Source organism: Narcine bancroftii, chromosome 2 (genome assembly GCF_036971445.1).
Source record: "Narcine bancroftii isolate sNarBan1 chromosome 2, sNarBan1.hap1, whole genome shotgun sequence".
Lineage (NCBI taxonomy): Eukaryota > Metazoa > Chordata > Chondrichthyes > Torpediniformes > Narcinidae > Narcine > Narcine bancroftii.
In genome coordinates, this window is record NC_091470.1 from 264,690,284 (window position 1) to 264,762,155 (window position 71,872).

The window sequence follows — 71,872 nt, forward strand, 5'->3', positions numbered from 1 at the left end:
CAGAGGCGGGGAATCAGAGCTGGCGAATCAGAGGCGGGGAATCAGAGGTGGGCAATCAGAGGATGGGAATCAGATATGGGGAATCAGAGGCGGGGAATTAGAGCTGGTGAATCACAGGCGGGGAATCAGAGTTGGGGAATCAGAGGCGGGGAATCAGATATGGGGAAACAGAGTCGGGGAATCAGAGGCGGTGAAACAGAGGCGGGGAATCAGATATGGGGAATCAGAGGTGGGGAATCAGAGGTTGGGAATCAGAGGCCTGGAATCAGAGGCGGGGAATCAGAGGCAGGGAATGAGATGCGGGGAATCAGAGGAGGGGAATCAGAGCTGGGGAATCAGAGGCGGGGTATTAGAGTTGGGGAATCAGAGGCGGGGAATCAGAGGCGGGGAATCAGAGGCGGGGAATCAGAGGCAGGGAATCAGACACGGGGAATCAGATATGGGGAAACAGAGGCGGGGAATCAGAGGCGGGCAAACAGAGGTGGGGAATTAGATAAGGGGAATCAGAGGTGGGGAATCAGAGGTGGTGAATCAGGGATGGGGAATCACAGGCGGGGAATCAGAGGCAGGGAATAGAACGCGGGGAATCAGAGGCGGGGAATCAGAGCTGGGGAATCAGAGGCGGGGAATCATTGTTGGGAATCAGAGGCGGGGAATCAGATATGGGGAAACAGAGGCGGGGAATCAAAGGCGTGGAAACAGAGGCGGGGAATCAGATATGGGGAATCGGATGCGGTGAATCAGAGGCGGGGGATCAGAGCTGGGGAATCAGAGGCGGGGTATCAGAGTTGGGGCATCAGAGGTGGGGAATTAGATATGGGGAAACAGAGGCGGGGAATCAGAGGCGGGGAAACAGAGGTGGGGAATCAGATATGGGGAATCAGAGGTTGGGAATCAGAGGCAGGGAATCAGATGTGCGGAATCAGAGATGGGGAATCAGAGGCAGGGAATCAGAATCAGAAGCGGGGAATCAGAGGCCGGGAATCAGAGGCCGGGATTCAGATGCCGGGAATAAGAGGCCGGGAATCAGAGGTGGGGAATCAGAGTCCGGGAATCAGAGATGGGGATTCAGAGGCGGGGAATGATATATGGGGAATCAGAGGCGGGGAATCAGAGGCGGGGTAACAGAGGTGGGGAATCAGATATGGGGAATCAGAGGTGTCGAATCAAAGGCGGTGAATCAGAGATGGGGAATCAGAGGCGGGGAATCAGAGGCAGGGAATCAAACACGGGGAATCAGAGGCGGGGAATCAGAGCTGGGGAATCAGAGTTGGGGAATCAGATTTGGGGAATCAGAGGCGGGGAATCAGATATGGGGAAACAGGGGCGGAGAATCAGAGGCAGGGAAACAGAGGCGGGGAATCAGATATTGGGAATCAGGGGTGGGGAATCAGAGGTTGGGAACCAGAGGCAGGGAATCAGAGGCGTGGAAACAGAGGCGGGGATTCAGATATGGGGAATCAGAGGTGGGGAATCAGGGGCGTGGAATCAGAGGCAGGGAATTAGATGTGGTGAATCAGAGATGTGAATCAGAGGCAGGGAATCAGAATCAGAAGCGGGGTATCAGAGGCCGGGAATCAGAGGAAGGTAATCAGAGGCAGGGGATCAAACACGGGGAATCAGAGGCTGGGAATCAGAGCTGGGGAATCACAGGCGGGGAATCAGAGATGGGGAATCAGAGGCGGGGAATCAGAGGCAGGGAATCAGATGCGGGGAATCAGAGGCGGGGAATCAGAGCTGGCGAATCAGAGGCGGGGAATCAGAGGTGGGCAATCAGAGGATGGGAATCAGATATGGGGAATCAGAGGCGGGGAATTAGAGCTGGGGAATCACAGGCGGGGAATCAGAGTTGGGGAATCAGAGGCGGGGAATCAGATATGGGGAAACAGAGTCGGGGAATCAGAGGCAGTGAAACAGAGGCGGGGAATCAGATATGGGGAATCAGAGGTGGGGAATCAGAGGTTGGGAATCAGAGGCCTGGAATCAGAGGCGGGGAATCAGAGGCAGGGAATCAGATGCGGGGAATCAGAGGAGGGGAATCAGAGCTGGGGAATCAGAGGCGGGGTATTAGAGTTGGGGAATCAGAGGCGGGGAATCAGACGCGGGGAATCAGAGGGGGGGTATCATAGCTGGCGAATCAGAGGCGGGGAATCAGAGGTGGGCAATCAGAGGCCGGGAATCAGAGGTGGTGAATCAGAGATGGGGAATCAGAGGCGGGGAATCAGTGGCAGGGAATAAGATATGGGGAATCAGAGGCATGGAATCAGAGGCAGGGAATCAGACACGGGGAATCAGACACGGGGAATCAGAGGCGGGGAATCAGAGGCAGGAAATCAGACACGGGGATTCAGAGGCTGGGAATTAGACGGGGGGAATCAAAGGCGGGGAATCAGAGCTGGGGAATCAGAGGCAGGGAATCAGAGGCGGGGAATCAGATATGGGGAATCAGAGGCTGGGATTCAGAGGCGGGGAATCAGAGGCAGGGAATCAGACACGGGGAATCAGAGGTGGGGAATCAGAAATGGGGAATCAGAGGCGGGGAATCAGAGGCAGGGAATCAGACGCGGGGAATCTGAGGCGGGGAATCAGAGCTGGGGAATCAGAGGTGGGGAATCAGAGTTGGGGAATCAGAGGCAGGGAATCGGATGTGCGGAATCAGAGATGGGGAATCAGATGTGGGGAATCAGAGGAATCAGAGATGGGGAATCAGAGGCAGGAAATCAGACACGGGGATTCAGAGGCTGGGAATCAGACGGGGTGAATCAAAGGTGGGGAATCAGAGCTGGGGAATCAGAGGCAGGGAATCAGAGTTGGGGATTCAGAGACGGGGAATCAGATATGGGGAAAGAGAGGCGGGGAATCAGAGGCGGGCAAACAGAGGCTGGGAATTAGATATGGGGAATCAGAGGTGGGGAATCAGAGGTGGTGAATCAGTGATGGGGAATCACAGGCGGGGAATCAGAGGCAGGGAATAGAACGCAGGGAATCAGACGCAGGGAATCAGAGCTGGGGAATCAGAGGCGGGGAATCATAGTTGGGAATCAGAGGCGGGGAATCAGATATGGGGAAACAGAGGCGGGGAATCAAAGGCGGGGAAACAGAGGCGGGGAATCAGATATGGGGCCGGGAATAAAAGGCGGGGAATCAGAGCTGGGGAATCAGAGGCGGGGAATCAGAGTTGGGGAATCAGAGGAGGGGAATCAGATATTGGGAAACAGAGGCCGGGATTCAGAGGCGGGGAATCAGAGGCCGGGAAACAGAGGTGGGGAATCAGATATGGGGAATCAGAGGTGGCGAATCAAAGGCGGTGAATCAGAGATTGTGAATCAGAGGCGGGGAATCAGAGGCAGGGAATCAGATGCGGGGAATCAGAAGCGGGGAATCAGAGCTGGCGAATCAGAGGCGGGGAATCAGAGGTGGGCAATCAGAGCCGGGGAATCAGATATGGGGAATCAGAGGCGGGGAATCAGAGGCGGGGAAACAGAGGTGGGGAATCAGATATGGGGAAACAGAGGTGGCGAATCAAAGGCGGTGAATCAGAAATGGGGAATCAGAGGCGGGGAATCAGAGGCAGGGAATCAAAAACGGGGAATCAGAGGCGGTGAATCAGAGCTGGGGAATCAGAGGCGGGGAAGCAGAGTAGGAGAATCAGAGGTGGGGAATCAGATATGGGGAAACAGGGGCGGGGAATCAGAGGCGGGGAAACAGGGGCGGGGAATCAGATATGGCGAATCAGAGGTGTGGAATCAGAGGTTGGGAATCAGAGGCGGGGAAACAGAGGAGGGGAATCAGATATGGGGAATCAGAGGTGGCGAATTAAAGGCAGTGAATCAGAGATGGGGAATCAGGGCATGGAATCAGAGGCAGGGAATCAAACACGGGGAATCAGAGGCGTGGAATCAGAGCTGGGGAATCAGAGGCGGGGATTCAGAGTTGGGGAATAAGAGGCGGGGAATCAGAGGCGGGGAAACAGAGGCGGGGAATCAGATATGGGGAATCAGAGGTGGGGAATCAGAGGTTGGGAATCAGAAGCAGGGAATCAGAGGCGGGGAATCAGAGGCGGGGAATCAGAGGCAGGAAATCCGATGTTCGGAATCGGAGATGGGGAATCAGAGGCAGGGAATCAGAGGCGGGGAATCAGAGGCGGGGAATCAGAGGCCGGGAATCAGATATGGGGAAACAGAGGCTGGGAATCAGAGGCGGGGAAACAGAGGCGGGGAATCAGATATGGGGAATCAGAGGTGGGGAATCAGAGGTTGGGAATCAGAGGCAGGGAATCAGAGGCTGGGAATCAGATGCAGGGAATCAGATGCGGGGAATCAGTGGCGGGGAATCAGAGCTGGGGAATCAGAGGTGGGGAATCAGAGTTGGGGAATCAGAGTCGGGGACTTAGATATGGGGAAACAGAGGCAGGGAATCAGAGGCGGGGAAACAGACGCAGGGAATCAGAGGCGGGTATCAGAGCTGGGGAATCAGAGGCGGGGAATCAGAGTTGGGGAATCAGAGGCGGGGAATCAGAGGCGGGGAATCAGAGGCGTGGAATCAGAGGCGGGGAAACAGAGGCAGGGAATCAGATATGGGGAATCAGAGGTGGGGTATCAGGGGCAGGGAATCAGTGGCAGGGAATCAGAGGCGGGGAATCAGAGGCGGGGAATCAGAGGCAGGGAATCAGACACGGGGAATCAGATATGGGGAAACAGAGGTGGGGAATCAGAGGCGGGCAAACAGAGGCGGGGAATTAGATAAGGGGAATCAGAGGTGGGGAAACAGAGGTGGTGAATCAGAGATGGGGAATCACAGGCGGGGAATCAGAGGCAGGGAATAGAACGCGGGGAATCAGAGGCGGGGAATCAGAGCTGGGGAATCAGAGGCGGGGAATCATAGTTGGGAATCAGAGGCGGGGAATCAGATATGGGGAAACAGAGGCGGGGAATCAAAGGCGGGGAAACAGAGGCGGGGAATCAGATATGGGGAATCGGATGCGGGGAATCAGAGGCGGGGAATCAGAGCTGGGGAATCAGAGGCGGGGTATCAGAGTTGGGGCATCAGAGGTGGGGAATTAGATATGGGGAAACAGAGGCGGGGAATCAGAGGCGGGGAAACAGAGGTGGGGAATCAGATATGGGGAATCAGAGGTGGGGAATCAGAGGCAGGGAATCAGATGTGCGGAATCAGAGATGGGGAATCAGAGGCAGGGAATCAGAATCAGAAGCGGGGAATCAGAGGCCGGGAATCAGAGGCCGGGATTCAGATGCCGGGAATAAGAGGCCGGGAATCAGAGGTGGGGAATCAGAGTCCGGGAATCAGAGATGGGGATTCAGAGGCGGGGAATGATATATGGGGAATCAGAGGCGGGGAATCAGAGGCGGGGTAACAGAGGTGGGGAATCAGATATGGGGAATCAGAGGTGTCGAATCAAAGGCGGTGAATCAGAGATGGGGAATCAGAGGCGGGGAATCAGAGGCAGGGAATCAAACACGGGGAATCAGAGGCGGGGTATCAGAGCTGGGGAATCAGAGGTGGGGAATCAGAGTTGGGGAATCAGAGGCGGGGAATCAGATATGGGGAAACAGGGGCGGAGAATCAGAGGCAGGGAAACAGAGGCGGGGAATCAGATATTGGGAATCAGGGGTGGGGAATCAGAGGTTGGGAATCAGAGGCAGGGAATCAGAGGCGTGGAAACAGAGGCGGGGATTCAGATATGGGGAATCAGAGGTGGGGAATCTGGGGCGTGGAATCAGAGGCAGGGAATTAGATGTGGTGAATCAGAGATGTGAATCAGAGGCAGGGAATCAGAATCAGAAGCGGGGTATCAGAGGCCGGGAATCAGAGGAAGGTAATCAGAGGCAGGTGATCAAACACGGGGAATCAGAGGCTGGGAATCAGAGCTGGGGAATCACAGGCGGGGAATCAGAGATGGGGAATCAGAGGCGGGGAATCAGAGGCAGGGAATCAGATGCGGGGAATCAGAGGCGGGGAATCAGAGCTGGCGAATCAGAGGCGGGGAATCAGAGGTGGGCAATCAGAGGATGGGAATCAGATATGGGGAATCAGAGGCGGGGAATTAGAGCTGGGGAATCACAGGCGGGGAATCAGAGTTGGGGAATCAGAGCGGGGAATCAGATATGGGGAAACAGAGTCGGGGAATCAGAGGCGGTGAAACAGAGGCGGGGAATCAGATATGGGGAATCAGAGGTGGGGAATCAGAGGTTGGGAATCAGAGGCCTGGAATCAGAGGCGGGGAATCAGAGGCAGGGAATCAGATGCGGGGAATCAGAGGAGGGGAATCAGAGCTGGGGAATCAGAGGCGGGGTATTAGAGTTGGGGAATCAGAGGTGGGGAATCAGAGGCGGGGAATCAGAGGCGGGGAATCAGAGGCAGGGAATCAGACACGGGGAATCAGATATGGGGAAACAGAGGCGGGGAATCAGAGGCGGGCAAACAGAGGTGGGGAATTAGATAAGGGGAATCAGAGGTGGGGAATCAGAGGTGGTGAATCAGGGATGGGGAATCACAGGCGGGGAATCAGAGGCAGGGAATAGAACGCGGGGAATCAGAGGCGGGGAATCAGAGCTGGGGAATCAGAGGCGGGGAATCATTGTTGGGAATCAGAGGCGGGGAATCAGATATGGGGAAACAGAGGCGGGGAATCAAAGGCGGGGAAACAGAGGCGGGGAATCAGATATGGGGAATCGGATGCAGGGAATCAGAGGCGGGGAATCAGAGCTGGGGAATCAGAGGCGGGGTATCAGAGTTGGGGCATCAGAGGTGGGGAATTAGATATGGGGAAACAGAGGCGGGGAATCAGAGGCGGGGAAACAGAGGTGGGGAATCAGATATGGGGAATCAGAGGTGGGGAATCAGAGGCAGGGAATCAGATGTGCGGAATCAGAGATGGGGAATCAGAGGCAGGGAATCAGAATCAGAAGCGGGGAATCAGAGGCCGGGAATCAGAGGCCGGGATTCAGATGCCGGGAATAAGAGGCCGGGAATCAGAGGTGGGGAATCAGAGTCCGGGAATCAGAGATGGGGATTCAGAGGCGGGGAATGATATATGGGGAATCAGAGGCGGGGAATCAGAGGCGGGGTAACAGAGGTGGGGAATCAGATATGGGGAATCAGAGGTGTCGAATCAAAGGCGGTGAATCAGAGATGGGGAATCAGAGGCGGGGAATCAGAGGCAGGGAATCAAACACGGGGAATCAGAGGCGGGGAATCAGAGCTGGGGAATCAGAGTTGGGGAATCAGAGTTGGGGAATCAGAGGCGGGGAATCAGATATGGGGAAACAGGGGCGGAGAATCAGAGGCAGGGAAACAGAGGCGGGGAATCAGATATTGGGAATCAGGGGTGGGGAATCAGAGGTTGGGAATCAGAGGCAGGGAATCAGAGGCGTGGAAACAGAGGCGGGGATTCAGATATGGGGAATCAGAGGTGGGGAATCAGGGGCGTGGAATCAGAGGCAGGGAATTAGATGTGGTGAATCAGAGATGTGAATCAGAGGCAGGGAATCAGAATCAGAAGCGGGGTATCAGAGGCCGGGAATCAGAGGAAGGTAATCAGAGGCAGGGGATCAAACACGGGGAATCAGAGGCTGGGAATCAGAGCTGGGGAATCACAGGCGGGGAATCAGAGATGGGGAATCAGAGGCGGGGAATCAGAGGCAGGGAATCAGATGAGGGGAATCAGAGGCGGGGAATCAGAGCTGGCGAATCAGAGGCGGGGAATCAGAGGTGGGCAATCAGAGGATGGGAATCAGATATGGGGAATCAGAGGCGGGGAATTAGAGCTGGGGAAACACAGGCGGGGAATCAGAGTTGGGGAATCAGAGGCGGGGAATCAGATATGGGGAAACAGAGTCGGGGAATCAGAGGCAGTGAAACAGAGGCGGGGAATCAGATATGGGGAATCAGAGGTGGGGAATCAGAGGTTGGGAATCAGAGGCCTGGAATCAGAGGCGGGGAATCAGAGGCAGGGAATCAGATGCGGGGAATCAGAGGAGGGGAATCAGAGCTGGGGAATCAGAGGCGGGGTATTAGAGTTGGGGAATCAGAGGCGGGGAATCAGACGCGGGGAATCAGAGGGGGGGTATCATAGCTGGCGAATCAGAGGCGGGGAATCAGAGGTGGGCAATCAGAGGCCGGGAATCAGAGGTGGTGAATCAGAGATGGGGAATCAGAGGCGGGGAATCAGTGGCAGGGAATCAGATATGGGGAATCAGAGGCGTGGAATCAGAGGCAGGGAATCAGACACGGGGAATCAGACACGGGGAATCAGAGGCGGGGAATCAGAGGCAGGAAATCAGACACGGGGATTCAGAGGCTGGGAATTAGACGGGGGGAATCAAAGGCGGGGAATCAGAGCTGGGGAATCAGAGGCAGGGAATCAGAGGCGGGGAATCAGATATGGGGAATCAGAGGCTGGGATTCAGAGGCGGGGAATCAGAGGCAGGGAATCAGACACGGGGAATCAGAGGTGGGGAATCAGAGATGGGGAAACAGAGGCGGGGAATCAGAGGCAGGGAATCAGACGCGGGGAATCTGAGGCGGGGAATCAGAGCTGGGGAATCAGAGGTGGGGAATCAGAGTTGGGGAATCAGAGGCAGGGAATCGGATGTGCGGAATCAGAGATGGGGAATCAGATGTGGGGAATCAGAGGAATCAGAGATGGGGAATCAGAGGCAGGAAATCAGACACGGGGATTCAGAGGCTGGGAATCAGACGGGGTGAATCAAAGGCGGGGAATCAGAGCTGGGGAATCAGAGGCGGGGAATCAGAGTTGGGGATTCAGAGACGGGGAATCAGATATGGGGAAAGAGAGGCGGGGAATCAGAGGCGGGCAAACAGAGGCGGGGAATTAGATATGGGGAATCAGAGGTGGGGAATCAGAGGTGGTGAATCAGTGATGGGGAATCACAGGCGGGGAATCAGAGGCAGGGAATAGAACGCAGGGAATCAGACGCAGGGAATCAGAGCTGGGGAATCAGAGGCGGGGAATCATAGTTGGGAATCAGAGGCGGGGAATCAGATATGGGGAAACAGAGGCGGGGAATCAAAGGCGGGGAAACAGAGGCGGGGAATCAGATATGGGGCCGGGAATAAAAGGCGGGGAATCAGAGCTGGGGAATCAGAGGCGGGGAATCAGAGTTGGGGAATCAGAGGAGGGGAATCAGATATTGGGAAACAGAGGCCGGGATTCAGAGGCGGGGAAACAGAGGCGGGGAATCAGAAATGGTGAATCAGAGGTGGGGAATTAGAGGTTGCGAATCAGAGGCGGGGAATCAGAGGCGGGGAATCAGAGGCAGGGAATCGGATGTGCGGAATCAGAGATGGGGAATCAGAGGTGGGGATTCAGAGGTGGTGAATCAGAGAAGGGGAATCAGAGGCGGGGAATCAGAGGCGGGGAAACAGAGGCGGGGAATCAGAGGCGGGGAATCAGAGGTGGGGAATCAGGGGCAGGGAATCAGTGGCAGGGAATCAGACGCGGGGAATCAGAGGCGGGGAATCAGAGGCAGGGAATCAGACACGGGGAATCAGAGGCGGGGAATCAGAGATGGGGAATCAGATGCGGGGAATAAGAGGCAGGGAATCGGATGCCGGAAATCAGAGGCGTGAAATCAGAGCTGGGGAATCAGAGGCGGGGAATCAGAGTTGGGGAATCAGATGCGGCGAAGCAGATATGGGGAAATAGAGGCGGGGAATCAAATATGGGCAATCAGAGGCGGGGAATCAGATATGGGGAATCAGAGGCTGGGAATCAGAGGCAGGGAATGGAACGCGGGGAATCAGAGGCAGGGAATCAGAGCTGGGGAATCAGAGGCGGGGAATCAGATATGGGGAAACAGAGGCGGGGAATCAGAGGCGGGGAAACAGAGGCGGGGAATCAGACATGGGGAATCGGATTCAGGGAATCAGAGGTGGGGAATCAGAGCTGGGGAATCAGAGGCGGGGAATCAGAGTTGGGGCATCAGAGGTGGGGAATTAGATATGGGGAAACAGAGGCGGGGAATCAGAGGTGGGGAAACAGAGGCGGGGAATCAGGGCAGGGAATCAGAGGCAGGGAATCAGAGCTGGGGAAACAGAGGCGGGGAATCAGATATGGGGAATCAGAGGTGGGGAATCAGAGCTGGGGAAACAGAGGCGGGGAATCAGATATGGGGAATCAGAGGTGGGGAATCAGGGGTGGGGAATCAGTGGCAGGGAATCAGAGGCGGGGAATCAGAGGCAGGGAATCAGACAAGGGGAATCAGAGGCGGGGAATCAGAGATGGGGAATCAGAGGCGGGGAATCAGAGGCAGTGAATCGGATGCCGGGAATTAGAGGCGGGAAATCAGAGCTGGGGAATCAGAGGCGGGGAATCAGAGTTGGGGAATCAGAGGCGGCGAAGCAGATATGGGGAAATAGAGGCGGGGAATCAGATATGGGGAATCAGAGGCAGGGAATCAGATGTGCGTAATCAGAGATGGGGAATCAGAGGCAGGGAATCAGAATCAGAAGCGGGGAATCAGAGGCCGGGAATCAGAGGCCGGGAATCAAATGCTGGGAATAAGAGGCCGGGAATCAGAGGTGGGGAATCAGAGTCCGGGAATCAGAGATGGGGATTCATAGGCGGGGAATGAGATATGGAGAATCAGAGGCGGGGAATCAGAGGCGGGGAAACAGAGGTGGGGAATCAGATATGGGGAATCAGAGGTGGCGAATCAAAGGCGGTGAATGAGAGATGGGGAATCAGAGGCGGGGAATCAGAGGCAGGGAATCAGATGCGGGGAATCAGAGGCGGGGAATCAGAGCTGGCGAATCAGAGGCGGGGAATCAGAGGTGGGCAATCAGAGCCGGGGAATCAGATATGGGGAATCAGAGGCGGGGAATCAGAGGCGGGGAAACAGAGGTGGGGAATCAGATATGGGGAATCAGAGGTGGGGAATCAGAGGTTGTAAATCAGAGCTGGGGAATCAGAGGCGGGGAATCAGAGTTGGGGAATCAGAGGCAGGGAATCAGATATGGGGAATCAGAGGCGGGGAATCAGAGGCGGGGAAACAGAGGCGGGGAATCAGATATGGGGAATCAGAGGTGGGGAATCAGGGGCGGGGAATCAGTGGCAGGGAATCAGAGGCGGGGAATCAGAGGCGGGGAATCAGAGGCAGGGAATCAGACACGGGGAATCAGAGGTGGGGAATCAGAGATGGGGAATCAGAGGCGGGGAATCAGAGGCAGGGAATCAGACGCGTGGAATCAGAGGCGGGAAATCAGAGCTGGGGAATCAGAGGCGGGGAATCAGAGTTGGGGAATCAGAGGCGGCGAAGCAGATATGGGGAAAATGAGGCGGGGAATCAGATATGGGGAATCAGAGGCGGGGAATCATATATGGGGAATCAGAGGCTGGGAATCAGAGCGGGGAAACAGAGGCGGGAAATAAGATATGGGGAATCAGAGGTGGGGAATCAGTGGTGGGGAATCAGTGGCAGGGAATCAGAGGCGGGGAATCAGAGGCGGGGATTCAGAGGCAGGGAATCAGACACGGGGAATCAGAGGTGGGGAATCAGAGATGGGGAATCAGAGGCGGGGAATCAGAGGCAGGGAATCAGACGCGGGGAATCAGAGCTGGGGAATCAGAGGTGGGGAATCAGAGTCGGGGAATCAGAGGCAGGGAATCGGATGTGCGGAATCAGAGATGGGGAATCAGAGGTGGGGAATCAGAGGCGGTGAATCAGAGATGGGGAATCAGAGGCGGGGAATCAGAGGCAGGAAATCAGACACGGGGATTCAGACGCTGGGAATCAGACGGGGGGAATCAAAGGCGGGGAATCAGAGCTGGTGAATCAGAGGCAGGGAATCAGAGTTGGGGATTCAGAGGCGGGGAATCAGATATGGGGAAACAGAGGCGGGGAATCAGAGGCGGGCAAACAGAGGCGGGGAATTAGATATGGGGAATCAGAGGTGGGGAATCAGAGGTGGTGAATCAGAGATGGGGAATCACAGGCGGGGAATCAGAGGCAGGGAATAGAACGCGGGGAATCAGAGGCAGGGAATCAGAGCTGGGGAATCAGAGGCGGGGAATCAGATATGGGGAAACAGAGGCGGGGAATCAGAGGCGGGGAAACAGGGTCAGGGAATCAGACATGGGGAATCGGATGCGGGGAATCAGAGGTGGGGAATCAGAGCTGGGGAATCAGAGGCGGGGAATCAGAGTTGGGGCATCAGAGGTGGGGAATTAAATATGGGGAAACAGAGGCGGGGAATCAGAGGCGGGGAAACAGAGGCGGGGAATCAGATATGGGGAATCAGAGGTGGGGAATCAGAGGCAGGGAATCAGATGTGCGGAATCAGAGATGGGGAATCAGAGGCAGGGAATCAGAATCAGAAGCGGGGAATTAGAGGCCGGGAATCAGAGGCCGGGAATCAGATGCTTGGAATAAGAGGCCGGGAATCAGAGGTGGGGAATCAGAGTCCGGGAATCAGAGATGGGGATTCAGAGGCGGGGAATGAGATATGGAGAATCAGAGGCGGGGAATCAGAGGCGGGGAAACAGAGGTGGGGAATCAGATATGGGGAATCAGAGGTGGCGAATCAAAGGCGGTGAATCAGAGATGGGGAAACAGAGGCGGGGAATCAGAGGCGTGGAAACAGAGGTGGGGAATCACATATGGGGAATCAGAGGCGGGGAAACAGAGGCAGGGAATCAGATATGGGGAATCAGAGGCGGGGAATCAGAGGTGGGGAATCATAGGCAGGGAATCGGATGTGCAGAATCAGAGATGGGGAATCAGAGGCCGGGAATCAGAGGTGGTGAACCAGAGATGGGGAATCAGAGGCGGTGAATCAGAGGCAGGGAATCAGACGCGGGGAATCAGAGGTGGGCAATCAGAGGCGGGGAATCAGATATGGGGAATCAGAGGCGGGGAATCAGAGGCGGGGAAACAGAGGCGGGGAATCAGATATGGGGAATCAGAGGTGGGGCATCAGAGGTTGTGAATCACAGATGGGGAATCAGAGGCGGGGAATCAGAGGCAGGGAATCAGACGCGGGGAATCAGAGGCGGGGATTCAGAGCTGTGGAATCAGAGGCGGGGAATCAGAGTTGGGGAATCAGAGGCGGGGAATCAGATATGGGGAATCAGAGGCAGGGAATCAGAGGCAGGAAAACAGAGGCGGGGAATCAGATATGGGGAATCAGAGGTGGGGAATCAGGGGCAGGGAATCAGTGGCAGGGAATCAGACGCGGGGAATCAGAGTCGGGGAATCAGAGGCAGGGAATCAGACACGGGGAATCAGAGGCGGGGAATCAGAGATGGGGAATCAGAGGCGGGGAATCAGAGGCAGGGAATCGGATGCCGGGAATCAGAGGCGGGAAATCAGAGCTGGGGAATCAGAGGCGGGGAATCAGAGTTGGGGAATCAGAGGCGGCGAAGCAGATATGGGGAAATAGAGGCGGGGAATCTGATATGGGGAATCAGAGGCAGGGAATCAGATATGGGGAATCAGAGGCTGGGAATCAGAGGGGGGGAAACAGAGGCGGGGAATAAGATATGTGGAATCAGAGGTGGGGAATCAGGGGCGGGGAATCAGTGGCAGGGAATCAGAGGCGGGGAATCAGAGGCGGGGAATCAGAGGCAGGGTATCAGACACGGGGAATCAGAGGTGGGGAATCAGAGGCAGTGAATCAGACGCGGGGAATCAGAGGCGGGGAATCAGAGCTGGGGAATCAGAGGCGGGGAATCAGAGGCAGGGAATCAGACGCGGGGAATCAGAGGCGGGGAATCAGAGCTGGGGAATCAGAGGTGGGGAATCAGAGTCGGGGAATCAGAGGCAGGGAATCGGATGTGCGGAATCAGAAATGGGGAATCAGAGGTGGGGAATCAGAGGCGGTGAATCAGAGATGGGGAATCAGAGGCGGGGAATCTGAGGCAGGAAATCAGACACGGGGATTCAGAGGCTGGGAATCAGACGGGGGGAATCAAAGGCGGGGAATCAGAGCTGGTGAATCAGAGGCAGGGAATCAGAGTTGGGGATTCAGAGGCGGGGAATCAGATATGGGGAAACAGAGGCGGGGAATCAGAGGCGGGCAAACAGAGGCGGGGAATTAGATATGGGGAATCAGAGGTTGGGAATCAGAGGTGGTGAATCAGAGATGGGGAATCACAGGCGGGGAATCAGAGGCAGGGAATAGAACGCGGGGAATCAGAGGCAGGGAATCAGAGCTGGGGAATCAGAGGCGGGGAATCAGATATGGGGAAACAGAGGCGGGGAATCAGAGGCGGGGTAACAGAGGTGGGGAATCAGACATGGGGAATCGGATGCGGGGAATCAGAGGCGGGGAATCAGAGCTGGGGAATCAGAGGCGGGGAATCAGAGTTGGGGCATCAGAGGTGGGGAATTAGATATGCGGAAACAGAGGCGGGGAATCAGAGGCGGGGAAACAGAGGCGGGGAATCAGATATGGGGAATCAGAGGTGGGGAATCAGAGGCAGGGAATCAGATGTGCGGAATCAGAGATGGGGAATCAGAGGCAGGGTATCAGAATCAGAAGCGGGGAATCAGAGGCCGGGAATCAGAGGCCGGGAATCAGATGCTGGGAATAAGAGGCCGGGAATCAGAGGTGGGGAATCAGAGTCCGGGAATCAGAGATGGGGATTCAGAGGCGGGGAATGAGATATGGAGAATCAGAGGCGGGGAATCAGAGGCGGGGAAACAGAGGTGGGGATTCAGATATGGGGAATCAGAGGTGGCGAATCAAAGGCGGTGAATCAGAGATGGGGAATCAGAGGCGGGGAATCAGAGGCAGGGAATCAGATGCGGGGATTCAGAGGCGGGGAATCAGAGCTGGCGAATCAGAGGCGGGGAATCAGAGGTGGGCAATGAGAGCCGGGGAATCAGATATGGGGAATCAGAGGCGGGGAATCAGAGGCGGGGAAACAGAGGCGGGGATTCAGATATGGGGAATCAGAGGTGGGGAATCAGAGGTTGTGAATCAGAGATGGGGAATCAAGGCGGGGAATCAGAGGCAGGGAATCAGACGCGGGGAATCAGAGGCGGGGATTCAGAGCTGGGGAATCAGAGGCGGGGAATCAGATTTGGGGAATCAGTGGCAGTGAATCAGATATGGGGAATCAGAGGCGGGGAATCAGAGGCGGGGAAACAGAGGCGGGGAATCAGATATGGGGAATCAGAGGTGGGAATCAGGGGCAGGGAATCAGTGGCAGGGAATCAGAGGCGGGGAATCAGAGGCGGGGAATCAGAGGCAGGGAATCAGACACGGGGAATCAGAGGCGGGGAATCAGAGATGGGGAATCAGAGGCGGGCAATCGGAGGCAGGGAATCGGACGCCGGGAATCAGAGGCGGGGAATCAGAGGCGGGGAATCAGAGCTGGGGAAACAGAGGTGGGGAATCAGAGTCGGGGAATCAGAGGCAGGGAATCGGATGTGCGGAATCAGAGATGGGGAATCAGAGGTGGGGAATCAGAGGCGGTGAATCAGAGATGGGGAATCAGAGGCGGGGAATCAGAGGCAGGAAATCAGACACGGGGATTCAGAGGCTGGGAATCAGACGGGGGGAATCAAAGGCGGGGAATCAGAGCTGGTGAATCAGAGGCAGGGAATCAGAGTTGGGGATTCAGAGGCGGGGAATCAGATATGGGGAAACAGAGGCGGGGAATCAGAGGCGGGCAAACAGAGGCGGGGAATCAGATATGGGGAAAAAGAGGCTGGGAATCAGAGGCGGGCAAACAGAGGCGGGGAATTAGATATGGGGAATCAGAGGTGGGGAATCAGAGGTGGTGAATCAGAAATGGGGAATCACAGGCGGGGAATCAGAGGCAGGGAATAGAACGCGGGGAATCAGAGGCAGGGAATCAGAGCTGGGGAATCAGAGGCGGGGAATCAGATATGGGGAAACAGAGGCGGGGAATCAGAGGCGGGGAAACAGAGGCGGGGAATCAGACATGGGGAATCGGATGCGGGGAATCAGAGTTGGGGCATCAGAGGTGGGGAATTAGATATGGGGAAACAGAGGCGGGGAATCAGAATGGGGAAACAGAGGCGGGGAATCAGATATGGGGAATCCGAGGTGGGGAATCAGAGGCAGGGAATCAGATGTGCGGAATCAGAGATGGGGAATCAGAGGCAGGGAATCAGAATCAGAAGCGGGGAATTAGAGGCCGGGAATCAGAGGCCGGGAATCAGATGCTGGGAATAAGAGGCGGGGAATCAGAGGTGGGGAATCAGAGTCAGGGAATCAGAGATGGGGATTCAGAGGCGGGGAATGAGATATGGAGAATCAGAGGCGGGGAATCAGAGGCGGGGAAACAGAGGTGGGGAATCAGATATGGGGAATCAGAGGTGGCGAATCACAGGCGGTGAATCAGAGATGGGGAAACAGAGGCGGGGAATCAGAGGCGGGGAAACAGAGGTGGGGAATCACATATGGGGAATCAGAGGCGGGGAAACAGAGGCAGGGAATCAGATATGGGGAATCAGAGGCGGGGAATCAGAGGTGGGGAACCATAGGCAGGGAATCGGATGTGCGGAATCAGAGATGGGGAATCAGAGGCCGGGAATCAGAGGTGGTGAATCAGAGATGGGGAATCAGAGGCGGTGAATCAGAGGCAGGGAATCAGACGCGGGGAATCAGAGGTGGGCAATCAGAGTCGGGGAATCAGATATGGGGAATCAGAGGCGGGGAATCAGAGGCGGGGAAACAGAGGCGGGGAATCAGATATGGGGAATCAGAGGTGGGGCATCAGAGGTTGTGAATCACAGATGGGGAATCAGAGGCGAGGAATCAGTGGCAGGGAATCAGACGCGGGGAATCAGAGGCGGGGATTCAGAGCTGGGGAATCAGAGGCGGGGAATCAGAGTTGGGGAATCAGAGGCGGGGAATCAGATATGGGGAAACAGAGGCGGGGAATCAGAGGCGGGGAAACAGAGGCGGGGAATCAGACATGGGGAATCGGATGCGGGGAATCAGAGTTGGGGCATCAGAGGTGGGGAATTAGATATGGGGAAACAGAGGCGGGGAATCAGAATGGGGAAACAGAGGCGGGGAATCAGATATGGGGAATCCGAGGTGGGGAATCAGAGGCAGGGAATCAGATGTGCGGAATCAGAGATGGGGAATCAGAGGCAGGGAATCAGAATCAGAAGCGGGGAATTAGAGGCCGGGAATCAGAGGCCGGGAATCAGATGCTGGGAATAAGAGGCCGGGAATCAGAGGTGGGGAATCAGAGTCAGGGAATCAGAGATGGGGATTCAGAGGCGGGGAATGAGATATGGAGAATCAGAGGCGGGGAATCAGAGGCGGGGAATCAGAGGTGGGGAATCAGATATGTGGAATCAGAGGTGGCGAATCACAGGCGGTGAATCAGAGATGGGGAAACAGAGGCGGGGAATCAGAGGCGGGGAAACAGAGGTGGGGAATCACATATGGGGAATCAGAGGCGGGGAAACAGAGGCAGGGAATCAGATATGGGGAATCAGAGGCGGGGAATCAGAGGTGGGGAACCATAGGCAGGGAATCGGATGTGCGGAATCAGAGATGGGGAATCAGAGGCCGGGAATCAGAGGTGGTGAATCAGAGATGGGGAATCAGAGGCGGTGAATCAGAGGCAGGGAATCAGACGCGGGGAATCAGAGGTGGGCAATCAGAGTCGGGGAATCAGATATGGGGAATCAGAGGCGGGGAATCAGAGGCGGGGAAACAGAGGCGGGGAATCAGATATGGGGAATCAGAGGTGGGGCATCAGAGGTTGTGAATCACAGATGGGGAATCAGAGGCGAGGAATCAGTGGCAGGGAATCAGACGCGGGGAATCAGAGGCGGGGATTCAGAGCTGGTGAATCAGAGGCGGGGAATCAGAGTTGGGGAATCAGAGGCGGGGAATCAGATATGGGGAATCAGAGGCAGGGAATCAGAGGCGGGAAAACGGAGGCGGGGAATCAGATATGGGGAATCAGAGGTGGGGAATCAGGCGCAGGGAATCAGTGGCAGGGAATCAGACGCGGGGATTCAGAGGCGGGGAATCAGAGGCGGGCAAACAGAGGCGGGGAATTAGATATGGGGAATCAGAGGTGGGGAATCAGAGGTGGTGAATCAGAGATGGGGAATCACAGGCGGGGAATCAGAGGCAGGGAATAGAACGCGGGGAATCAGAGGCAGGGAATCAGAGCTGGGGAATCAGAGGCGGGGAATCAGATATGGGGAAACAGAGGCGGGGAATCAGAGGCGGGGAAACAGAGGCGGGGAATCAGACATGGGGAATCGGATGCGGGGAATCAGAGGTGGGGAATCAGAGCTGGGGAATCAGAGGCGGGGAATCAGAGTTGGGGCATCAGAGGTGGGAAATTAGATATGGGGAAACAGAGGCGGGGAATCAGAGGCGGGGAAACAGAGGCGGGGAATCAGATATGGGGAATCAGAGGTGGGGAATCAGAGGCAGGGAATCAGATGTGCGGAATCAGAGATGGGGAATCAGAGGGAGGGAATCAGAATCAGAAGCGGGGAATTAGAGGCCGGGAATCAGAGGCCGGGAATCAGATGCTGGGAATAAGAGGCCGGGAATCAGAGGTGGGGAATCAGAGTCCGGGAATCAGAGATGGGGATTCAGAGGCGGGGAATGAGATATGGAGAATCAGAGGCGGGGAATCAGAGGCGGGGATACAGAGGTGGGGAATCACATATGGGGAATCAGAGGTGGCGAATCAAAGGCGGTGAATCAGAGATGGGGAAACAGAGGCGGGGAATCAGAGGCGTGGAAACAGAGGTGGGGAATCACATATGGGGAATCAGAGGCGGGGAAACAGAGGCAGGGAATCAGATATGGGGAATCAGAGGCGGGGAATCAGAGGTGGGGAATCATAGGCAGGGAATCGGATGTGCTGAATCAGAGATGGGGAATCAGAGTCCGGGAATCAGAGGTGGTGAATCAGAGATGGGGAATCAGAGGCGGTGAATCAGAGGCAGGGAATCAGACGCGGGGAATCAGAGGCGGGGAAACAGAGGCGGGGAATCAGACGCGGGGAATCAGAGGGGGGGAATCATAGCTGGCGAATAAGAGGCGGGGAATCAGAGGTGGGCAATCAGAGGCCGGGAATCAGAGGTGGTGAATCAGAGATGGGGAATCAGAGGCGGGGAATCAGTGGCAGGGAATCAGATATGGGGAATCAGAGGCGTGGAATCAGAGGCAGGGAATCAGACACGGGGAATCAGACACGGGGAATCAGAGGTGGGGAATCAGAGATGGGGAATCAGAGGCGGTGAATCAGAGATGGGGAATCAGAGGCGGGGAATCAGAGGCAGGAAATCAGACACGGGGATTCAGAGGCTGGGAATTAGACGGGGGGAATCAAAGGCGGGGAATCAGAGCTGGGGAATCAGAGGCAGGGAATCAGAGGCGGGGAATCAGATATGGGGAATCAGAGGCTGGGATTCAGAGGCGGGGAATCAGAGGCAGGGAATCAGACGCGGGGAATCAGAGGTGGGGAATCAGAGATGGGGAATCAGAGGCGGGGAATCAGTGGCAGGGAATCAGACGCGGGGAATCTGAGGCGGCGAATCGGAGCTGGGGAATCAGAGGTGGGGAATCAGAGTTGGGGAATCAGAGGCAGGGAATCGGATGTGCGGAATCAGAGATGGGGAATCAGATGTGGGGAATCAGAGGAATCAGAGATGGGGAATCAGAGGCGGGGAATCAGAGGCAGGAAATCAGACACGGGGATTCAGAGGCTGGGAATCAGACGGGGGAATCAAAGGCGTGGAATCAGAGCTGGGGAATCAGAGGCAGGGAATCAGAGTTGGGGATTCAGAGACGGGGAATCAGATATGGGGAAACAGAGGCGGGGTGTCAGAGGCGGGCAAACAGAGGCGGGGAATTAGATATGGGGAATCAGAGGTGGGGAATCAGAGGTGGTGAATCAGTGATGGGGAATCACAGGCGGGGAATCAGAGGCAGGGAATAGAACGCAGGGAATCAGACGCAGGGAATCAGTGCTGGGGAATCAGAGGCGGGGAATCATAGTTGGGAATCAGAGGCGGGGAATCAGATATGGGGAAACAGAGGCGGGGAATCAGAGGCGGGGAAACAGAGGCGGGGAATCAGATATGGGGAATCGGATGCGGGGAATCAGAGGCGGGGAATCAGAGCTGGGGAATCAGAGGCGGGGAATCAGAGTTGGGGCATCAGAGGTGGGGAATTAGATATAGGGAAACAGAGGTGGGGAATCAGAGGCGGGGAAACAGAGGCGGGGAATCAGATATGGGGAATCAGAGGTGGGGAATCAGAGGCAGGGAATCAGATGTGCGGAATCAGATATGGGGAATCAGAGGCAGGGAATCAGAATCAGAAGCGGGGAATCAGAGGCCGGGAATCAGAGGCCGGGAATCAGATGCTGGGAATAAGAGGCCGGGAATCAGAGGTGGGGAATCAGAGTCCGGGAATCAGAGATGGGGATTCAGAGGCGGGGAATGAGATATGGAGAATCAGAGGCGGGGAATCAGAGGCCGGGAAACAGAGGTGGGGAATCAGATATGGGGAATCAGAGGTGGCGAATCAAAGGCGGTGAATCAGAGATGGGGAATCAGAGGCGGGTAATCAGAGGCGGGTAATCAGAGGCAGGGAATCAGATGCGGGGAATCTGAGGCGGGGAATCAGAGCTGGCGAATCAGAGGCGGGGAATCAGAGGTGGGCAATCAGAGGCGGGGAATCAGATATGGTGAATCAGAGGCGGGGAATCAGAGGCGGGGAAACAGAGGCGGGGAATCAAATATAGGGAATCAGAGGTGGGGAATCAGAGGTTGTGAATCAGAGATGGGGAATCAAGGCGGGGAATCAGGGGCAGGGAATCAGTGGCAGGGAATCAGAGGTGGGGAATCAGAGGCGGGGAATCAGAGGCAGGGAATCAGACACGGGGAATCAGATATGGGGAAACAGAGGCGGGGAATCAGAGGCGGGCAAACAGAGGCGGGGAATTAGATAAGGGGAATCAGAGGTGGGGAATCAGAGGTGGTGAATCAGAGATGGGGAATCACAGGCGGGGAATCAGAGGCAGGGAATAGAACGCGGGGAATCAGAGGCGGGGAATCAGAGCTGGGGAATCAGAGGCGGGGAATCATAGTTGGGAATCAGAGGCGGGGAATCAGATATGGGGAAACAGAGGCGGGGAATCAAAGGCGGGGAAACAGAGGCGGGGAATCAGATATGGGGAATCGGATGCGGGGAATCAGAGGCGGGGAATCAGAGCTGGGGAATCAGAGGCGGGGTATCAGAGTTGGGGCATCAGAGGTGGGGAATTAGATATGGGGAAACAGAGGCAGGGAATCAGAGGCGGGGAAACAGAGGTGGGGAATCAGATATGGGGAATCAGAGGTGGGGAATCAGTGGCAGGGAATCAGATGTGCGGAATCAGAGATGGGGAATCAGAGGCAGGGAATCAGAATCAGAAGCGGGGAATCAGAGGCCGGGAATCAGAGGCCGGGATTCAGATGCCGGGAATAAGAGGCCGGGAATCAGAGGTGGGGAATCAGAGTCCGGGAATCAGAGATGGGGATTCAGAGGCGGGGAATGATATATGGGGAATCAGAGGCGGGGAATCAGAGGCGGGGTAACAGAGGTGGGGAATCAGATATGGGGAATCAGAGGTGTCGAATCAAAGGCGGTGAATCAGAGATGGAGAATCAGAGGCGGGGAATCAGAGGCAGGGAATCAAACACGGGGAATAAAAGGCGGGGAATCAGAGCTGGGGAATCAGAGGTGGGGAATCAGAGTTGGGGAATCAGAGGCGGGGAATCAGATATGGGGAAACAGGGGCGGAGAATCAGAGGCAGGGAAACAGAGGCGGGGAATCAGATATGGGGAATCAGGGGTGGGGAATCAGAGGTTGGGAATCAGAGGCAGGGAATCAGAGGCGTGGAAACAGAGGCGGGGATTCAGATATGGGGAATCAGAGGTGGGGAATCAGAGCTGGGGAATCAGAGGCGGGGTATTAGAGTTGGGGAATCAGAGGCGGGGAATCAGACGCGGGGAATCAGAGGGGGGGAATCATAGCTGGCGAATCAGAGGCGGGGAATCAGAGGTGGGCAATCAGAGGTTGGGAATCAGAAGCAGGGAATCAGAGGCGGGGAATCAGAGGCGGGGAATCAGAGGCAGGAAATCCGATGTGCGGAATCGGAGATGGGGAATCAGAGGCAGGGAATCAGAGGCGGGGAATCAGAGGCGGGGAATCAGAGGCCGGGAATCAGATATGGGGAAACAGAGGCGGGGAATCAGAGGCGGGGAAACAGAGGCGGGGAATCAGATATGGGGAATCAGAGGTGGGGAATCAGAGGTTGGGAATCAGAGGCAGGGAATCAGAGGCTGGGAATCAGCTGCAGGGAATCAGATGCGGGGAATCAGAGGCGGGGAATCAGAGTTGGGGAATCAGAGGTGGGGAATCAGAGTTGGGGAATCAGAGTCGGGGACTTAGATATGGGGAAACAGAGGCAGAGAATCAGAGGCGGGGAAACAGACGCGGGGAATCAGAGGCGGGTATCAGAGCTGGGGAATCAGAGGCGGGGAATCAGAGTTGGGGAATCAGAGGCGGGGAATCAGAGGCGGGGAATCAGAGGCGGGGAATCAGAGGCGGGGAAACAGAGGCAGGGAATCAGATATGGGGAATCAGAGGTGGGGTATCAGGGGCAGGGAATCAGTGGCAGGGAATCAGAGGCGGGGAATCAGAGGCGGGGAATCAGAGGCAGGGAATCAGACACGGGGAATCAGATATGGGGAAACAGAGGCGGGGAATCAGAGGCGGGCAAACAGAGGCGGGGAATTAGATAAGGGGAATCAGAGGTGGGGAATCAGAGGTGGTGAATCAGAGATGGGGAATCACAGGTGGGGAATCAGAGGCAGGGAATAGAACGCGGGGAATCAGAGGCGGGGAATCAGAGCTTGGGAATCAGAGGCGGGGAATCATAGTTGGGAATCAGAGGCGGGGAATCAGATATGGGGAAACAGAGGCGGGGAATCAAAGGCGGGGAAATAGAGGCGGGGAATCAGATATGGGGAATCGGATGCGGGGAATCAGAGGCGGGGAATCAGAGCTGGGGAATCAGAGGCGGGGTATCAGATTTGGGGCATCAGAGGTGGGGAATTAGATATGGGGAAACAGAGGCGGGGAATCAGAGGCGTGGAAACAGAGGTGGGGAATCAGATATGGGGAATCAGAGGTGGGGAATTAGAGGCAGGGAATCAGATGTGCGGAATCAGAGATGGGGAATCAGAGGCAGGGAATCAGAATCAGAAGCGGGGAATCAGAGGCCGGGAATCAGAGGCCGGGATTCAGATGCCGGGAATAAGAGGCCGGGAATCAGAGGTGGGGAATCAGAGTCCGGGAATCAGAGATGGGGATTCAGAGGCGGGGAATGATATATGGGGAATCAGAGGCGGGGAATCAGAGGCGGGGTAACAGAGGTGGGGAATCAGATATGGGGAATCAGAGGTGTCGAATCAAAGGCGGTGAATCAGAGATGGAGAATCAGAGGCGGGGAATCAGAGGCAGGGAATCAAACACGGGGAATCAAAGGCGGGGAATCAGAGCTGGGGAATCAGAGGTGGGGAATCAGAGTTGGGGAATCAGAGGCGGGGAATCAGATATGGGGAAACAGGGGCGGAGAATCAGAGGCAGGGAAACAGAGGCGGGGAATCAGATATGGGGAATCAGGGGTGGGGAATCAGAGGTTGGGAATCAGAGGCAGGGAATCAGAGGCGTGGAAACAGAGGCGGGGATTCAGATATGGGGAATCAGAGGTGGGGAATCAGGGGCGTGAAATCAGAGGCAGGGAATTAGATGTGGTGAATCAGAGATGGGGAATCAGAGGCAGGGAATCAGAATCAGAGGCGGGTATCAGAGGCCGGGAATCAGAGGAAGGTAATCAGAGGCAGGGGATCAAACACGGGGAATCATAGGCTGGGAATCAGAGCTGGGGAATCACAGGCGGGGAATCAGAGATGGGGAATCAGAGGCGGGGAATCAGAGGCAGGGAATCAGATGCGGGGAATCAGAGGCGGGGAATCAGAGCTGGCGAATCAGAGGCGGGGAATCAGAGGTGGGCAATCAGAGGATGGGAATCAGATCTGGGGAATCAGAGGCGGGGAATTAGAGCTGGGGAATCACAGGCGGGGAATCAGAGTTGGGGAATCAGAGGCGGGGAATCAGATATGGGGAAACAGAGTCGGGGAATCAGAGGCGGTGAAACAGAGGCGGGGAATCAGATATGGGGAATCAGAGGTGGGGATTCAGAGGTTGGGAATCAGAGGCCTGGAATCAGAGGCGGGGAATCAGAGGCAGGGAATCAGATGCGGGGAATCAGAGGAAGGGAATCAGAGCTGGGGAATAAGAGGCGGGGTATTAGAGTTGGGGAATCAGAGGCGGGGAATCAGACGCGGGGAATCAGAGGGGGGGAATCATAGCTGGCGAATCAGAGGCGGGGAATCAGAGGTGGGCAATCAGAGGCCGGGAATCAGATGTGGTGAATCAGAGATGGGGAATCAGAGGCGGGGAATCAGTGGCAGGGAATCAGATATGGGGAATCAGAGGCGTGGAATCAGAGGCAGGGAATCAGACACGGGGAATCAGACACGGGGAATCAGAGGTGGGGAATCAGAGATGGGGAATCAGAGGCGGTGAATCAGAAATGGGGAATCAGAGGCGGGGAATCAGAGGCAGGAAATCAGACACGGGGATTCAGAGGCTGGGAATTAGACGGGGGGAATCAAAGGCGGGGAATCAGAGCTGGGGAATCAGAGGCAGGGAATCAGAGGCGGGGAATCAGATATGGGGAATCAGAGGCTGGGATTCAGAGGCGGGGAATCAGAGGCAGGGAATCAGACGCGGGGAATCAGAGTTGGGGAATCAGAGATGGGGAATCAGAGGCGGGGAATCAGAGGCAGGGAATCAGAGGCTGGGAATCAGATGCAGGGAATCAGATGCGGGGAATCTGAGGCGGGGAATCAGAGCTGGGGAATCAGAGGTGGGGAATCAGAGTTGGGGAATCAGAGGCAGGGAATCGGATGTGCGGAATCAGAGATGGGGAATCAGATGTGGGGAATCAGAGGAATCAGAGATGGGGAATCAGAGGCGGGGAATCAGAGGCAGGAAATCAGACACGGGGATTCAGAGGCTGGGAATCAGACGGGGTGAATCAAAGGCGGGGAATCAGAGCTGGGGAATCAGAGGCGGGGAATCAGAGTTGGGGATTCAGAGACGGGGAATCAGATATGGGGAAAGAGAGGCGGGGAATCAGAGGCGGGCAAACAGAGGCGGGGAATTAGATATGGGGAATCAGAGGTGGGGAATCAGAGGTGGTGAATCAGTGATGGGGAATCACAGGCGGGGAATCAGAGGCAGGGAATAGAACGCAGGGAATCAGACGCAGGGAATCAGAGCTGGGGAATCAGAGGCGGGGAATCATAGTTGGGAATCAGAGGCGGGGAATCAGATATGGGGAAACAGAGGCGGGGAATCAAAGGCGGGGAAACAGAGGCGGGGAATCAGATATGGGGCCGGGAATAAAAGGCGGGGAATCAGAGCTGGGGAATCAGAGGCGGGGAATCAGAGTTGGGGAATCAGAGGAGGGGAATCAGATATTGGGAAACAGAGGCCGGGATTCAGAGGCGGGGAAACAGAGGCGGGGAATCAGAAATGGTGAATCAGAGGTGGGGAATTAGAGGTTGCGAATCAGAGGCGGGGAATCAGAGGCGGGGAATCAGAGGCAGGGAATCGGATGTGCGGAATCAGAGATGGGGAATCAGAGGTGGGGATTCAGAGGTGGTGAATCAGAGAAGGGGAATCAGAGGCGGGGAATCAGAGGCGGGGAAACAGAGGCGGGGAATCAGAGGCGGGGAATCAGAGGTGGGGAATCAGGGGCAGGGAATCAGTGGCAGGGAATCAGACGCGGGGAATCAGAGGCGGGGAATCAGAGGCAGGGAATCAGACACGGGGAATCAGAGGCGGGGAATCAGAGATGGGGAATCAGATGCGGGGAATAAGAGGCAGGGAATCGGATGCCGGAAATCAGAGGCGTGAAATCAGAGCTGGGGAATCAGAGGCGGGGAATCAGAGTTGGGGAATCAGATGCGGCGAAGCAGATATGGGGAAATAGAGGCGGGGAATCAAATATGGGCAATCAGAGGCGGGGAATCAGATATGGGGAATCAGAGGCTGGGAATCAGAGGCAGGGAATGGAACGCGGGGAATCAGAGGCAGGGAATCAGAGCTGGGGAATCAGAGGCGGGGAATCAGATATGGGGAAACAGAGGCGGGGAATCAGAGGCGGGGAAACAGAGGCGGGGAATCAGACATGGGGAATCGGATGCAGGGAATCAGAGGTGGGGAATCAGAGCTGGGGAATCAGAGGCGGGGAATCAGAGTTGGGGCATCAGAGGTGGGGAATTAGATATGGGGAAACAGAGGCGGGGAATCAGAGGTGGGGAAACAGAGGCGGGGAATCAGGGCAGGGAATCAGAGGCAGGGAATCAGAGCTGGGGAAACAGAGGCGGGGAATCAGATATGGGGAATCAGAGGTGGGGAATCAGAGCTGGGGAAACAGAGGCGGGGAATCAGATATGGGGAATCAGAGGTGGGGAATCAGGGGTGGGGAATCAGTGGCAGGGAATCAGAGGCGGGGAATCAGAGGCAGGGAATCAGACAAGGGGAATCAGAGGCGGGGAATCAGAGATGGGGAATCAGAGGCGGGGAATCAGAGGCAGTGAATCGGATGCCGGGAATTAGAGGCGGGAAATCAGAGCTGGGGAATCAGAGGCGGGGAATCAGAGTTGGGGAATCAGAGGCGGCGAAGCAGATATGGGGAAATAGAGGCGGGGAATCAGATATGGGGAATCAGAGGCAGGGAATCAGATGTGCGTAATCAGAGATGGGGAATCAGAGGCAGGGAATCAGAATCAGAAGCGGGGAATCAGAGGCCGGGAATCAGAGGCCGGGAATCAAATGCTGGGAATAAGAGGCCGGGAATCAGAGGTGGGGAATCAGAGTCCGGGAATCAGAGATGGGGATTCATAGGCGGGGAATGAGATATGGAGAATCAGAGGCGGGGAATCAGAGGCGGGGAAACAGAGGTGGGGAATCAGATATGGGGAATCAGAGGTGGCGAATCAAAGGCGGTGAATGAGAGATGGGGAATCAGAGGCGGGGAATCAGAGGCAGGGAATCAGATGCGGGGAATCAGAGGCGGGGAATCAGAGCTGGCGAATCAGAGGCGGGGAATCAGAGGTGGGCAATCAGAGCCGGGGAATCAGATATGGGGAATCAGAGGCGGGGAATCAGAGGCGGGGAAACAGAGGTGGGGAATCAGATATGGGGAATCAGAGGTGGGGAATCAGAGGTTGTAAATCAGAGCTGGGGAATCAGAGGCGGGGAATCAGAGTTGGGGAATCAGAGGCAGGGAATCAGATATGGGGAATCAGAGGCGGGGAATCAGAGGCGGGGAAACAGAGGCGGGGAATCAGATATGGGGAATCAGAAGTTTGGAATCAGGGGCAGGGAATCAGTGGCAGGGAATCAGAGGCGGGGAATCAGAGGCGGGGAATCAGAGGCAGGGAATCAGACACGGGGAATCAGAGGCGGGGAATCAGAGATGGGGAATCAGAGGCGGGGAATCAGAGGCAGGGAATCGGACGCCGGGAATCAGAGGCGGGGAATCAGAGCTGGGGAATCAGAGGCGGGGAATCAGAGTTGGGGAATCAGAGGCGGGGAATCAGATATGGGGAAATAGAGGCGGGGAATCAGATATGGGGAATGAGAGGTGTGGAATCAGAGGTTGGGAATCAGAGGCAGGGAATCAGAGGCGGGGAAACAGAGGCGGGGAATCAGATATGGGGAATCAGAGGTGGCGAATCAAAGGCGGTGAAACAGAGATGGGGAATCAGGGCAGGGAATCAGAGGCAGGGAATCAGAGCTGGGGAAACAGAGGCGAGGAATCAGATATGGGGAATCAGAGGTGGGGAATCAGAGCTGGGGAAACAGAGGCGGGGAATCAGATATGGGGAATCAGAGGTGGGGAATCAGGGGTGGGGAATCAGTGGCAGGGAATCAGAGGCGGGGAATCAGAGGCAGGGAATCAGACAAGGGGAATCAGAGGCGGGGAATCAGAGATGGGGAATCAGAGGCGGGGAATCAGAGGCAGGGAATCGGATGCCGGGAATCAGAGGCGGGAAATCAGAGCTGGGGAATCAGAGGCGGGGAATCAGAGTTGGGGAATCAGAGGCGGCGAAGCAGATATGGGGAAATAGAGGCGGGGAATCAGATATGGGGAATCAGAGGCAGGGAATCAGATATGGGGAATCAGAGGCTGGGAATCAGAGGGGGGGGGAAACAGAGGCGGGGAATAAGATATGGGGAATCAGAGGTGGGGAATCAGGGGCGGGGAATCAGTGGCAGGGAATCAGAGGCGGGGAATCAGAGGCGGGGAATCAGAGGCAGGGAATCAGACACGGGGAATCAGAGGTGGGGAATCAGAGATGGGGAATCAGAGGCGGGGAATCAGAGGCAGGGAATCAGACGCGTGGAATCAGAGGCGGGAAATCAGAGCTGGGGAATCAGAGGCGGGGAATCAGAGTTGGGGAATCAGAGGCGGCGAAGCAGATATGGGGAAAATGAGGCGGGGAATCAGATATGGGGAATCAGAGGCGGGGAATCATATATGGGGAATCAGAGGCTGGGAATCAGAGCGGGGAAACAGAGGCGGGAAATAAGATATGGGGAATCAGAGGTGGGGAATCAGTGGTGGGGAATCAGTGGCAGGGAATCAGAGGCGGGGAATCAGAGGCGGGGATTCAGAGGCAGGGAATCAGACACGGGGAATCAGAGGTGGGGAATCAGAGATGGGGAATCAGAGGCGGGGAATCAGAGGCAGGGAATCAGACGCGGGGAATCAGAGCTGGGGAATCAGAGGTGGGGAATCAGAGTCGGGGAATCAGAGGCAGGGAATCGGATGTGCGGAATCAGAGATGGGGAATCAGAGGTGGGGAATCAGAGGCGGTGAATCAGAGATGGGGAATCAGAGGCGGGGAATCAGAGGCAGGAAATCAGACACGGGGATTCAGACGCTGGGAATCAGACGGGGGGAATCAAAGGCGGGGAATCAGAGCTGGTGAATCAGAGGCAGGGAATCAGAGTTGGGGATTCAGAGGCGGGGAATCAGATATGGGGAAACAGAGGCGGGGAATCAGAGGCGGGCAAACAGAGGCGGGGAATTAGATATGGGGAATCAGAGGTGGGGAATCAGAGGTGGTGAATCAGAGATGGGGAATCACAGGCGGGGAATCAGAGGCAGGGAATAGAACGCGGGGAATCAGAGGCAGGGAATCAGAGCTGGGGAATCAGAGGCGGGGAATCAGATATGGGGAAACAGAGGCGGGGAATCAGAGGCGGGGAAACAGGGTCAGGGAATCAGACATGGGGAATCGGATGCGGGGAATCAGAGGTGGGGAATCAGAGCTGGGGAATCAGAGGCGGGGAATCAGAGTTGGGGCATCAGAGGTGGGGAATTAAATATGGGGAAACAGAGGCGGGGAATCAGAGGCGGGGAAACAGAGGCGGGGAATCAGATATGGGGAATCAGAGGTGGGGAATCAGAGGCAGGGAATCAGATGTGCGGAATCAGAGATGGGGAATCAGAGGCAGGGAATCAGAATCAGAAGCGGGGAATTAGAGGCCGGGAATCAGAGGCCGGGAATCAGATGCTTGGAATAAGAGGCCGGGAATCAGAGGTGGGGAATCAGAGTCCGGGAATCAGAGATGGGGATTCAGAGGCGGGGAATGAGATATGGAGAATCAGAGGCGGGGAATCAGAGGCGGGGAAACAGAGGTGGGGAATCAGATATGGGGAATCAGAGGTGGCGAATCAAAGGCGGTGAATCAGAGATGGGGAAACAGAGGCGGGGAATCAGAGGCGTGGAAACAGAGGTGGGGAATCACATATGGGGAATCAGAGGCGGGGAAACAGAGGCAGGGAATCAGATATGGGGAATCAGAGGCGGGGAATCAGAGGTGGGGAATCATAGGCAGGGAATCGGATGTGCAGAATCAGAGATGGGGAATCAGAGGCCGGGAATCAGAGGTGGTGAACCAGAGATGGGGAATCAGAGGCGGTGAATCAGAGGCAGGGAATCAGACGCGGGGAATCAGAGGTGGGCAATCAGAGGCGGGGAATCAGATATGGGGAATCAGAGGCGGGGAATCAGAGGCGGGGAAACAGAGGCGGGGAATCAGATATGGGGAATCAGAGGTGGGGCATCAGAGGTTGTGAATCACAGATGGGGAATCAGAGGCGGGGAATCAGAGGCAGGGAATCAGACGCGGGGAATCAGAGGCGGGGATTCAGAGCTGTGGAATCAGAGGCGGGGAATCAGAGTTGGGGAATCAGAGGCGGGGAATCAGATATGGGGAATCAGAGGCAGGGAATCAGAGGCAGGAAAACAGAGGCGGGGAATCAGATATGGGGAATCAGAGGTGGGGAATCAGGGGCAGGGAATCAGTGGCAGGGAATCAGACGCGGGGAATCAGAGTCGGGGAATCAGAGGCAGGGAATCAGACACGGGGAATCAGAGGCGGGGAATCAGAGATGGGGAATCAGAGGCGGGGAATCAGAGGCAGGGAATCGGATGCCGGGAATCAGAGGCGGGAAATCAGAGCTGGGGAATCAGAGGCGGGGAATCAGAGTTGGGGAATCAGAGGCGGCGAAGCAGATATGGGGAAATAGAGGCGGGGAATCTGATATGGGGAATCAGAGGCAGGGAATCAGATATGGGGAATCAGAGGCTGGGAATCAGAGGGGGGGAAACAGAGGCGGGGAATAAGATATGTGGAATCAGAGGTGGGGAATCAGGGGCGGGGAATCAGTGGCAGGGAATCAGAGGCGGGGAATCAGAGGCGGGGAATCAGAGGCAGGGTATCAGACACGGGGAATCAGAGGTGGGGAATCAGAGGCAGTGAATCAGACGCGGGGAATCAGAGGCGGGGAATCAGAGCTGGGGAATCAGAGGCGGGGAATCAGAGGCAGGGAATCAGACGCGGGGAATCAGAGGCGGGGAATCAGAGCTGGGGAATCAGAGGTGGGGAATCAGAGTCGGGGAATCAGAGGCAGGGAATCGGATGTGCGGAATCAGAAATGGGGAATCAGAGGTGGGGAATCAGAGGCGGTGAATCAGAGATGGGGAATCAGAGGCGGGGAATCTGAGGCAGGAAATCAGACACGGGGATTCAGAGGCTGGGAATCAGACGGGGGGAATCAAAGGCGGGGAATCAGAGCTGGTGAATCAGAGGCAGGGAATCAGAGTTGGGGATTCAGAGGCGGGGAATCAGATATGGGGAAACAGAGGCGGGGAATCAGAGGCGGGCAAACAGAGGCGGGGAATTAGATATGGGGAATCAGAGGTTGGGAATCAGAGGTGGTGAATCAGAGATGGGGAATCACAGGCGGGGAATCAGAGGCAGGGAATAGAACGCGGGGAATCAGAGGCAGGGAATCAGAGCTGGGGAATCAGAGGCGGGGAATCAGATATGGGGAAACAGAGGCGGGGAATCAGAGGCGGGGTAACAGAGGTGGGGAATCAGACATGGGGAATCGGATGCGGGGAATCAGAGGCGGGGAATCAGAGCTGGGGAATCAGAGGCGGGGAATCAGAGTTGGGGCATCAGAGGTGGGGAATTAGATATGCGGAAACAGAGGCGGGGAATCAGAGGCGGGGAAACAGAGGCGGGGAATCAGATATGGGGAATCAGAGGTGGGGAATCAGAGGCAGGGAATCAGATGTGCGGAATCAGAGATGGGGAATCAGAGGCAGGGTATCAGAATCAGAAGCGGGGAATCAGAGGCCGGGAATCAGAGGCCGGGAATCAGATGCTGGGAATAAGAGGCCGGGAATCAGAGGTGGGGAATCAGAGTCCGGGAATCAGAGATGGGGATTCAGAGGCGGGGAATGAGATATGGAGAATCAGAGGCGGGGAATCAGAGGCGGGGAAACAGAGGTGGGGATTCAGATATGGGGAATCAGAGGTGGCGAATCAAAGGCGGTGAATCAGAGATGGGGAATCAGAGGCGGGGAATCAGAGGCAGGGAATCAGATGCGGGGATTCAGAGGCGGGGAATCAGAGCTGGCGAATCAGAGGCGGGGAATCAGAGGTGGGCAATGAGAGCCGGGGAATCAGATATGGGGAATCAGAGGCGGGGAATCAGAGGCGGGGAAACAGAGGCGGGGATTCAGATATGGGGAATCAGAGGTGGGGAATCAGAGGTTGTGAATCAGAGATGGGGAATCAAGGCGGGGAATCAGAGGCAGGGAATCAGACGCGGGGAATCAGAGGCGGGGATTCAGAGCTGGGGAATCAGAGGCGGGGAATCAGATTTGGGGAATCAGTGGCAGTGAATCAGATATGGGGAATCAGAGGCGGGGAATCAGAGGCGGGGAAACAGAGGCGGGGAATCAGATATGGGGAATCAGAGGTGGGAATCAGGGGCAGGGAATCAGTGGCAGGGAATCAGAGGCGGGGAATCAGAGGCGGGGAATCAGAGGCAGGGAATCAGACACGGGGAATCAGAGGCGGGGAATCAGAGATGGGGAATCAGAGGCGGGCAATCGGAGGCAGGGAATCGGACGCCGGGAATCAGAGGCGGGGAATCAGAGGCGGGGAATCAGAGCTGGGGAAACAGAGGTGAGGAATCAGAGTCGGGGAATCAGAGGCAGGGAATCGGATGTGCGGAATCAGAGATGGGGAATCAGAGGTGGGGAATCAGAGGCGGTGAATCAGAGATGGGGAATCAGAGGCGGGGAATCAGAGGCAGGAAATCAGACACGGGGATTCAGAGGCTGGGAATCAGACGGGGGGAATCAAAGGCGGGGAATCAGAGCTGGTGAATCAGAGGCAGGGAATCAGAGTTGGGGATTCAGAGGCGGGGAATCAGATATGGGGAAACAGAGGCGGGGAATCAGAGGCGGGCAAACAGAGGCGGGGAATCAGATATGGGGAAAAAGAGGCTGGGAATCAGAGGCGGGCAAACAGAGGCGGGGAATTAGATATGGGGAATCAGAGGTGGGGAATCAGAGGTGGTGAATCAGAAATGGGGAATCACAGGCGGGGAATCAGAGGCAGGGAATAGAACGCGGGGAATCAGAGGCAGGGAATCAGAGCTGGGGAATCAGAGGCGGGGAATCAGATATGGGGAAACAGAGGCGGGGAATCAGAGGCGGGGAAACAGAGGCGGGGAATCAGACATGGGGAATCGGATGCGGGGAATCAGAGTTGGGGCATCAGAGGTGGGGAATTAGATATGGGGAAACAGAGGCGGGGAATCAGAATGGGGAAACAGAGGCGGGGAATCAGATATGGGGAATCCGAGGTGGGGAATCAGAGGCAGGGAATCAGATGTGCGGAATCAGAGATGGGGAATCAGAGGCAGGGAATCAGAATCAGAAGCGGGGAATTAGAGGCCGGGAATCAGAGGCCGGGAATCAGATGCTGGGAATAAGAGGCGGGGAATCAGAGGTGGGGAATCAGAGTCAGGGAATCAGAGATGGGGATTCAGAGGCGGGGAATGAGATATGGAGAATCAGAGGCGGGGAATCAGAGGCGGGGAAACAGAGGTGGGGAATCAGATATGGGGAATCAGAGGTGGCGAATCACAGGCGGTGAATCAGAGATGGGGAAACAGAGGCGGGGAATCAGAGGCGGGGAAACAGAGGTGGGGAATCACATATGGGGAATCAGAGGCGGGGAAACAGAGGCAGGGAATCAGATATGGGGAATCAGAGGCGGGGAATCAGAGGTGGGGAACCATAGGCAGGGAATCGGATGTGCGGAATCAGAGATGGGGAATCAGAGGCCGGGAATCAGAGGTGGTGAATCAGAGATGGGGAATCAGAGGCGGTGAATCAGAGGCAGGGAATCAGACGCGGGGAATCAGAGGTGGGCAATCAGAGTCGGGGAATCAGATATGGGGAATCAGAGGCGGGGAATCAGAGGCGGGGAAACAGAGGCGGGGAATCAGATATGGGGAATCAGAGGTGGGGCATCAGAGGTTGTGAATCACAGATGGGGAATCAGAGGCGAGGAATCAGTGGCAGGGAATCAGACGCGGGGAATCAGAGGCGGGGATTCAGAGCTGGGGAATCAGAGGCGGGGAATCAGAGTTGGGGAATCAGAGGCGGGGAATCAGATATGGGGAAACAGAGGCGGGGAATCAGAGGCGGGGAAACAGAGGCGGGGAATCAGACATGGGGAATCGGATGCGGGGAATCAGAGTTGGGGCATCAGAGGTGGGGAATTAGATATGGGGAAACAGAGGCGGGGAATCAGAATGGGGAAACAGAGGCGGGGAATCAGATATGGGGAATCCGAGGTGGGGAATCAGAGGCAGGGAATCAGATGTGCGGAATCAGAGATGGGGAATCAGAGGCAGGGAATCAGAATCAGAAGCGGGGAATTAGAGGCCGGGAATCAGAGGCCGGGAATCAGATGCTGGGAATAAGAGGCCGGGAATCAGAGGTGGGGAATCAGAGTCAGGGAATCAGAGATGGGGATTCAGAGGCGGGGAATGAGATATGGAGAATCAGAGGCGGGGAATCAGAGGCGGGGAATCAGAGGTGGGGAATCAGATATGTGGAATCAGAGGTGGCGAATCACAGGCGGTGAATCAGAGATGGGGAAACAGAGGCGGGGAATCAGAGGCGGGGAAACAGAGGTGGGGAATCACATATGGGGAATCAGAGGCGGGGAAACAGAGGCAGGGAATCAGATATGGGGAATCAGAGGCGGGGAATCAGAGGTGGGGAACCATAGGCAGGGAATCGGATGTGCGGAATCAGAGATGGGGAATCAGAGGCCGGGAATCAGAGGTGGTGAATCAGAGATGGGGAATCAGAGGCGGTGAATCAGAGGCAGGGAATCAGACGCGGGGAATCAGAGGTGGGCAATCAGAGTCGGGGAATCAGATATGGGGAATCAGAGGCGGGGAATCAGAGGCGGGGAAACAGAGGCGGGGAATCAGATATGGGGAATCAGAGGTGGGGCATCAGAGGTTGTGAATCACAGATGGGGAATCAGAGGCGAGGAATCAGTGGCAGGGAATCAGACGCGGGGAATCAGAGGCGGGGATTCAGAGCTGGTGAATCAGAGGCGGGGAATCAGAGTTGGGGAATCAGAGGCGGGGAATCAGATATGGGGAATCAGAGGCAGGGAATCAGAGGCGGGAAAACGGAGGCGGGGAATCAGATATGGGGAATCAGAGGTGGGGAATCAGGCGCAGGGAATCAGTGGCAGGGAATCAGACGCGGGGATTCAGAGGCGGGGAATCAGAGGCGGGCAAACAGAGGCGGGGAATTAGATATGGGGAATCAGAGGTGGGGAATCAGAGGTGGTGAATCAGAGATGGGGAATCACAGGCGGGGAATCAGAGGCAGGGAATAGAACGCGGGGAATCAGAGGCAGGGAATCAGAGCTGGGGAATCAGAGGCGGGGAATCAGATATGGGGAAACAGAGGCGGGGAATCAGAGGCGGGGAAACAGAGGCGGGGAATCAGACATGGGGAATCGGATGCGGGGAATCAGAGGTGGGGAATCAGAGCTGGGGAATCAGAGGCGGGGAATCAGAGTTGGGGCATCAGAGGTGGGAAATTAGATATGGGGAAACAGAGGCGGGGAATCAGAGGCGGGGAAACAGAGGCGGGGAATCAGATATGGGGAATCAGAGGTGGGGAATCAGAGGCAGGGAATCAGATGTGCGGAATCAGAGATGGGGAATCAGAGGGAGGGAATCAGAATCAGAAGCGGGGAATTAGAGGCCGGGAATCAGAGGCCGGGAATCAGATGCTGGGAATAAGAGGCCGGGAATCAGAGGTGGGGAATCAGAGTCCGGGAATCAGAGATGGGGATTCAGAGGCGGGGAATGAGATATGGAGAATCAGAGGCGGGGAATCAGAGGCGGGGATACAGAGGTGGGGAATCACATATGGGGAATCAGAGGTGGCGAATCAAAGGCGGTGAATCAGAGATGGGGAAACAGAGGCGGGGAATCAGAGGCGTGGAAACAGAGGTGGGGAATCACATATGGGGAATCAGAGGCGGGGAAACAGAGGCAGGGAATCAGATATGGGGAATCAGAGGCGGGGAATCAGAGGTGGGGAATCATAGGCAGGGAATCGGATGTGCTGAATCAGAGATGGGGAATCAGAGTCCGGGAATCAGAGGTGGTGAATCAGAGATGGGGAATCAGAGGCGGTGAATCAGAGGCAGGGAATCAGACGCGGGGAATCAGAGGCGGGGAAACAGAGGCGGGGAATCAGACGCGGGGAATCAGAGGGGGGGAATCATAGCTGGCGAATAAGAGGCGGGGAATCAGAGGTGGGCAATCAGAGGCCGGGAATCAGAGGTGGTGAATCAGAGATGGGGAATCAGAGGCGGGGAATCAGTGGCAGGGAATCAGATATGGGGAATCAGAGGCGTGGAATCAGAGGCAGGGAATCAGACACGGGGAATCAGACACGGGGAATCAGAGGTGGGGAATCAGAGATGGGGAATCAGAGGCGGTGAATCAGAGATGGGGAATCAGAGGCGGGGAATCAGAGGCAGGAAATCAGACACGGGGATTCAGAGGCTGGGAATTAGACGGGGGGAATCAAAGGCGGGGAATCAGAGCTGGGGAATCAGAGGCAGGGAATCAGAGGCGGGGAATCAGATATGGGGAATCAGAGGCTGGGATTCAGAGGCGGGGAATCAGAGGCAGGGAATCAGACGCGGGGAATCAGAGGTGGGGAATCAGAGATGGGGAATCAGAGGCGGGGAATCAGTGGCAGGGAATCAGACGCGGGGAATCTGAGGCGGCGAATCGGAGCTGGGGAATCAGAGGTGGGGAATCAGAGTTGGGGAATCAGAGGCAGGGAATCGGATGTGCGGAATCAGAGATGGGGAATCAGATGTGGGGAATCAGAGGAATCAGAGATGGGGAATCAGAGGCGGGGAATCAGAGGCAGGAAATCAGACACGGGGATTCAGAGGCTGGGAATCAGACGGGGGAATCAAAGGCGTGGAATCAGAGCTGGGGAATCAGAGGCAGGGAATCAGAGTTGGGGATTCAGAGACGGGGAATCAGATATGGGGAAACAGAGGCGGGGTGTCAGAGGCGGGCAAACAGAGGCGGGGAATTAGATATGGGGAATCAGAGGTGGGGAATCAGAGGTGGTGAATCAGTGATGGGGAATCACAGGCGGGGAATCAGAGGCAGGGAATAGAACGCAGGGAATCAGACGCAGGGAATCAGTGCTGGGGAATCAGAGGCGGGGAATCATAGTTGGGAATCAGAGGCGGGGAATCAGATATGGGGAAACAGAGGCGGGGAATCAGAGGCGGGGAAACAGAGGCGGGGAATCAGATATGGGGAATCGGATGCGGGGAATCAGAGGCGGGGAATCAGAGCTGGGGAATCAGAGGCGGGGAATCAGAGTTGGGGCATCAGAGGTGGGGAATTAGATATAGGGAAACAGAGGTGGGGAATCAGAGGCGGGGAAACAGAGGCGGGGAATCAGATATGGGGAATCAGAGGTGGGGAATCAGAGGCAGGGAATCAGATGTGCGGAATCAGATATGGGGAATCAGAGGCAGGGAATCAGAATCAGAAGCGGGGAATCAGAGGCCGGGAATCAGAGGCCGGGAATCAGATGCTGGGAATAAGAGGCCGGGAATCAGAGGTGGGGAATCAGAGTCCGGGAATCAGAGATGGGGATTCAGAGGCGGGGAATGAGATATGGAGAATCAGAGGCGGGGAATCAGAGGCCGGGAAACAGAGGTGGGGAATCAGATATGGGGAATCAGAGGTGGCGAATCAAAGGCGGTGAATCAGAGATGGGGAATCAGAGGCGGGTAATCAGAGGCGGGTAATCAGAGGCAGGGAATCAGATGCGGGGAATCTGAGGCGGGGAATCAGAGCTGGCGAATCAGAGGCGGGGAATCAGAGGTGGGCAATCAGAGGCGGGGAATCAGATATGGTGAATCAGAGGCGGGGAATCAGAGGCGGGGAAACAGAGGCGGGGAATCAAATATAGGGAATCAGAGGTGGGGAATCAGAGGTTGTGAATCAGAGATGGGGAATCAAGGCGGGGAATCAGGGGCAGGGAATCAGTGGCAGGGAATCAGAGGTGGGGAATCAGAGGCGGGGAATCAGAGGCAGGGAATCAGACACGGGGAATCAGATATGGGGAAACAGAGGCGGGGAATCAGAGGCGGGCAAACAGAGGCGGGGAATTAGATAAGGGGAATCAGAGGTGGGGAATCAGAGGTGGTGAATCAGAGATGGGGAATCACAGGCGGGGAATCAGAGGCAGGGAATAGAACGCGGGGAATCAGAGGCGGGGAATCAGAGCTGGGGAATCAGAGGCGGGGAATCATAGTTGGGAATCAGAGGCGGGGAATCAGATATGGGGAAACAGAGGCGGGGAATCAAAGGCGGGGAAACAGAGGCGGGGAATCAGATATGGGGAATCGGATGCGGGGAATCAGAGGCGGGGAATCAGAGCTGGGGAATCAGAGGCGGGGTATCAGAGTTGGGGCATCAGAGGTGGGGAATTAGATATGGGGAAACAGAGGCAGGGAATCAGAGGCGGGGAAACAGAGGTGGGGAATCAGATATGGGGAATCAGAGGTGGGGAATCAGTGGCAGGGAATCAGATGTGCGGAATCAGAGATGGGGAATCAGAGGCAGGGAATCAGAATCAGAAGCGGGGAATCAGAGGCCGGGAATCAGAGGCCGGGATTCAGATGCCGGGAATAAGAGGCCGGGAATCAGAGGTGGGGAATCAGAGTCCGGGAATCAGAGATGGGGATTCAGAGGCGGGGAATGATATATGGGGAATCAGAGGCGGGGAATCAGAGGCGGGGTAACAGAGGTGGGGAATCAGATATGGGGAATCAGAGGTGTCGAATCAAAGGCGGTGCATCAGAGATGGAGAATCAGAGGCGGGGAATCAGAGGCAGGGAATCAAACACGGGGAATAAAAGGCGGGGAATCAGAGCTGGGGAATCAGAGGTGGGGAATCAGAGTTGGGGAATCAGAGGCGGGGAATCAGATATGGGGAAACAGGGGCGGAGAATCAGAGGCAGGGAAACAGAGGCGGGGAATCAGATATGGGGAATCAGGGGTGGGGAATCAGAGGTTGGGAATCAGAGGCAGGGAATCAGAGGCGTGGAAACAGAGGCGGGGATTCAGATATGGGGAATCAGAGGTGGGGAATCAGAGCTGGGGAATCAGAGGCGGGGTATTAGAGTTGGGGAATCAGAGGCGGGGAATCAGACGCGGGGAATCAGAGGGGGGGAATCATAGCTGGCGAATCAGAGGCGGGGAATCAGAGGTGGGCAATCAGAGGTTGGGAATCAGAAGCAGGGAATCAGAGGCGGGGAATCAGAGGCGGGGAATCAGAGGCAGGAAATCCGATGTGCGGAATCGGAGATGGGGAATCAGAGGCAGGGAATCAGAGGCGGGGAATCAGAGGCGGGGAATCAGAGGCCGGGAATCAGATATGGGGAAACAGAGGCGGGGAATCAGAGGCGGGGAAACAGAGGCGGGGAATCAGATATGGGGAATCAGAGGTGGGGAATCAGAGGTTGGGAATCAGAGGCAGGGAATCAGAGGCTGGGAATCAGCTGCAGGGAATCAGATGCGGGGAATCAGAGGCGGGGAATCAGAGTTGGGGAATCAGAGGTGGGGAATCAGAGTTGGGGAATCAGAGTCGGGGACTTAGATATGGGGAAACAGAGGCAGAGAATCAGAGGCGGGGAAACAGACGCGGGGAATCAGAGGCGGGTATCAGAGCTGGGGAATCAGAGGCGGGGAATCAGAGTTGGGGAATCAGAGGCGGGGAATCAGAGGCGGGGAATCAGAGGCGGGGAATCAGAGGCGGGGAAACAGAGGCAGGGAATCAGATATGGGGAATCAGAGGTGGGGTATCAGGGGCAGGGAATCAGTGGCAGGGAATCAGAGGCGGGGAATCAGAGGCGGGGAATCAGAGGCAGGGAATCAGACACGGGGAATCAGATATGGGGAAACAGAGGCGGGGAATCAGAGGCGGGCAAACAGAGGCGGGGAATTAGATAAGGGGAATCAGAGGTGGGGAATCAGAGGTGGTGAATCAGAGATGGGGAATCACAGGTGGGGAATCAGAGGCAGGGAATAGAACGCGGGGAATCAGAGGCGGGGAATCAGAGCTTGGGAATCAGAGGCGGGGAATCATAGTTGGGAATCAGAGGCGGGGAATCAGATATGGGGAAACAGAGGCGGGGAATCAAAGGCGGGGAAATAGAGGCGGGGAATCAGATATGGGGAATCGGATGCGGGGAATCAGAGGCGGGGAATCAGAGCTGGGGAATCAGAGGCGGGGTATCAGATTTGGGGCATCAGAGGTGGGGAATTAGATATGGGGAAACAGAGGCGGGGAATCAGAGGCGTGGAAACAGAGGTGGGGAATCAGATATGGGGAATCAGAGGTGGGGAATTAGAGGCAGGGAATCAGATGTGCGGAATCAGAGATGGGGAATCAGAGGCAGGGAATCAGAATCAGAAGCGGGGAATCAGAGGCCGGGAATCAGAGGCCGGGATTCAGATGCCGGGAATAAGAGGCCGGGAATCAGAGGTGGGGAATCAGAGTCCGGGAATCAGAGATGGGGATTCAGAGGCGGGGAATGATATATGGGGAATCAGAGGCGGGGAATCAGAGGCGGGGTAACAGAGGTGGGGAATCAGATATGGGGAATCAGAGGTGTCGAATCAAAGGCGGTGAATCAGAGATGGAGAATCAGAGGCGGGGAATCAGAGGCAGGGAATCAAACACGGGGAATCAAAGGCGGGGAATCAGAGCTGGGGAATCAGAGGTGGGGAATCAGAGTTGGGGAATCAGAGGCGGGGAATCAGATATGGGGAAACAGGGGCGGAGAATCAGAGGCAGGGAAACAGAGGCGGGGAATCAGATATGGGGAATCAGGGGTGGGGAATCAGAGGTTGGGAATCAGAGGCAGGGAATCAGAGGCGTGGAAACAGAGGCGGGGATTCAGATATGGGGAATCAGAGGTGGGGAATCAGGGGCGTGAAATCAGAGGCAGGGAATTAGATGTGGTGAATCAGAGATGGGGAATCAGAGGCAGGGAATCAGAATCAGAGGCGGGGTATCAGAGGCCGGGAATCAGAGGAAGGTAATCAGAGGCAGGGGATCAAACACGGGGAATCATAGGCTGGGAATCAGAGCTGGGGAATCACAGGCGGGGAATCAGAGATGGGGAATCAGAGGCGGGGAATCAGAGGCAGGGAATCAGATGCGGGGAATCAGAGGCGGGGAATCAGAGCTGGCGAATCAGAGGCGGGGAATCAGAGGTGGGCAATCAGAGGATGGGAATCAGATCTGGGGAATCAGAGGCGGGGAATTAGAGCTGGGGAATCACAGGCGGGGAATCAGAGTTGGGGAATCAGAGGCGGGGAATCAGATATGGGGAAACAGAGTCGGGGAATCAGAGGCGGTGAAACAGAGGCGGGGAATCAGATATGGGGAATCAGAGGTGGGGATTCAGAGGTTGGGAATCAGAGGCCTGGAATCAGAGGCGGGGAATCAGAGGCAGGGAATCAGATGCGGGGAATCAGAGGAAGGGAATCAGAGCTGGGGAATAAGAGGCGGGGTATTAGAGTTGGGGAATCAGAGGCGGGGAATCAGACGCGGGGAATCAGAGGGGGGGAATCATAGCTGGCGAATCAGAGGCGGGGAATCAGAGGTGGGCAATCAGAGGCCGGGAATCAGATGTGGTGAATCAGAGATGGGGAATCAGAGGCGGGGAATCAGTGGCAGGGAATCAGATATGGGGAATCAGAGGCGTGGAATCAGAGGCAGGGAATCAGACACGGGGAATCAGACACGGGGAATCAGAGGTGGGGAATCAGAGATGGGGAATCAGAGGCGGTGAATCAGAAATGGGGAATCAGAGGCGGGGAATCAGAGGCAGGAAATCAGACACGGGGATTCAGAGGCTGGGAATTAGACGGGGGGAATCAAAGGCGGGGAATCAGAGCTGGGGAATCAGAGGCAGGGAATCAGAGGCGGGGAATCAGATATGGGGAATCAGAGGCTGGGATTCAGAGGCGGGGAATCAGAGGCAGGGAATCAGACGCGGGGAATCAGAGTTGGGGAATCAGAGATGGGGAATCAGAGGCGGGGAATCAGAGGCAGGGAATCAGAGGCTGGGAATCAGATGCAGGGAATCAGATGCGGGGAATCTGAGGCGGGGAATCAGAGCTGGGGAATCAGAGGTGGGGAATCAGAGTTGGGGAATCAGAGGCAGGGAATCGGATGTGCGGAATCAGAGATGGGGAATCAGATGTGGGGAATCAGAGGAATCAGAGATGGGGAATCAGAGGCGGGGAATCAGAGGCAGGAAATCAGACACGGGGATTCAGAGGCTGGGAATCAGACGGGGGGAATCAAAGGCGGGGAATCAGAGCTGGGGAATCAGAGGCAGGGAATCAGAGTTGGGGATTCAGAGACGGGGAATCAGATATGGGGAAACAGAGGCGGGGTATCAGAGGCTGGCAAACAGAGGCGGGGAATTAGATATGGGGAATCAGAGGTGGGGAATCAGAGGTGGTGAATCAGTGATGGGGAATCACAGGCGGGGAATCAGAGGCAGGGAATAGAACGCAGGGAATCAGACGCAGGGAATCAGAGCTGGGGAATCAGAGGCGGGGAATCATAGTTGGGAATCAGAGGCGGGGAATCAGATATGGGGAAACAGAGGCAGGGAATCAGAGGCGGGGAAACAGAGGCGGGGAATCAGATATGGGGAATCGGATGCGGGGAATCAGAGGCGGGGAATCAGAGCTGGGGAATCAGAGGCGGGGAATCAGAGTTGGGGCATCAGAGGTGGGGAATTAGATATAGGGAAACAGCGGTGGGGAATCAGAGGCGGGGAAACAGAGGCGGGGAATCAGATATGGGGAATCAGAGGTGGGGAATCAGAGGCAGGGAATCAGATGTGCGGAATCAGAGATGGGGAATCAGAGGCAGGGAATCAGAATCATAAGCGGGGAATCAGAGGCCGGGAATCAGAGGCCGGGAATCAGATGCTGGGAATAAGAGGCCTGGAATCAGAGGTGGGGAATCAGAGTCCGGGAATCAGAGATCGGGATTCAGAGGCGGGGAATGAGATATGGAGAATCAGAGGCGGGGAATCAGAGGCCGGGAAACAGAGGTGGGGAATCAGATATGGGGAATCAGAGGTGGCGAATCAAAGGCGGTGAATCAGGGATGGGGAATCAGAGGCGGGGAATCAGAGGCAGGGAATCAGATGCGGGGAATCAGAGGCGGGGAATCAGAGCTGGCGAATCAGAGGCGGGGAATCAGAGGTGGGCAATCAGAGGCGGGGAATCAGATATGGGGAATCAGAGGCGGGGAATCAGAGGCGGGGAAACAGAGGCGGGGAATCAAATATAGGGAATCAGAGGTGGGGAATCAGAGGTTGTGAATCAGAGATGGGGAATCAAGGCGGGGAATCAGAGGCAGGGAATCAGACACGGGGAATCAGAGGCGGGGATTCAGAGCTGGGGAATCAGAGGCGGGGAATCAGAGTTGGGGAATCAGAGGCAGGGAATCAGATATGGGGAATCAGAGGCGGGGAATCAGAGGCGGGGAAACAGAGGCGGGGAATCAGATATGGGGAATCAGAGGTGGGGAATCAGGGGCAGGGAATCAGTGGCAGGGAATCAGAGGCGGGGAATCAGAAGCGGGGAATCAGAGGCAGGGAATCGGACACGGGGAATCAGAGGCGGGGAATCAGAGGCGGGGAATCAGAGGCAGGGAATCGGACGCCGGGAATCAGAGTCGGGGAATCAGAGCTGGGGAATCAGAGGCGGGGAATCAGAGTTGGGGAATCAGAGGCGGGGAATCAGATATGGGGAAATAGAGGCGGGGAATCAGTTATGGGGAAGCAGAGGTGTGGAATCAGAGGTTGGGAATCAGAGGAAGGGAATCAGAGTCGGGGAAACAGATGCGGGGAATCAGATATGTGGAATCAGAGGTGGCGAATCAAAGGCGGTGAAACAGAGATGGGGAATCAGGGCAGGGAATCAGAGGCAGGGAATCAAACACGGGGAATCAGAGCTGGGGAATCAGAGGCGGGGAATCAGAGTTGGGAATCAGAGGCGGGGAATCAGAGGCGGGGAAACAGAGGCGGGGAATCAGATATGGGGAATCAGAGGTGGGGAATCAGAGGATGGGAATCAGAGGCAGGGAATCAGAGGCGGGGAATCAGAGGCGGGGAATCAGAGGAAGGGTATCAGATGTGCGGAATCGGAGATGGGGAATCAGAGGCAGGGAATCAGAGGCGGGGAATCAGAGGCGGGGAATCAGAGGCCGGGAATCAGATATGGGGAAACTGAGGCGGGGAATCCGAGGCGGGGAAACAGAGGCGGGGAATCAGATATGGGGAATCAGAGGTGGGGAATCAGAGGTTGGGAATCAGAGGCAGGGAATCAGAGGCTTGGAATCAGATGCAGGGAATCAGATGCGGGGAATCAGAGGCGGGGAATCAGAGCTGGGGAATCAGAGGTTGGGAATCAGATTTGGGGAATCAGAGGTGGGGACTTAGATATTGGGAAACAGAGGCGGGGAATCAGAGGCGGGGAAACAGAGGCGGGGAATCAGATATGGGGAATCAGAGGTGGGGAATCAGAGGCAGGGAATCAGATGTGCGGAATCAGAGATGGGGAATCAGAGGCAGGGAAACAGAATCAGAAGCAGGGAATCAGAGGCCGGGAATCAGAGGCCGGAATCAGATGCTGGGAATCAGAGGCCTGGAATCAGAGGCGGGGAATCAGAGGCAGGGAATCAGATGCGGGGAATCAGAGGCGGGGAATCAGAGCTGGGGAATCAGAGGCGGGGTATTAGAGTTGGGGAATCAGAGGCGGGGAATCAGATATTGGGAAACAGAGGTAGGGAATCAGAGGCGGGGAAACAGAGGCAGGGAATCAGATATGGGGAATCAGAGGCGGGGAATCAGAGGTGGGGAATCATAGGCAGGGAATCGGATGTGCGGAATCAGAGATGGGGAATCAGAGGCCGGGAATCAGAGGTGGTGAATCAGAGATGGGGAATCAGAGGCGGGGAATCAGAGGCAGGGTATCAGACGCGGGGAATCAGAGGTGGGCAATCAGAGGCGGGGAATCAGATATGGGGAATCAGAGGCGGGGAATCAGAGGCGGGGAAACAGAGGCGGGGAATCAGATATGGGGAATCAGAGGTGGGGCATCAGAGGTTTTGAATCACAGATGGGGAATCAGAGGCGGGGAATCAGAGGCAGGGAATCAGAGTTGGGGAATCAGAGGCAGTGAATTGGATGTGCGGAATCAGAGATGGGGAATCAGAGGGGGGGAATCAGAGCTGGGGAATCAGAGGCGGGGTATTAGAGTTGGGGAATCAGAGGCGGGGAATCAGAGGTGGGGAATCATAGGCAGGTAATCGGATGTGCGGAATCAGAGATGGGGAATCAGAGACCGGGAATCAGAGGTGGTGAATCAGATATGGGGAATCAGAGGTGGGGAATCAGAGGCAGGGAATCAGATGTGCTGAATCAGAGATGGGGAATCAGAGGCAGGGAAACAGAATCAGAAGCAGGGAATCAGAGGCCGGGAATCAGAGGCCGGAATCAGATGCTGGGAATCAGAGGCCTGGAATCAGAGGCGGGGAATCAGAGGCAGGGAATCAGATGCGGGGAATCAGAGGCGGGGAATCAGAGCTGGGGAATCAGAGGCGGGGTATTAGAGTTGGGGAATCAGAGGCGGGGAATCAGATATGGGGAATCATAGGCAGGGAATCGGATGTGCGGAATCAGAGATGGGGAATCAGAGGCCGGGAATCAGAGGTGGTGAATCAGAGATGGGGAATCAGAGGCGGGGAATCAGAGGCAGGGTATCAGACGCGGGGAATCAGAGGTGGGCAATCAGAGGCGGGGAATCAGATATGGGGAATCAGAGGCGGGGAATCAGAGGCGGGGAAACAGAGGCGGGGAATCAGATATGGGGAATCAGAGGTGGGGCATCAGAGGTTGTGAATCACAGATGGGGAATCAGAGGCGGGGAATCAGAGGCAGGGAATCAGATGCGGGGAATCAGAGGCGGGGATTCAGAGCTGGGGAATCAGAAGCGGGGAATCTGAGTTGGGGAATCAGAGGCGGGGAATCAGATATGGGGAATCAGAGGCAGGGAATCAGAGGCGGGGAATCAGAGGCAGGGAATCAGACGCGGGGAATCTGAGGCAGGGAATCAGAGCTGGGGAATCAGAGGTGGGGAATCAGAGTTGGGGAATCAGAGGCAGTGAATTGTATGTGCGGAATCAGAGATGGGGAATCAGAGGCGGGGAATCAGAGCTGGGGAATCAGAGGCGGGGTATTGGAGTTGGGGAATCAGAGGCGGGGAATCAGAGGTGGGGAATCATAGGCAGGGAATCGGATGTGCGGAATCAGAGATGGGGAATCAGAGGCCGGGAATCAGAGGTGGTGAATCAGAGATGGGGAATCAGAGGCGGGGAATCAGAGGCAGGGTATCAGACGCGGGGAATCAGAGGTGGGCAATCAGAGGCGGGGAATCAGATATGGGGAATCAGAGGCGGGGAATCAGAGGCGGGGAAACAGAGGCGGGGAATCAGATATGGGGAATCAGAGGTGGGGCATCAGAGGTTGTGAATCACAGATGGGGAATCAGAGGCGGGGAATCAGAGGCAGGGAATCAGATGCGGGGAATCAGAGGCGGGGATTCAGAGCTGGGGAATCAGAAGCGGGGAATCAGAGTTGGGGAATCAGAGGCGGGGAATCAGATATGGGGAATCAGAGGCAGGGAATCAGAGGCGGGAAATCAGAGGCAGGGAATCAGACGCTGGGAATCTGAGGCAGGGAATCAGAGCTGGGGAATCAGAGGTGGGGAATCAGAGTTGGGGAATCAGAGGCAGTGAATTGGATGTGCGGAATCAGAGATGGGGAATCAGAGGTGGGGAATCAGAGGCGGTGAATCAGAGATGGGGAATCAGAGGCGGGGAATCAGAGGCTGGAAATCAGACACGGGGATTCAGAGGCTGGGAATCAGACGGGGGGAATCAAAGGCGGGGAATCAGAGCTGGGTAATCTGAGGCAGGGAATCAGAGTTGGGGATTCAGAGGCGGGGAATCAGATATGGGGAAACAGAGGCGGGGAATCAGAGGCGGGCAAACAGAGGCGGGGAATTAGATATGGGGAATCAGAGGTAGGGAATCAGAGGTGGTGAATCAGTGATGGGGAATCACAGGCGGGGAATCAGAGGCAGGGAATAGAACGCGGGGAATCAGAGGCATGGAATCAGAGCTGGGGAATCAGAGGCGGGGAATCATAGTTGGGAATCAGAGGCGGGAATCAGATATGGGGAAACAGAGGCGGGGAATCAGAGGCGGGGAAACAGAGGCGGGGAATCAGATATGGGGAATCGGATGCAGTGAATCAGAGGCGGGGAATCAGAGCTGGGGAATCAGAGGCGGGGAATCAGAGTTGGGGCATCAGAGGTGGGGAATTAGATACAGGGAAACAGAGGCGGGGAATCAGAGGCGGGGAAACAGAGGCGGGGAATCAGATATGGGGAATCAGAGGTGGGGAATCAGAGGCAGAGAATCAGATGTGCGGAATCAGAGATGGGGAATCAGAGGCAGGGAATCAGAATCAGAAGCGGGGAATCAGAGGCCGGGAATCAGAGGCCGGGAATCAGATGCTGGGAATAAGAGGCCGGGAATCAGAGGAGGGGAATCAGAGTCCGGGAATCAGAGATGGGGATTCAGAGGCGGGGAATCAGATATGGAGAATCAGAGATGGGGAATCAGAGGCGGGGAATCAGAGGCAGGGAATCGGACGCCGGGAATCAGAGGCGGGGAATCAGAGCTGGGGAATCAGAGGCGGGGAATCAGAGGCGGGGAATCAGAGCTGGGGAATCAGAGGTGGGGAATCAGATTTGGGGAATCAGAGGTGGGGACTTAGATATTGGGAAACAGAGGCGGGGAATCAGAGGCGGGGAAACAGAGGCGGGGAATCAGATATGGGGAATCAGAGTTGGGGAATCAGAGGCAGGGAATCAGATGTGCGGAATCAGAGATGGGGAATCAGAGGCAGGGAAACAGAATCAGAAGCAGGGAATCAGAGGCCGGGAATCAGAGGCCGGAATCAGATGCTGGGAATCAGAGGCCTGGAATCAGAGGCGGGGAATCAGAGGCAGGGAATCAGATGCGGGGAATCAGAGGCGGGGAATCAGAGCTGGGGAATCAGAGGCGGGGTATTAGAGTTGGGGAATCAGAGGCGGGGAATCAGATATGGGGAAACAGAGGTAGGGAATCAGAGGCGGGGAAACAGAGGCAGGGAATCAGATATGGGGAATCAGAGGCGGGGAATCAGAGGTGGGGAATCATAGGCAGGGAATCGGATGTGCGGAATCAGAGATGGGGAATCAGAGGCCGGGAATCAGAGGTGGTGAATCAGAGATGGGGAATCAGAGGCGGGGAATCAGAGGCAGGGTATCAGACGCGGGGAATCAGAGGTGGGCAATCAGAGGCGGGGAATCAGATATGGGGAATCAGAGGCGGGGAATCAGAGGCGGGGAAACAGAGGCGGGGAATCAGATATGGGGAATCAGAGGTGGGGCATCAGAGGTTGTGAATCACAGATGGGGAATCAGAGGCGGGGAATCAGAGGCAGGGAATCAGAGTTGGGGAATCAGAGGCAGTGAATTGGATGTGCGGAATCAGAGATGGGGAATCAGAGGGGGGGAATCAGAGCTGGGGAATCAGAGGCGGGGTATTAGAGTTGGGGAATCAGAGGCGGGGAATCAGAGGTGGGGAATCATAGGCAGGTAATCGGATGTGCGGAATCAGAGATGGGGAATCAGAGGCCGGGAATCAGAGGTGGTGAATCAGATATGGGGAATCAGAGGTGGGGAATCAGAGGCAGGGAATCAGATGTGCGGAATCAGAGATGGGGAATCAGAGGCAGGGAAACAGAATCAGAAGCAGGGAATCAGAGGCCGGGAATCAGAGGCCGGAATCAGATGCTGGGAATCAGAGGCCTGGAATCAGAGGCGGGGAATCAGAGGCAGGGAATCAGATGCGGGGAATCAGAGGCGGGGAATCAGAGCTGGGGAATCAGAGGCGGGGTATTAGAGTTGGGGAATCAGAGGCGGGGAATCAGATATGGGGAATCATAGGCAGGGAATCGGATGTGCGGAATCAGAGATGGGGAATCAGAGGCCGGGAATCAGAGGTGGTGAATCAGAGATGGGGAATCAGAGGCGGGGAATCAGAGGCAGGGTATCAGACGCGGGGAATCAGAGGTGGGCAATCAGAGGCGGGGAATCAGATATGGGGAATCAGAGGCGGGGAATCAGAGGCGGGGAAACAGAGGCGGGGAATCAGATATGGGGAATCAGAGGTGGGGCATCAGAGGTTGTGAATCACAGATGGGGAATCAGAGGCGGGGAATCAGAGGCAGGGAATCAGATGCGGGGAATCAGAGGCGGGGATTCAGAGCTGGCGAATCAGAAGCGGGGAATCCGAGTTGGGGAATCAGAGGCGGGGAATCAGATATGGGGAATCAGAGGCAGGGAATCAGAGGCGGGGAATCAGAGGCAGGGAATCAGACGCGGGGAATCTGAGGCAGGGAATCAGAGCTGGGGAATCAGAGGTGGGGAATCAGAGTTGGGGAATCAGAGGCAGTGAATTGGATGTGCGGAATCAGAGATGGGGAATCAGAGGCGGGGAATCAGAGCTGGGGAATCAGAGGCGGGGTATTAGAGTTGGGGAATCAGAGGCGGGGAATCAGAGGTGGGGAATCATAGGCAGGGAATCGGATGTGCGGAATCAGAGATGGGGAATCAGAGGCCGGGAATCAGAGGTGGTGAATCAGAGATGGGGAATCAGAGGCGGGGAATCAGAGGCAGGGTATCAGACGCGGGGAATCAGAGGTGGGCAATCAGAGGCGGGGAATCAGATATGGGGAATCAGAGGCGGGGAATCAGAGGCGGGGAAACAGAGGCGGGGAATCAGATATGGGGAATCAGAGGTGGGGCATCAGAGGTTTTGAATTACAGATGGGGAATCAGAGGCGGGGAATCAGAGGCAGGTAATCAGATGCGGGGAATCAGAGGCGGGGATTCAGAGCTGGGGAATCAGAAGCGGGGAATCAGAGTTGGGGAATCAGAGGCGGGGAATCAGATATGGGGAATCAGAGGCAGGGAATCAGAGGCGGGGAATCAGAGGCAGGGAATCAGACGCTGGGAATCTGAGGCAGGGAATTAGAGCTGGGGAATCTGAGGTGGGGAATCAGAGTTGGGGAATCAGAGGCAGTGAATTGGATGTGCGGAATCAGAGATGGGGAATCAGAGGTGGGGAATCAGAGGCGGTGAATCAGAGATGGGGATTCAGAGGCGGGGAATCAGATATGGGGAAGCAGAGGCGGGGAATCAGAGGCGGGCAAACAGAGGCGGGGAATTAGATATGGGGAATCAGAGGTAGGGAATCAGAGGTGGTGAATCAGTGATGGGGAATCACAGGCGGGGAATCAGAGGCAGGGAATAGAACGCGGGGAATCAGAGGCATGGAATCAGAGCTGGGGAATCAGAGGCGGGGAATCATAGTTGGGAATCAGAGGCGGGAATCAGATATGGGGAAACAGAGGCGGGGAATCAGAGGCGGGGAAACAGAGGCGGGGAATCAGATATGGGGAATCGGATGCAGGGAATCAGAGGCGGGGAATCAGAGCTGGGGAATCAGAGGCGGGGAATCAGAGTTGGGGCATCAGAGGTGGGGAATTAGATATAGGGAAACAGAGGCGGGGAATCAGAGGCGGGGAAACAGAGGCGGGGAATCAGATATGGGGAATCGGAGGTGGGGAATCAGAGGCAGAGAATCAGATGTGCGGAATCAGAGATGGGGAATCAGAGGCAGGGAATCAGAATCAGAAGCGGGGAATCAGAGGCCGGGAATCAGAGGCCGGGAATCAGATGCTGGGAATAAGAGGCCGGGAATCAGAGGAGGGGAATCAGAGTCCGGGAATCAGAGATGGGGATTCAGAGGCGGGGAATCAGATATGGAGAATCAGAGATGGGGAATCAGAGGCGGGGAATCAGAGGCAGGGAATCGGACGCCGGGAATCAGAGGCGGGGAATCAGAGCTGGGGAATCAGAGGCGGGGAATCAGAGGCAGGGAATCAGATGCGGGGAATCAGAGGCGGGGAATCAGAGCTGGCGAATCAGAGGCGGGGAATCAGAGGTGGGCAATCAGAGCCGGGGAATCAGATATGGGGAATCAGAGGCGGGGAATCAGAGGCGGGGAAACAGAGGTGGGGAATCAGATATGGGGAAACAGAGGTGGCGAATCAAAGGCGGTGAATCAGAGATGGGGAATCAGAGGCGGGGAATCAGAGGCAGGGAATCAAAAACGGGGAATCGGAGGCGGGGAATCAGAGCTGGGGAATCAGAGGCGGGGAAGCACAGTAGGAGAATCAGAGGTGGGGAATCAGATATGGGGAAACAGGGGCGGGGAATCAGAGGCGGCGAAACAGAGGCGGGGAATCAGATATGGGGAATCAGAGGTGTGGAATCAGAGGTTGGGAATCAGAGGCGGGGAAACAGAGGAGGGGAATCAGATATGGGGAATCAGAGGTGGCGAATTAAAGGCGGTGAATCAGAGATGGGGAATCAGGGCAGGGAATCAGAGGCAGGGAATCAAACACGGGGAATCAGAGGCGTGGAATCAGAGCTGGGGAATCAGAGGCGGGGATTCAGAGTTGGGGAATCAGAGGCGGGGAATAAGAGGCGGGGAAACAGAGGCGGGGAATCAGATATGGGGAATCAGAGGTGGGGAATCAGAGGTTGGGAATCAGAGGCAGGGAATCAGAGGCGGGGAATCAGAGGCGGGGAATCAGAGGCAGGAAATCCGATGTGTGGAATCGGAGATGGGGAATCAGAGGCAGGGAATCAGAGGCGGGGAATCAGAGGCGGGGAATCAGAGGCCGGGAATCAGATATGGGGAAACAGAGGCGGGGAATCAGAGGCGGGGAAACAGAGGCGGGGAATCAGAGGCTGGGAATCAGATGCAGGGAATCAGATGCGGGGAATCAGAGGCGAGGAATCAGAGCTGGGGAATCAGAGGTGGGGAATCAGAGTTGGGGAATCAGAGTCGGGAACTTAGATATGGGGAAACAGAGGCAGGGAATCAGAGGCGGGGAAACAGACGCGGGGAATCAGAGGCGGGTATCAGAGCTGGGGAATCAGAGGCGGGGAATCAGAGTTGGGGAATCAGAGGCGGGGAATCAGAGGCGGGGAATCAGAGGCGGGGAATCAGAGGCGGGGAAACAGAGGCAGGGAATCAGATATGGGGAATCAGAGGTGGGGTATCAGGGGCAGGGAATCAGTGGCAGGGAATCAGAGGCGGGGAATCAGAGGCGGGGAATCAGAGGCAGGGAATCAGACACGGGGAATCAGATATGGGGAAACAGAGGCGGGGAATCAGAGGCGGGCAAACAGAGGCGGGGAATTAGATAAGGGGAATCAGAGGTGGGGAATCAGAGGTGGTGAATCAGAGATGGGGAATCACAGGCGGGGAATCAGAGGCAGGGAATAGAACGCGGGGAATCAGGGGCGGGGAATCATAGTTGGGAATCAGAGGCGGGGAATCAGATATGGGGAAACAGAGGCGGGGAATCAAAGGCGGGGAAACAGAGGCGGGGAATCAGATATGGGGAATCGGATGCAGGGAATCAGAGGCGGGGAATCAGAGCTGGGGAATCAGAGGCGGGGTATCAGAGTTGGGGCATCAGAGGTGGGGAATTAGATATGGGGAAACCGAGGCAGGGAATCAGAGGCGGGGAAACAGAGGTGGGGAATCAGATATGGGGAATCAGAGGTGGGGAATCAGAGGCAGGGAATCAGATGTGCGGAATCAGAGATGGGGAATCAGAGGCAGGGAATCAGAATCAGAAGCGGGGAATCAGAGGCCGGGAATCAGAGGCCGGGATTCAGATGCCGGGAATAAGAGGCCGGGAATCAGAGGTGGGGAATCAGTCCGGGAATCAGAGATGGGGATTCAGAGGCGGGGAATGATATATGGGGAATCAGAGGCGGGGAATCAGAGGCGGGGTAACAGAGGTGGGGAATCAGATATGGGGAATCAGAGGTGTCGAATCAAAGGCGGTGAATCAGAGATGGAGAATCAGAGGCGGGGAATCAGAGGCAGGGAATCAAACACGGGAATCAAAGGCGGGGAATCAGAGCTGGGGAATCAGAGGTGGGGAATCAGAGTTGGGGAATCAGAGGCGGGGAATCAGATATGGGGAAACAGGGGCGGAGAATCAGAGGCAGGGAAACAGAGGCGAGGATTCAGATATGGGGAATCAGAGGTGGGGAATCAGGGGCGTGGAATCAGAGGCAAGGAATTAGATGTGGTGAATCAGAGATGGGGAATCAGAGGCAGGGAATCAGAATCAGAAGCGGGGTATCAGAGGCCGGGAATCAGAGGAAGGTAATCAGAGGCAGGGGATCAAACACGGGGAATCAGAGGCTGGGAATCAGAGCTGGGGAATCACAGGCGGGGAATCAGAGATGGGGAATCAGAGGCGGGGAATCAGAGGCAGGGAATCAGATGCGGGGAATCAGAGGCGGGGAATCAGAGCTGGCGAATAAGAGGCGGGGAATCAGAGGTGGGCAATCAGAGGATGGGAATCAGATATGGGGAATCAGAGGCGGGGAATTAGAGCTGGGGAATCACAGGCGGGGAATCAGAGTTGGGGAATCAGAGGCGGGGAATCAGATATGGGGAAACAGAGTCGGGGAATCAGAGGCGGTGAAACAGAGGCGGGGAATCAGATATGGGGAATCAGAGGTGGGGATTCAGAGGTTCGGAATCAGAGGCCTGGAATCAGAAGCGGGGAATCAGAGGCAGGGAATCAGATGCGGGGAATCAGAGGAGGGGAATCAGAGCTGGGGAATCAGAGGCGGGGTATTAGAGTTGGGGAATCAGAGGCGGGGAATCAGACGCGGGGAATCAGAGGGGGGGAATCATAGCTGGCGAATCAGAGGCGGGGAATCAGAGGTGGGCAATCAGAGGCCGGGAATCAGAGGTGGTGAATCAGAGATGGGTAATCAGAGGCGGGGAATCAGTGGCAGGGAATCAGATATGGGGAATCAGAGGCGTGGAATCAGAGGCAGGGAATCAGACACGGGGAATCAGACACGGGGAATCAGAGGTGGGGAATCAGAGATGGGGAATCAGAGGCGGTGAATCAGAGATGGGGAATCAGAGGTGGGGAATCAGAGGCAGCAAATCAGACACGGGGATTCAGAGGCTGGGAATTAGACGGGGGGAATCAAAGGCGGGGAATCAGAGCTGGGGAATCAGAGGCAGGGAATCAGAGGCGGGAATCAGATATGGGGAATCAGAGGCTGGGATTCAGAGGCGGGGAATCAGAGGCAGGGAATCAGACGCGGGGAATCAGAGGTGGGGAATCAGAGATGGGGAATCAGAGGCGGGGAATCAGAGGCAGGGAATCAGACGCGGGGAATCTGAGGCGGGGAATCAGAGCTGGGGAATCAGAGGTGGGGAATCAGAGTTGGGGAATCAGAGGCAGGGAATCGGATGTGCGGAATCAGAGATGGGGAATCAGATGTGGGGAATCAGAGGAATCAGAGATGGGGAATCAGAGGCGGGGAATCAGAGGCAGGAAATCAGACACGGGGATTCAGAGGCTGGGAATCAGACGGGGGGAATCAAAGGCGGGGAATCAGAGCTGGGGAATCAGAGGCAGGGAATCAGAGTTGGGGATTCAGAGACGGGGAATCAGATATGGGGAAACAGAGGCGGGGTATCAGAGGCGGGCAAACAGAGGCGGGGAATTAGATATGGGGAATCAGAGGTGGGGAATCAGAGGTGGTGAATCAGTGATGGGGAATCACAGGCGGGGAATCAGAGGTAGGGAATAGAACGCAGGGAATCAGACGCAGGGAATCAGAGCTGGGGAATCAGAGGCGGGGAATCATAGTTGGGAATCAGAGGCGGGGAATCAGATATGGGGAAACAGAGGCGGGGAATCAGAGGCGGGGAAACAGAGGCGGGGAATCAGATATGGGGAATCGGATGCAGGGAATCAGAGGCGGGGAATCAGAGCTGGGGAATCAGAGGCGGGGAATCAGAGTTGGGGCATCAGAGGTGGGGAATTAGATATAGGGAAACAGAGGTGGGGAATCAGAGGCGGGGAAACAGAGGCGGGGAATCAGATATGGGGAATCAGAGGTGGGGAATCAGAGGCAGGGAATCAGATGTGCGGAATCAGAGATGGGGAATCAGAGGCAGGGAATCAGAATCAGAAGCGGGGATTCAGAGGCCGGGAATCAGAGGCCGGGAATCAGATGCTGGGAATAAGAGGCCGGGAATCAGAGGTGGGGAATCAGAGTCCGGGAATCAGAGATGGGGATTCAGAGGCGGGGAATGAGATTTGGAGAATCAGAGGCGGGGAATCAGAGGCCGGGAAACAGAGGTGGGGAATCAGATATGGGGAATCAGAGGTGGCGAATCAAAGGCGGTGAATCAGAGATGGGGAATCAGAGGCGGGGAATCAGAGGCAGGGAATCAGATGCGGGGAATCAGAGGCGGGGAATCAGAGCTGGCGAATCAGAGGCGGGGAATCAGAGGTGGGCAATCAGAGGCGGGGAATCAGATATGGGGAATCAGAGGCGGGGAATCAGAGGCGGGGAAACAGAGGCGGGGTATCAAATATAGGGAATCAGAGGTGGGGAATCAGAGGTTGTGAATCAGAGATGGGGAATCAAGGCAGTGAATCAGAGGCGGGGAATCAGAGGCGGGGAATCAGAGGCAGGGAATCAGATGCGGGGAATCAGAGGCGGGGATTCAGAGCTGGGGAATCAGAAGCGGGGAATCAGAGTTGGGGAATCAGAGGCGGGGAATCAGATATGGGGAATCAGAGGCAGGGAATCAGAGGCGGGGAATCAGAGGCAGGGAATCAGACGTGGGGAATCTGAGGCAGGGAATCAGAGCTGGGGAATCAGAGGTGGGGAATCAGTGTTGGGGAATCAGAGGCAGTGAATTGGATGTGCGGAATCAGAGATGGGGAATCAGAGGTGGGGAATCAGAGGCGGTGAATCAGAGATGGGGAATCAGAGGCGGGGAATCAGAGGCAGGAAATCAGACACGGGGATTCAGAGGCTGGGAATCAGACGGGGGGAATCAAAGGCGGGGAATCAGAGCTGGGTAATCTGAGGCAGGGAATCAGAGTTGGGGATTCAGAGGCGGGGAATCAGATATGGGGAAACAGAGGCGGGGAATCAGAGGCGGGCAAACAGAGGCGGGGAATTAGATATAGGGAATCAGAGGTAGGGAATCAGAGGTGGTGAATCAGTGATGGGGAATCACAGGCGGTGAATCAGAGGCAGGGAATAGAACGCGGGGAATCAGAGGCAGGGAATCAGAGCTGGGGAATCAGAGGCGGGGAATCATAGTTGGGAATCAGAGGCGGGAATCAGATATGGGGAAACAGAGGCGGGGAATCAGAGGCGGGGAAACAGAGGCGGGGAATCAGATATGGGGAATCGGATGCAGGGAATCAGAGGCGGGGAATCAGAGCTGGGGAATCAGAAGCGGGGAATCAGAGTTGGGGCATCAGAGGTGGGGAATTAGATATAGGGAAACAGAGGCGGGGAATCAGAGGCGGGGAAACAGAGGCGGGGAATCAGATATGGGGAATCAGAGGTGGGGAATCAGAGGCAGGGAATCAGATGTGCGGAATCAGAGATGGGGAATCAGAGGCAGGGAATCAGAATCAGAAGCGGGGAATCAGAGGCCGGGAATCAGAGGCCGGAAATCAGATGCTGGGAATAAGAGGCCGGGAATCAGAGGAGGGGAATCAGAGTCCGGGAATCAGAGATGGGGATTCAGAGGCGGGGAATCAGAAATGGAGAATCAGAGATGGGGAATCAGAGGCGGGGAATCAGAGGCAGGGAATCGGACGCCGGGAATCAGAGGCGGGGAATCAGAGCTGGGGAATCAGAGGCGGGGAATCAGAGGCAGGGAATCAGATGCGGGGAATCAGAGCTGGCGAATCAGAGGTGGGGAATCAGAGCTGGGGAATCAGATATGGGGAATCAGAGGTGTGGAATCAGAGGTTGGGAATCAGAGGCGGGGAAACAGAGGAGGGGAATCAGATATGGGGAATCAGAGGTGGCGAATTAAAGGCGGTGAATCAGAGATGGGGAATCAGGGCAGGGAATCAGAGGCAGGGAATCAAACACGGGGAATCAGAGGCGTGGAATCAGAGCTGGGGAATCAGAGGCGGGGATTCAGAGTTGGGGAATCAGAGGCGGGGAATAAGAGGCGGGGAAACAGAGGCGGGGAATCAGATATGGGGAATCAGAGGTGGGGAATCAGAGGTTGGGAATCAGAGGCAGGGAATCAGAGGCGGGGAATCAGAGGCGGGGAATCAGAGGCAGGAAATCCGATGTGTGGAATCGGAGATGGGGAATCAGAGGCAGGGAATCAGAGGCGGGGAATCAGAGGCGGGGAATCAGAGGCCGGGAATCAGATATGGGGAAACAGAGGCGGGGAATCAGAGGCGGGGAAACAGAGGCGGGGAATCAGAGGCGGGGTAACAGAGGTGGGGAATCAGATATGGGGAATCAGAGGTGTCGAATCAAAGGCGGTGAATCAGAGATGGAGAATCAGAGGCGGCGAATCAGAGGCAGGGAATCAAACACGGGGAATCAAAGGCGGGGAATCAGAGCTGGGGAATCAGAGGTGGGGAATCAGAGTTGGGGAATCAGAGGCGGGGAATCAGATATGGGGAAACAGGGGCGGAGAATCAGAGGCAGGGAAACAGAGGCGGGGAATCAGATATGGGGAATCAGGGGTGGGGAATCAGACGTTGGGAATCAGAGGCAGGGAATCAGAGGCGTGGAAACAGAGGCGGGGATTCAGATATGGGGAATCAGAGGTGGGGAATCAGGGGCGTGGAATCAGATGCAGGGAATTAGATGTGGTGAATCAGAGATGGGGAATCAGAGGCAGGGAATCAGAATCAGAAGCGGGGTATCAGAGGCCGGGAATCAGAGGAAGGTAATCAGAGGCAGGGGATCAAACACGGGGAATCAGAGGCTGGGAATCAGAGCTGGGGAATCACAGGCGGGGAATCAGAGATGGGGAATCAGAGGCGGGGAATCAGAGGCAGGGAATCAGATGCGGGGAATCAGGGGCGGGGAATCAGAGCTGGCGAATCAGAGGCGGGGAATCAGAGGTGGGCAATCAGAGGATGGGAATCAGATATGGGGAATCAGAGGCGGGGAATTAGAGCTGGGGAATCACGGGCGGGGAATCAGAGTTGGGGAATCAGAGGCGGGGAATCAGATATGGGGAAACAGAGTCGGGGAATCAGAGGCGGTGAAACAGAGGCGGGGAATCAGATATGGGGAATCAGAGGTGGGGATTCAGAGGTTGGGAATCAGAGGCCTGGAATCAGAGGCGGGGAATCAGAGGCAGGGAATCAGATGCGGGGAATCAGAGGAGGGGAATCAGAGCTGGGGAATCAGAGGCGGGGTATTAGAGTTGGGGAATCAGAGGCGGGGAATCAGACGCGGGGAATCAGAGGGGGGGAATCATAGCTGGCGAATAAGAGGCGGGGAATCAGAGGTGGGCAATCAGAGGCCGGGAATCAGAGGTGGTGAATCAGAGATGGGGAATCAGAGGCGGGGAATCAGTGGCAGGGAATCAGATATGGGGAATCAGAGGCGTGGAATCAGAGGCAGGGAATCAGACACGGGGAATCAGACACGGGGAATCAGAGGTGGGGAATCAGAGATGGGGAATCAGAGGCGGTGAATCAGAGATGGGGAATCAGAGGCGGGGAATCAGAGGCAGGAAATCAGACACGGGGATTCAGAGGCTGGGAATTAGACGGGGGGAATCAAAGGCGGGGAATCAGAGCTGGGGAATCAGAGGCAGGGAATCAGAGGCGGGGAATCAGATATGGGGAATCAGAGGCTGGGATTCAGAGGCGGGGAATCAGAGGCAGGGAATCAGACGCGGGGAATCAGAGGTGGGGAATCAGAGATGGGGAATCAGAGGCGGGGAATCAGTGGCAGGGAATCAGACGCGGGGAATCTGAGGTGGCGAATCGGAGCTGGGGAATCAGAGGTGGGGAATCAGAGTTGGGGAATCAGAGGCAGGGAATCGGATGTGCGGAATCAGAGATGGGGAATCAGATGTGGGGAATCAGAGGAATCAGAGATGGGGAATCAGAGGCGGGGAATCAGAGGCAGGAAATCAGACACGGGGATTCAGAGGCTGGGAATCAGACGGGGGAATCAAAGGCGTGGAATCAGAGCTGGGGAATCAGAGGCAGGGAATCAGAGTTGGGGATTCAGAGACGGGGAATCAGATATGGGGAAACAGAGGCGGGGTGTCAGAGGCGGGCAAACAGAGGCGGGGAATTAGATATGGGGAATCAGAGGTGGGGAATCAGAGGTGGTGAATCAGTGATGGGGAATCACAGGCGGGGAATCAGAGGCAGGGAATAGAACGCAGGGAATCAGACGCAGGGAATCAGTGCTGGGGAATCAGAGGCGGGGAATCATAGTTGGGAATCAGAGGCGGGGAATCAGATATGGGGAAACAGAGGCGGGGAATCAGAGGCGGGGAAACAGAGGCGGGGAATCAGATATGGGGAATCGGATGCGGGGAATCAGAGGCGGGGAATCAGAGCTGGGGAATCAGAGGCGGGGAATCAGAGTTGGGGCATCAGAGGTGGGGAATTAGATATAGGGAAACAGAGGTGGGGAATCAGAGGCGGGGAAACAGAGGCGGGGAATCAGATATGGGGAATCAGAGGTGGGGAATCAGAGGCAGGGAATCAGATGTGCGGAATCAGAGATGGGGAATCAGAGGCAGGGAATCAGAATCAGAAGCGGGGAATCAGAGGCCGGGAATCAGAGGCCGGGAATCAGATGCTGGGAATAAGAGGCCGGGAATCAGAGGTGGGGAATCAGAGTCCGGGAATCAGAGATGGGGATTCAGAGGCGGGGAATGAGATATGGAGAATCAGAGGCGGGGAATCAGAGGCCGGGAAACAGAGGTGGGGAATCAGATATGGGGAATCAGAGGTGGCGAATCAAAGGCGGTGAATCAGAGATGGGGAATCAGAGGCGGGTAATCAGAGGCAGGGAATCAGATGCGGGGAATCTGAGGCGGGGAATCAGAGCTGGCGAATCAGAGGCGGGGAATCAGAGGTGGGCAATCAGAGGCGGGGAATCAGATATGGTGAATCAGAGGCGGGGAATCAGAGGCGGGGAAACAGAGGCGGGGAATCAAATATAGGGAATCAGAGGTGGGGAATCAGAGGTTGTGAATCAGAGATGGGGAATCAAGGCGGGGAATCAGGGGCAGGGAATCAGTGGCAGGGAATCAGAGGTGGGGAATCAGAGGCGGGGAATCAGAGGCAGGGAATCAGACACGGGGAATCAGATATGGGGAAACAGAGGCGGGGAATCAGAGGCGGGCAAACAGAGGCGGGGAATTAGATAAGGGGAATCAGAGGTGGGGAATCAGAGGTGGTGAATCAGAGATGGGGAATCACAGGCGGGGAATCAGAGGCAGGGAATAGAACGCGGGGAATCAGAGGCGGGGAATCAGAGCTGGGGAATCAGAGGCGGGGAATCATAGTTGGGAATCAGAGGCGGGGAATCAGATATGGGGAAACAGAGGCGGGGAATCAAAGGCGGGGAAACAGAGGCGGGGAATCAGATATGGGGAATCGGATGTGGGGAATCAGAGGCGGGGAATCAGAGCTGGGGAATCAGAGGCGGGGTATCAGAGTTGGGGCATCAGAGGTGGGGAATTAGATATGGGGAAACAGAGGCAGGGAATCAGAGGCGGGGAAACAGAGGTGGGGAATCAGATATGGGGAATCAGAGGTGGGGAATCAGTGGCAGGGAATCAGATGTGCGGAATCAGAGATGGGGAATCAGAGGCAGGGAATCAGAATCAGAAGCGGGGAATCAGAGGCCGGGAATCAGAGGCCGGGATTCAGATGCCGGGAATAAGAGGCCGGGAATCAGAGGTGGGGAATCAGAGTCCGGGAATCAGAGATGGGGATTCAGAGGCGGGGAATGATATATGGGGAATCAGAGGCGGGGAATCAGAGGCGGGGTAACAGAGGTGGGGAATCAGATATGGGGAATCAGAGGTGTCGAATCAAAGGCGGTGAATCAGAGATGGAGAATCAGAGGCGGGGAATCAGAGGCAGGGAATCAAACACGGGGAATCAAAGGCGGGGAATCAGAGCTGGGGAATCAGAGGTGGGGAATCAGAGTTGGGGAATCAGAGGCGGGGAATCAGATATGGGGAAACAGGGGCGGAGAATCAGAGGCAGGGAAACAGAGGCGGGGAATCAGATATGGGGAATCAGGGGTGGGGAATCAGAGGTTGGGAATCAGAGGCAGGGAATCAGAGGCGTGGAAACAGAGGCGGGGATTCAGATATGGGGAATCAGAGGTGGGGAATCAGGGGCGTGGAATCAGAGGCAGGGAATTAGATGTGGTGAATCAGAGATGGGGAATCAGAGGCAGGGAATCAGAATAAGAAGCGGGGTATCAGAGGCCGGGAATCAGAGGAAGGTAATCAGAGGCAGGGGATCAAACACGGGGAATCAGAGGCTGGGAATCAGAGCTGGGGAATCACAGGAGGGGAATCAGAGATGGGGAATCAGAGGCGGGGAATCAGAGGCAGGGAATCAGATGCGGGGAATCAGAGGCGGGGAATCAGAGCTGGCGAATCAGAGGCGGGGAATCAGAGGTGGGCAATCAGAGGATGGGAATCAGATATGGGGAATCAGAGGCGGGGAATTAGAGCTGGGGAATCACAGGCGGGGAATCAGAGTTGGGGAATCAGAGGCGGGGAATCAGATATGGGGAAACAGAGTCGGGGAATCAGAGGCGGTGAAACAGAGGCGGGGAATCAGATATGGGGAATCAGAGGTGGGGATTCAGAGGTTGGGAATCAGAGGCCTGGAATCAGAGGCGGGGAATCAGAGGCAGGGAATCAGATGCGGGGAATCAGAGGAGGGGAATCAGAGCTGGGGAATCAGAGGCGGGGTATTAGAGTTGGGGAATCAGAGGTGGGGAATCAGACGCGGGGAATCAGAGGGGGGGAATCATAGCTGGCGAATCAGAGGCGGGGAATCAGAGGTGGGCAATCAGAGGCCGGGAATCAGAGGTGGTGAATCAGAGATGGGGAATCAGAGGCGGGGACTCAGTGGCAGGGAATCAGATATGGGGAATCAGAGGCGTGGAATCAGAGGCAGGGAATCAGACACGGGGAATCAGACACGGGGAATCAGAGGTGGGGAATCAGAGATGGGGAATCAGAGGCGGTGAATCAGAGATGGGGATTCAGAGGCGGGGAATCAGAGGCAGGAAATCAGACACGGGGATTCAGAGGCTGGGAATTAGACGGGGGGAATCAAAGGCGGGGAATCAGAGCTGGGGAATCAGAGGCAGGGAATCAGAGGCGGGGAATCAGATATGGGGAATCAGAGGCTGGGATTCAGAGGCGGGGAATCAGAGGCAGGGAATCAGACGCGGGGAATCAGAGGTGGGGAATCAGAGATGGGGAATCAGAGGCGGGGAATCAGAGGCAGGGAATCAGACGCGGGGAATCTGAGGCGGGGAATCAGAGCTGGGGAATCAGAGGTGGGGAATCAGAGTTGGGGAATCAGAGGCAGGGAATCGGATGTCCGGAATCAGAGATGGGGAATCAGATGTGGGGAATCAGAGGAATCAGAGATGGGGAATCAGAGGCGGGGAATCAGAGGCAGGAAATCAGACACGGGGATTCAGAGGCTGGGAATCAGACGGGGGGAATCAAAGGCGGGGAATCAGAGCTGGGGAATCAGAGGCAGGGAATCAGAGTTGGGGATTCAGAGACGGGGAATCAGATATGGGGAAACAGAGGCGGGGTATCAGAGGCGGGCAAACAGAGGCGGGGAATTAGATATGGGGAATCAGAGGTGGGGAATCAGAGGTGGTGAATCAGTGATGGGGAATCACAGGTGGGGAATCAGAGGCAGGGAATAGAACGCAGGGAATCAGACGCAGGGAATCAGAGCTGAGGAATCAGAGGCGGGGAATCATAGTTGGGAATCAGAGGCGGGGAATCAGATATGGGGAAACAGAGGCGGGGAATCAGAGGCGGGGAATCAGACGCGGGGAATCAGATATGGGGAATCGGATGCGGGGAATCAGAGGCGGGGAATCAGAGCTGGGGAATCAGAGGCGGGGAATCAGAGTTGGGGCATCAGAGGTGGGGAATTAGATATAGGGAAACAGAGGTGGGGAATCAGAGGCGGGGAAACAGAGGCGGGGAATCAGATATGGGGAATCAGAGGTGGGGAATCAGAGGCAGGGAATCAGATGTGCGGAATCAGAGATGGGGAATCAGAGGCAGGGAATCAGAATCAGAAGCGGGGAATCAGAGGCCGGGAATTAGAGGCCGGGAATCAGATGCTGGGAATAAGAGGCCAGGAATCAGAGGTGGGGAATCAGAGTCCGGGAATCAGAGATGGGGATTCAGAGGCGGGGAATGAGATATGGAGAATCAGAGGCGGGGAATCAGAGGCCGGGAAACAGAGGTGGGGAATCAGATATGCGGAATAAGAGGTGGCGAATCAAAGGCGGTGAATCAGAGATGGGGAATCAGAGGCGGGGAATCAGAGGCAGGGAATCAGATGCGGGGAATCAGAGGCGGGGAATCAGAGCTGGCGAATCAGAGGCGGGGAATCAGAGGTGGGCAATCAGAGACGGGGAATCAGATATGGGGAATCAGAGGCGGGGAATCAGAGGCGGGGAAACAGAGGCGGGGAATCAAATATAGGGAATCAGAGGTGGGGAATCAGAGGTTGTGAATCAGAGATGGGGAATCAAGGCAGGGAATCAGAGGCGGGGAATCAGAGGCGGGGAATCAGAGGCAGGGAATCAGATGCGGGGAATCAGAGGCGGGGATTCAGAGCTGGGGAATCAGAAGCGGGGAATCAGAGTTGGGGAATCAGAGGCGGGGAATCAGATATGGGGAATCAGAGGCAGGGAATCAGAGGCGGGGAATCAGAGGCAGGGAATCAGACGCGGGGAATCTGAGGCAGGGAATCAGAGCTGGGGAATCAGAGGTGGGGAATCAGTGTTGGGGAATCAGAGGCAGTGAATTGGATGTGCGGAATCAGAGATGGGGAATCAGAGGTGGGGAATCAGAGGCGGTGAATCAGAGATGGGGAATCAGAGGCGGGGAATCAGTGGCAGGAAATCAGACACGGGGATTCAGAGGCTGGGAATCAGACGGGGGGAATCAAAGGCGGGGAATCAGAGCTGGGTAATCTGAGGCAGGGAATCGGACGCCGGGAATCAGAGGCGGGGAATCAGAGCTGGGGAATCAGAGGCGGGGAATCAGAGGCAGGGAATCAGATGCGGGGAATCAGAGCTGGCGAATCAGAGGTGGGGAATCAGAGGTGGGCAATCAGAGCCGGGGAATCAGATATGGGGAATCAGAGGCGGGGAATCAGAGGCGGGGAAACAGAGGTGGGGAATCAGATATGGGGAAACAGAGGTGGCGAATCAAAGGCGGTGAATCAGAGATGGGGAATCAGAGGCAGGGAATCAGAGGCAGGGAATCAAAAACGGGGAATCGGAGGCGGGGAATCAGAGCTGGGGAATCAGAGGCGGGGAAGCAGAGGCGGGGAATCAGATATGGGGAATCAGAGGTGTGGAATCAGAGGTTGGGAATCAGAGGCGGGGAAACAGAGGATGGGAATCAGATATGGGGAATCAGAGGTGGCGAATTAAAGGCGGTGAATCAGAGATGGGGAATCAGGGCAGGGAATCAGAGGCAGGGAATCAAACACGGGGAATCAGAGGCGTGGAATCAGAGGCGGCGAAACAGAGGCGGGGAATCAGATATGGGGAATCAGAGGTGTGGAATCAGAGGTTGGGAATCAGAGGCGGGGAAACAGAGGATGGGAATCAGATATGGGGAATCAGAGGTGGCGAATTAAAGGCGGTGAATCAGAGATGGGGAATCAGGGCAGGGAATCAGAGGCAGGGAATCAAACACGGGGAATCAGAGGCGTGGAATCAGAGCTGGGGAATCAGAGGCGGGGATTCAGAGTTGGGGAATCAGAAGCGGGGAATAAGAGGCGGGGAAACAGAGGCGGGGAATCAGATATGGGGAATCAGAGGTGGGGAATCAGAGGTTGGGAATCAGAGGCAGGGAATCAGAGGCGGGGAATCAGAGGCGGGTAATCAGAGGCAGGAAATCCGATGTGTGGAATCGGAGATGGGGAATCAGAGGCAGGGAATCAGAGGCGGGGAATCAGAGGCGGGGAATCAGAGGCCGGGAATCAGATATGGGGAAACAGAGGCGGGGAATCAGAGGCGGGGAAACAGAGGCGGGGAATCAGATATGGGGAATCAGAGGTGGGGAATCAGAGGTTGGGAATCAGAGGCAGGGAATCAGAGGCTGGGAATCAGATGCAGGGAATCAGATGCGGGGAATCAGAGGCGGGGAATCAGAGCTGGGGAATCAGAGGTGGGGAATCAGAGTTGGGGAATCAGAGTCGGGGACTTAGATATGGGGAAACAGAGGCAGGGAATCAGAGGCGGGAAAACAGACGCGGGGAATCAGAGGCGGGTATCAGAGCTGGGGAATCAGAGGCGGGGAATCAGAGTTGGGGAATCAGAGGCGGGGAATCAGAGGCGGGGAATCAGAGGCGGGGAATCAGAGGCGGGGAAACAGAGGCAGGGAATAAGATATGGGGAATCAGAGGTGGGGTATCAGGGGCAGGGAATCAGTGGCAGGGAATCAGAGGCGGGGAATCAGAGGCGGGGAATCAGAGGCAGGGAATCAGACACGGGGAATCAGATATGGGGAAACAGAGGCGGGGAATCAGAGGCGGGCAAACAGAGGCGGGGAATTAGATAAGGGGAATCAGAGGTGGGGAATCAGAGGTGGTGAATCAGAGATGGGGAATCACAGGCGGGGAATCAGAAGCAGGGAATAGAACGCGGGGAATCAGAGGCGGGGAATCAGAGCTGGGGAATCAGAGGCGGGGAATCATAGTTGGGAATCAGAGGCGGGGAATCAGATATGGGGAAACAGAGGCGGGGAATCAAAGGCGGGGTAACAGAGGCGGGGAATCAGATATGGGGAATCAGATGCGGGGAATCAGAGGCGGGGAATCAGAGCTGGGGAATCAGAGGCGGGGTATCAGAGTTGGGGCATCAGAGGTGGGGAATTAGATATGGGGAAACAGAGGCAGGGAATCAGAGGCGGGGAAACAGAGGTGGGGAATCAGATATGGGGAATCAGAGGTGGGGAATCAGAGGCAGGGAATCAGATGTGCGGAATCAGAAATGTGGAATCAGAGGCAGGGAATCAGAATCAGAAGCGGGGAATCAGAGGCCGGGAATCAGAGGCCGGGATTCAGATGCCGGGAATAAGAGGCCGGGAATCAGAGGTGGGGAATCAGAGTCCGGGAATCAGAGATGGGGATTCAAGAGGCGGGGAATGATATATGGGGAATCAGAGGCGGGGAATCAGAGGCGGGTTAACAGAGGTGGGGAATCAGATATGGGGAATCAGAGGTGTCGAATCAAAGGCGGTGAATCAGAGATGGAGAATCAGAGGCGAGGAATCAGAGGCAGGGAATCAAACACGGGGAATCAAAGGCGGGGAATCAGAGCTGGGGAATCAGAGGTGGGGAATCAGAGTTGGGGAATCAGAGGCGGGGAATCAGATATGGGGAAACAGGGGCGGAGAATCAGAGGCAGGGAAACAGAGGCGGGGAATCAGATATGGGGAATCAGGGGTGGGGAATCAGACGTTGGGAATCAGAGGCAGGGAATCAGAGGCGTGGAAACAGAGGCGGGGATTCAGATATGGGGAATCAGAGGTGGGGAATCAGGGGCGTGGAATCAGAGGCAGGGAATTAGATGTGGTGAATCAGAGATGGGGAATCAGAGGCAGGGAATCAGAATCAGAAGCGGGGTATCAGAGGCCGGGAATCAGAGGAAGGTAATCAGAGGCAGGGGATCAAACACGGGGAATCAGAGGCTGGGAATCAGAGCTGGGGAATCACAGGCGGGGAATCAGAGATGGGGAATCAGAGGCGGGGAATCAGAGGCAGGGAATCAGATGCGGGGAATCAGAGGCGGGGAATCAGAGCTGGCGAATACGAGGCGGGGAATCAGAGGTGGGCAATCAGAGGATGGGAATCAGATATGGGGAATCAGAGGCGGGGAATTAGAGCTGGGGAATCACGGGCGGGGAATCAGAGTTGGGGAATCAGAGGCGGGGAATCAGATATGGGGAAACAGAGTCGGGGAATCAGAGGCGGTGAAACAGAGGCGGGGAATCAGATATGGGGAATCAGAGGTGGGGATTCAGAGGTTGGGAATCAGAGGCCTGGAATCAGAGGCGGGGAATCAGAGGCAGGGAATCAGATGCGGGGAATCAGAGGAGGGGAATCAGAGCTGGGGAATCAGAGGCGGGGTATTAGAGTTGGGGAATCAGAGGCGGGGAATCAGACGCGGGGAATCAGAGGGGGGGAATCATAGCTGGCGAATAAGAGGCGGGGAATCAGAGGTGGGCAATCAGAGGCCGGGAATCAGAGGTGGTGAATCAGAGATGGGGAATCAGAGGCGGGGAATCAGTGGCAGGGAATCAGATATGGGGAATCAGAGGCGTGGAATCAGAGGCAGGGAATCAGACACGGGGAATCAGACACGGGGAATCAGAGGTGGGGAATCAGAGATGGGGAATCAGAGGCGGTGTATCAGAGATGGGGAATCAGAGGCGGGGAATCAGAGGCAGGAAATCAGACACGGGGATTCAGAGGCTGGGAATTAGACGGGGGGAATCAAAGGCGGGGAATCAGAGCTGGGGAATCAGAGGCAGGGAATCAGAGGCGGGGAATCAGATATGGGGAATCAGAGGCTGGGATTCAGAGGCGGGGAATCAGAGGTGGGGAATCAGAGATGGGGAATCAGAGGCGGGGAATCAGTGGCAGGGAATCAGACGCGGGGAATCTGAGGCAGGGAATCAGAGCTGGGGAATCAGAGGTGGGGAATCAGAGTTGGGGAATCAGAGGCAGGGAATCGGATGTGCGGAATCAGAGATGGGGAATCAGATGTGGGGAATCAGAGGAATCAGAGATGGGGAATCAGAGGCGGGAAATCAGAGGCAGGAAATCAGACAAGGGGATTCAGAGGCTGGGAATCAGACGGGGGGAATCAAAGGCGGGGAATCAGAGCTGGGGAATCAGAGGCAGGGAATCAGAGTTGGGGATTCAGAGACGGGGAATCAGATATGGGGAAACAGAGGCGGGGTATCAGAGGCAGGCAAACAGAGGCGGGGAATTAGATATGGGGAATCAGAGATGGGGAATCAGAGGTGGTGAATCAGTGATGGGGAATCACAGGCGGGGAATCAGAGGCAGGGAATAGAACGCAGGGAATCAGACGCAGGGAATCAGAGCTGGGGAATCAGAGGCGGGGAATCATAGTTGGGAATCAGAGGCGGGGAATCAGATATGGGGAAACAGAGGCGGGGAATCAGAGGCGGGGAAACAGAGGCGGGGAATCAGATATGGGGAATCGGATGCGGGGAATCAGAGGCGGGGAATCAGAGCTGGGGAATCAGAGGCGGGGAATCAGAGTTGGGGCATCAGAGGTGGGGAATTAGATATAGGGAAACAGAGGTGGGGAATCAGAGGCGGGGAAACAGAGGCGGGGAATCAGATATGGGGAATCAGAGGTGGGGAATCAGAGGCAGGGAATCAGATGTGCGGAATCAGAGATGGGGAATCAGAGGCAGGGAATCAGAATCAGAAGCGGGGAATCAGAGGCCGGGAATCAGAGGCCGGATATCAGATGCTGGGAACAAGAGGCCGGGAATCAGAGGTAGGGAATCAGAGTCCGGGAATCAGAGATGGGGATTCAGAGGCGGGGAATGAGATATGGAGAATCAGAGGCGGGGAATCAGAGGCCGGGAAACAGAGGTTGGGAATCAGATATGGGGAATCAGAGGTGGCGAATCAAAGGCGGTGAATCAGAGATGGGGAATCAGAGGCGGGGAATCAGAGGCAGGGAATCAGATGCGGGGAATCAGAGGCGGGGAATCAGAGCTGGCGAATCAGAGGCGGGGAATCAGAGGTGGGCAATCAGAGGCGGGGAATCAGATATGGGGAATCAGAGGCGTGGAATCAGAGGCGGGGAAACAGAGGCGGGGAATCAAATATAGGGAATCAGAGGTGGGGAATCAGAGGTTGTGAATCAGAGATGGGGAATCAAGGCGGGGAATCAGGGGCAGGGAATCAGTGGCAGGGAATCAGAGGCGGGGAATCAGAGGCGGGGAATCAGAGGCAGGGAATCAGACACGGGGAATCAGATATGGGGAAACAGAGGCGGGGAATCAGAGGCGGGCAAACAGAGGCGGGGAATTAGATAAGGGGAATCAGAGGTGGGGAATCAGAGGTGGTTAATCAGAGATGGGGAATCACAGGCGGGGAATCAGAGGCAGGGAATAGAACGCGGGGAATCAGAGGCGGGGAATCAGAGCTGGGGAATCAGAGGCGGGGAATCATAGTTGGGAATCAGAGGCGGGGAATCAGATATGGGGAAACAGAGGCGGGGAATCAAAGGCGGGGAAACAGAGGCGGGGAATCAGATATGGGGAATCGGATGCGGGGAATCAGAGGCGGGGAATCAGAGCTGGGGAATCAGAGGTGGGGTATCAGAGTTGGGGCATCAGAGGTGGGGAATTAGATATGGGGAAACAGAGGCAGGGAATCAGAGGCGGGGAAACACAGGTGGGGAATCAGATATGGGGAATCAGAGGTGGGGAATCAGAGGCAGGGAATCAGATGTGCGGAATCAGAGATGGGGAATCAGAGGCAGGGAATCAGAATCAGAAGCGGGGAATCAGAGTCCGGGAATCAGAGGCCGGGATTCAGATATGGGGAAATAGAGGCGGGGAATCAGATATGGGGAATAAGAGGTGTGGAATCAGAGGTTGGGAATCAGAGGAAGGGAATCAGAGTCGGGGAAACAGAGGCGGGGAATCAGATATGTGGAATCAGAGGTGGCGAATCAAAGGCGGTGAAACAGAGATGGGGAATCAGGGCAGGGAATCAGAGGCAGGGAATCAAACACGGGGAATCAGAGCTGGGGAATCAGAGGCGGGGAATCAGAGGAAGGGAATCAGATGTGCGGAATCGGAGATGGGGAATCAGAGGCAGGGAATCAGAGGCGGGGAATCAGAGGCCGGGAATCAGATATGGGGAAACTGAGGCGGGGAATCCGAGGCGGGGAAACAGAGGCGGGGAATCAGATATGGGGAATCAGAGGTGGGGAATCAGAGGTTGGGAATCAGAGGCAGGGAATCAGAGGCTTGGAATCAGATGCGGGGAATCAGATGCGGGGCATCAGAGGCGGGGAATCAGAGCTGGGGAATCAGAGGTGGGGAATCAGATTTGGGGAATCAGAGGTGGGGACTTAGATATTGGGATACAGAGGCGGGGAATCAGAGGCGGGGAAACAGAGGCGGGGAATCAGATATGGGGAATCAGAGGTGGGGAATCAGAGGCAGGGAATCAGATGTGCGAAATCAGAGATGGGGAATCAGAGGCAGGGAATCAGAATCAGAAGCAGGGAATCAGAGGCCGGGAATCAGAGGCCGGAATCAGATGATGGGAATCAGAGGCCTGGAATCAGAGGCGGGGAATCAGAGGCAGGGAATCAGATGCGGGGAATCAGAGGCGGGGAATCAGAGCTGGGGAATCAGAGGCGGGGTATTAGAGTTGGGGAATCAGAGGCGGGGAATCAGATATGGGGAAACAGAGGTAGGGAATCAGAAGCGGGGAAACAGAGGCAGGGAATCAGATATGGGGAATCAGAGGCGGGGAATCAGAGGTGGGGAAACATAGGCAGGGAATCGGATGTGCGGAATCAGAGATGGGGAATCAGAGGCCGGGAATCAGAGGTGGTGAATCAGAGATGGGGAATCAGAGGCGGGGAATCACAGGCAGGGTATCAGACGCGGGGAATCAGAGGTGGGCAATCAGAGGCGGGGAATCAGATATGGGGAATCAGAGGCGGGGAATCAGAGGCGGGGAAACAGAGGTGGGGAATCAGATATGGGGAATCAGAGGTGGGGAATCAGAGGCAGGGAATCAGATGTGCGGAATCAGAGATGGGGAATCAGAGGCAGGGAATCAGAATCAGAAGCGGGGAATCAGAGGCCGGGAATCAGAGGCCGGGATTCAGATATGGGGAAATAGAGGCGGGGAATCAGATATGGGGAATAAGAGGTGTGGAATCAGAGGTTGGGAATCAGAGGAAGGGAATCAGAGTCGGGGAAACAGAGGCGGGGAATCAGATATGTGGAATCAGAGGTGGCGAATCAAAGGCGGTGAAACAGAGATGGGGAATCAGGGCAGGGAATCAGAGGCAGGGAATCAAACACGGGGAATCAGAGCTGGGGAATCAGAGGCGGGGAATCAGAGGAAGGGAATCAGATGTGCGGAATCGGAGATGGGGAATCAGAGGCAGGGAATCAGAGGCGGGGAATCAGAGGCGGGGAATCAGAGGCCGGGAATCAGATATGGGGAAACTGAGGCGGGGAATCCGAGGCGGGGAAACAGAGGCGGGGAATCAGATATGGGGAATCAGAGGTGGGGAATCAGATATGGGGAATAAGAGGTGTGGAATCAGAGGTGGGGTAT